Genomic DNA, 62,482 nt, shown 5'->3' on the forward strand with positions numbered 1-62,482 from the left:
GGCTGCGGGGGCTCCCCTCAGGGCTCCCCTCAGGGCTCCCTTCAGGGCTCCCCTCAGGGCTCCCCTCAGGGCTCCGGGGGCTCCCCTCAGGGCTCCGGGGGCTCCCCTCAGGGCTCCCCTCAGGGCTCCGGGGGCTCCCCTCAGGGCTCTGGGGCTCCCCTCAAGGCTCTCCTCAAGGCTCTCCTCATGGCTCCGGGGCTCCCCTCAGGGCTCCGGGGCTCCCCTCAGGGCTCCCCTCAGGGCTCCGGGGCTCCCCTCAGAGCTCCCCTCAGGGCTCCGGGGCTCCCCTCAGAGCTCCCCTCAGGGCTCCGGGGCTCCCCTCAGAGCTCCCCTCAGGGCTCTGGGGCTCCCCTCAGGGCTCCCCTCAGTGTTCCAGGGCTCCCCTCAGGGCTCCCCTCAGGGCTCCGGGGGCTCCCCTCAGGGCTCCCCTCAGGGCTCCCCTCAGTGTTCCGGGGCTCCCCTCAGGGCTCCGGGGGCTCCCCTCAGTGTTCCGGGGCTCCCCTCAGGGCTCCCCTCAGGGCTCTCCTCAAGGCTCTCCTCAAGGCTCTCCTCATGGCTCCGGGGCTCCCCTGAGGGCTGTGGGGCTCCCCTCAGGGCTCCCCTCAGGGCTCGGGGGCCACGGCTCAGCTCCTCGGGCACTGCTGCCTGGCCTCGGAGCCTGCCTGGAAAATGTCCTGGGTGTCCAGAGCTCCTGAGAGCCTTTCCAACATGCAACAGCCTAAATCCAGGATTTAATTTTTCCCTGAGGGTATAAAATGACTGTTTCAGAGCCATCCTCAGTTCTGGGATCCCAAAGGCTCTTCTGCAGAGTTTATGCTCCTCAAGATCTGGACTCAGAGGGGAGATGGAACAGCTGATTCATTTAAAAAAAAAAAAAAAAAAACCAAATTCAAAAAAAAGTTCTTTACGTGTGTCCTCTAATAAAAGTCAAAGTTGTTTTGAAAGCTTTCCTCTGTGAAATACAACCACAGAGAGAAGTGACACATGTTAACAAACCCCTGTCTTTTTTATCTGGAAAACTCGTGCACATGGAAATTCCTTCTCCAGACCCAGGAGATGTTTTTTCCTTGCTGGTGCTCTGCAGAGGGACCGAATCTCAGTGGCTGTGCCAGGTTTGGGAGCTGCAGAGGGACAGGGGAGAGCTCAGCTGAGGGGACACTGAGGGGACACTGTGGGGACACTGTGGGAACACTGAGGGGACACTGGGGACACTGTGGTGACACTGAGGGGACACTGCGGGGACACTGAGGGGACACTGTGGTGACACCAGGACACCCACGGACACCCCCAGGGATGGGGCAGCCGCAGCTCCTCCGTGCCAGGGCCTGTCGCGGTGCTCCAGCCCCAGATTCCGAGGGATGTCCCACAGCAGCTCCCCAGGCTCTGCCCTGTGCAGAAACCGAGCTGTGAAAAGCCGAGTGGCATTTTGAACAGCCCCGGGGCGAGTTCAGCCTTTTCCTGGCTGCTGCTGCTGGCTCCCCAGAGCTGGGCCACTTCCACTCCTGCTGTGCCTCAGGGACCTGGCCCAGGACCTGGGTCTGCAGCTCTGTGGCCCTCCCAGACAAATTTTCGACAGCTCCATGCCACCAAGCTCAGTAAAGCACATCCCCTTTCACTCCAAGATCTTGGAGGTCTTTTCCAGCCTCATTCCACAAACCTGTGGTTCTCCAAAGCCTCTTGTTCCAAGCAGCTTTGTGGGAGAACGTTGCATTTTCTTTCAACGCATTCAGCTTTAACCCCTCGGGTCTCGTGTGCTGAACCCCCAGGAAAGAGCTGGGAATGGAAGTTCCGTGCCCTGCAGAGGGAAATTGCCACACAGACCCCAGAATAGGAGCTACTAAATAAACTGCAGGACTTAAATAAACTGAGAGGAGCAGCAGGGCTTGGTGGCACTGCCACTGTCCCCTGCTCCTGCCAGGGCTGGCTCAGTCCTGCTGTGCTCAGATGGATGGAGCTGGAGCTGGAGCTGAGGCTGGAGGTGGACATGGGGCAGGAGCAGGAACAGGAGCAGGAGCAGGAACAGGACAGTCCTCTCTGCAAAGGAACACAGCCCTGGCACCTGAGCCCCAAATGTGCCACCTGTGCCCCAGATGTGCCAGGGAGAGCCCCCAGTCACCCCCAGCAGCCCAGGAGTGTCCCCTGCTCTGTGACCCCGAGGCCACCCCGCGCTCCTGGGACTGTCACATTTTGTGTATCTTGGCAGGATATCCAGGAGAACAAAACCTGGCTCCCTAGCAGGGGGAAAAAATTGTGTTTTCTTTTTATTTATTTATTTTAAACAACTTCCTCTGCTGCTTTCCATCCCCAGGGCTGTACACAGATCCTGCTGAGCCAAACTCTCTGCTGTTTATTTTTAGGGACAAAAACAATCTCCTGGTGCTGCAGCCCCGGTTGAATCTCCACAGAGCCCGGCTCTGGAAGAGCTTTCAAACCGCTCCCATGCCCGCAGACGCCTCTGTCGCCTCCTCCATCCTGCACCTTGCAAAACTGGAAGCAGCAACCTTTGAGGCTGGCCAGAAGGAATAAAGTGCACGGGACAGCTCGGGTTACTGCCTTTAAATCAGGCCATTTCCCAGGGGTGGAAATGTGCGGGGGATGTTCTGGGGACGTTGGTGGTGGAGATCAATGTGATTTTTTTGCTGCTGTTTCAGGCTCAGGAGCTGGGGCAGGATGGACATCAGCACTTGGCTGTGCCTGAGGGATCCTGGTACGTCACCTCACACTGAGAATTGTCCTTTGGCCACCCTTGGGGACAGGGCCAGGGTCACATCTGTGGCACAGCTTCAGTGCCAGGGGTGAAGTGGAAGGGGAGCGAGGGGACCCTGGCACAGGAATTCCCAGAGCAGCTGGGGCTGCCCCTGGATCCCCGGAGGGTCCCAGGCCAGGCTGGAGCAGCCTGGGACAGTGGGAGGTGTCCCTGCCATGGCAGGGGTGGCTCTGAGTGGGCTCTGAGGTCCCTCCCAACCCAAACCAGTCTGGGATTCCATAATTCCATAATCCTAAATTAATTTGGGAAAGGGCTGCACCTGTTGCTAGGGTTTGATTAATTGATTGATTGATTGATTGATTGATCTCTCTATTTATTTATTGCATTTCCAGCCAGGCTCTCGCTGAGCAGCCCCAGCTGAGCTCCATCAGAATCTTTGGGCAGGGAATGCAGAGCTGGGCTCTGAGCTCTGAGCACTGGCTGTGTGCTGCAGCTCCAGCTCCCAAATCCACCTCTGCCCTTTTTCCTGTGCTCCTGGTGCTCTGCAGATGCTCCTGGGGTGTCCTGGGCCAGTGGGAGGTGTCCCTGCCAGGGGGGGATGATCTTTAACTCTCCTCCCAACCCAACCCGGGATTCCCTGGGTCTGGGTAATTCCCTCTTTTTGAAAATTGCCAAAAGCTTTTGCCAGCTTTGCTGCTCCAGCTCCACCTCCAGCCCCGTTCCCTTCCCCACACTCCCAGATTCCCTCCCTGTGCTCCACTGGAAGCTCGAGGGCAGCTCCTGGCTCTGGATCCTGCCGGACACTGGGACCACGGGATGGCCCCACACCTGCCCAGGGAAACGGGAATAAAGGGGTTTAAAAAGGTAAATCCTGATTAGAAAGCAAAGGCTGTCCTGTGGAGAGAAGATGGGGGAGAAAGTGGACAGGATTATCCAGATGGCAAAGCCTGGGCTGCTGTGCCATAATTGCTATTTATGAGGCAGGGGAGAGCACTGGGATGTTTGGTGCCATGGCAACCGCTGCTGCCAAAGGATGGATCAATAACCAGCTGGAAAGAAATAAACGGCAATAAAGGCAGGATGTGGGAGAGCAGTGCCTGCTCCTGCTGGCCCTGGGTCACAGTGCTGCTGTGCAGAGAGAGGAATAAACTGCAGAGTCCCGAGCTGCAGCCGAGGCGGGGAGCTGGCCTTGGCTCAATCCCTTCCTCAATCCTCAATCCTGGGAGCTGCAAGGGTGGAGACCAGGCTGGCACATCCACAGCACCTCAGCAGCTGCTTTTAGGGGCTGCAATGTTTCAGTTCTGAGTTTCCATCCAGGAAACAGGATGCAGGGACGGGAGCAGGGACATGAACAGGAGCAGGAGCCAGGAGCAGGGACAGGAGCAGGAGCAAGAACACTCCCCAAGCACCACAAGTGCTGCCTGACACCACCGCTCCAGGAGCTTTCACTTTGGAGGGAAGGAAGTGGTTTGAGGTTTGGTTTCTTTCAAAGAACTGTGGCTATTTTGAACGAGGGAAGTTGTCCTGTTCAAGAGCACACTGAGTCAGGGCTTTTTGCAAGGAAAAAAGTAGTTTAAGTTAATGGCAGACAAGCCACGTGCATCTCTTCTGGGAAAGCAAAACCAACCTCCACCCTGTTCTGATCTATTTTGGGGTGTGGATTAGAGGAACCCCAGAGGTCCCTTCCAACCCAAACTGTTCTGTGATTCTACAGCCCTGCAGAAGGTTGAAAAAAAGCCTGACAGATGGAACATTGGGGGTTTTGCGGGATTTTTTTTGTTGTTGTTTTGCTTGTTTTTTGTTTTGTTTGTTTTGGGGTTTTTTGTTTTGTTTTTTTTTGTTTTTAGGGTTTGTTTGGGTGTTTTTGAGGGTGTTGCTATTCATGCTCTGGTTTAACAATCCAGCCTGGAAGAAAAAAGCGTAACTGGAGCTAAGGAGAATCACAGAATATCCTGAGCTGGAAAGGATTCACAGGGATCATGAAGCCCAGACTTCAATATTCACTGGGAAGAGTGGAGATGTGGTTCCAATATTCACTGGGAAGTGTGGAGATGTGGTTCCAGTATTCACTGGGAAGTGTGGAGATGTGGTTCCAATATTCACTGGGAAGTGTGGAGATGTGGTTCCAATATTCACTGGGAAGTGTGGAAAGGTGGTTCCAGTATTCACTGGGAAGTGTGGAGATGTGGTTCCAATATTCACTGGGAAGTGTGGAGATGTGGTTCCAATATTCACTGGGAAGTGTGGAGATGTGGTTCCAATATTCACTGGGAAGTGTGGAGATGTGGTTCCAATATTCACTGGGAAGTGTGGAAAGGTGGTTCCAGTATTCACTGGGAAGTGTGGAAAGGTGGTTCCAGTATTCACTGGGAAGTGTGGAGATGTGGTTCCAGTATTCACTGTGGGGATGTTGTGGTTACAAATACAATGGGACTGAGAACAGGAATGGGGCACTCAGTGCTCTGGCTGGTGCTGAGGTGGGGATGGGTCACAGGCTGGATTTGATGCTCTTGGAGAGCTTTTCCATTTCATTAACTCTGGGAATCAGCAGGTTCTCCCTTTCTTGTGGCCTGTTCTGAAACCAATGGAGATTTCTCCTGTTCCCCATCTGCACCACTGGAGGCTGTGCTGCCTTGGGAGGAGAAATGGTCCCTTCAGAGCAGAGTTCCTGCTGAGGGGACACTGAGCCACCCAGGGGACTCTGCAGGGGAGGCTCAAGGTCTCCTCTGTCCCTGCCCAGCTTTGAGCATCAGCCTTTGCAGGAGCAGCAGCAGTGCTGGGAATGCCGGGCTGGGAATCCCAGAGCTCTGCCCTGCCCAGCTCCTGGGGGCTCGGGGGCTTTGTGGGGTCGGTCCCCACATGGGGCCAGCCCTGAGGAGCGGCTCAGGTCCCCCTCATGTCCAGAGGGACACTCAAAGCCCGGCTCCAGCTGCCCAGCGCTCAGGAGAGGCACGAGGCAGCTGAGGAATGAGGATTTGAGGAGGCAGGAGAGCAGCTCCGGGGAAATCTGGATGCTGGGGGGTTGTTCCCACCCGGGGCCACTGCTCTGCTTAATGCAGGGTTTCATTAAGGCCATCGGGGCTCCTGCTGAGGCTGTTTGGTTCTGCCCCCACAGGAAATGAATTGATGTGCTTGGTAAAACCCTGCAGTTAATATTTAAATGCCATGGTTGAAAGGGAAAAGGGAAACAAAAATAAATTACCTTTCTTCAGCGCTTACAGCAGTTTAATTTCACTCTGCAAACACTTAGAATAAAAGAAACACCTTTCAGACTCCAGACTGTGGAATTATTAATGTCTTTATGGGGTAAATGTGCTGTTTGTGTTCTCCCAGGCTGCCCATGGAATAATTCAGTGGAGCAGGGGCTGAATTTCCCCGGGTTGCCCTTCCTGTTGGGAAATGGGAAACATTCCAGCCCCTTTCCCTGCCAGGGGCCACCTGCCCGGTCTCCCAGAGCCTGTGGGGCTGGAGGAGCAGGGCAGGGTCCCGTGGGCTCACCCCGGTGCCCATCCCAGCACGGGGGGATGGAGCCTCACTCCAGGCTGGAGCTCCGAGCGCTGCCTGGGAGAGGCTCCTGCCCTCGGGAGAGGCAGCTGTTCCCAAAGGCCCTGTCCAGAAATCCCTGGAGAAAAATCCCCGTGAAAGAGCAGGAAAACAAGGGACAGACATAAAATGTCATCGATTGGGTCATGCCCCACAAAATCTGGGGGACGCTCAGGTCCAGCATGGAAACGTAACCAAACCCAGCATGGAAACCAAACCAAACCGAAACCAAACCCAGCATGGAAACCAAACCAAACCCAAACCAAACCCAGCATGGAAACCAAACCAAACCCAAACCAAACCTGGCTGGAAACCAAACCAAACCCAAACCAAACCTGGCTGGAAACCAAACCAAACCCAAACCAAACCCAGCATGGAAACCAAACCAAACCCAAACCAAACCTGGCTGGAAACCAAACCAAACCTGGCTGGAAACCAAACCAAACCCAAACCAAACCCAGCATGGAAACCAAACCAAACCCAGCATGGAAACCAAACCAAACCCAAACCAAACCCAGCATGGAAACCAAACCAAACCCAAACCAAACCTGTCTGGAAACCAAACCAAACCCAAACCAAACCTGTCTGGAAACCAAACCAAACCCAAACCAAACCCAGCATGGAAACCAAACCAAACCCAAACCAAACCCAGCATGGAAACCAAACCAAACCCAAACCAAACCTGGCTGGAAACCAAACCAAACCCAAACCAAACCCAGCATGGAAACCAAACCAAACCCAAACCAAACCCAACTGGAAACCAAACCAAACCCAAACCAAACCCAGCATGGAAACCAAATCCAGTGTAGAAACCAAATCCAGCGGGGAAATCAAACACAAACCAAACCTGGCTGGAAACCAAATCCATCATGGAAACCAAACCCAGCTGGAATCCAAACCCCACAGGGTGTAGGGAAGAGGTGCTGGAGGGGGCACCTGCATTCCACGTGGGCTGAAGGCAAAGGCTGTGGTGGCCTTTGCAATCAATAAATGTGACATCACAGTGGCATCACAGTGACATCACAGTGACATCACAGTGACATCACCATGATTCACCCTCTGCCACGGAATGCCTGGGTCACCCCTCGGCTTCCCTGGAAAATGTCCCTCCAGGGCTCAGCATTTCCCCTTTTCCCATGACTGGGTGGATGGAAAATGAAACTTGGAACTGGAAGCAGGGTTGGAAATTGGACAATGCTGTGACAGGAGTTGATTTTCTGCTTTTTTATATTTTTATGTTTATTTTTAAAGATTTTTTCCTCCTTTTTCAGGCTGTGCTCATCCCTCCTCCCCTCAGCTGAGCTCTGCAGCCTCCTGAGGTCCTGACACGAGGAGCCAGCCCTGATTTGGTGCCTCTGAGCCTCAGCCAGGCCAGGCTCTTCCCAGGTGCTCGAGCTGCCCTGGCAGCTCTGGAGCTGTTCTGTTCCTGTGTCCGTGGGATGCTGTGGAAGGGATGGAATTTGCTGCTGTTCCCAGGGAATGGCTGCAGCTCCCAGCAGTGGAACAGGGAATGAGCTCACCCAGCTCTCAGCAGACACTTGAGGGCAAAAAAGGATCAGACAGGTGAGATTGGGACAAAACTGTTCTCCTTTCAGCGTGGCTACAGAATGTGGCAGAGAAGGGAATTTTGTGGCTGTCCATCCAGCTGGGAGCCAACAGGCTGCTCTGCCTTGGAAAGCCTCACTGGAACTCAAGGAACTCAAGGAAATTAAACTTACTTGGGTATTAAGTAACATTAGAAAACTTAATTTTAAAACCCCATAAATAGTGAGCAAAGCACAAATAAAATCTCTGCAGCCTCGGGCTCAGCCCTCGTGGGCTGGGTTCCCCTCTGCCTTCAGAGGCGGAGGATTTGCAGCGAGGATGTTTTGGAGGAGACAAAAAAGCTTCCCAAAAAAGGAATAAATTGTGGCTCTTGTGCTTAATTTACAGTGCTCCATGATCCTGCTGGGAAAGGCAAGGTGCAGCCCTGAGGCTCGCCTGTGCCCCGTGTCCCTGCCAGGAGGAGCTTCCAGGGAAACCGGCGTGTTGGGAATGGCTTTGGAGCTCACAGCGGGAAATGGGAATTGCTGCCAAAGCCATGCCCTGAAATGTGACGGGGACAGGCAGGGATTGTATCCAGTATCCAGTATCCAGTATCCAGTATCCAGTATCCAGTATCCAGTATCCAGTATCCAGTATCCAGTATCCAGTATCCAGTATCCAGTATCCAGTCCTCACCCAGCCCATTCCCACTGCAGGGTCTGGGGCAGCCCCAGAGCTCTGTGGGGTCAGGGCCAGGAGAGGCCACGCAAGGGGGGCTCTGGGGCTCAGCCTTGCCCCCTCCCCAGCCCTGTGCATGGACCTGCCCCGGTGATCCCAGAGGTCCTGGTGATCCCCAACCCTCAAATCCCATCACAAGCCCCAACTCCAGAGCCAGCAGAGCCCTCCAGGCAGCCTGAGCCCAGCCACAGGATCCATCCATGGCAGGGGGCGAGGAAACCCTGGCAATGGGAAGTGAAATCAACAGGTGGAAGATCATGGAATCCCGGAATCCCAGACTGGTTTGAGTTGGGAGGGAGCTTAAATCCAGCCATTCCCAGCCCTGCCATGGCAGGAACACCTCCCCCTGTCCCAGGCTGCTCCACTGCCAGGGGTCCAGGGCAGCCCCAGCTGCTCCCCTGTGGCTCTGGTGTGAGCGGCTCTCCAGGGGCTCTCCAGGAGCCGGGGCTGAGGGATGGGCTGGGCACAGAGGGGCCAAGCCCTGTCTGTCCCCATTCCTGCTGTTCCCAGTGCTGGAGCGAGGCTCCCTTCCCTGGGGCTCAGCCCAGCCTCATCCCCTGGGAGAGCCTGGCAGCAGCTCCTGCTCCGGGCTTGTGCCATCCTCAGCATTCCTCGGCATTCCCCTGTGCCCCCCCTGAACACACGGAGCTCGCCCCAAAGCAGGGATTGGGGCACGTGAGGGACATCCAGGATGGATCTGATGGGGCTTTGGCTCCAGCTCTGTGGTGTTGGGCACAAAAAAGGGAGGAAAACTGGGGGGAAGGCCACACGTGGCACAGCAGCGCTGGTTTTGGGAACACGTGGTGACAACCAGCTCCGGCCTTGGCATGGATGAACCCCAGGGATTTGGGAATAAAGCTGGGCTGTGCTACAGCAGGGCAGCAGCAGTGACAGCCCCCAGGGCCAGGATGACACCTCACTGCTGGCTGTGGCACACCAGCCCCTGGAGCACAGCCCCTGGAACTGGAGCCCCTGGAACAGCAATCCTTGGAACAGCACCAGCCCCTGGAACTGCAGCCCCTGGAACTGCAGCAGCCCCTGGAACTGCAGCCCCTGGAACAGCAGCCCCTGGAACTGCAGCCCCTGGAACTGCAGCAGCCCTTGGAACTGCAGCCCCTGGAACTGCAGCCCCTGGAACTGCAGCAGCCCCTGGAACAGCAGCAGCCCCTGGAACTGCAGCTCTTGGAACTGCAGCCCCTGGAACTGCAGCCCCTGGAACTGCAGCCCCTGGAACAGCAGCCCTTGGAACTGCAGCAGCCCCTGGAACTGCAGCCCCTGGAACAGCAGCCCCTGGAACAGCAGCCCTTGGAACTGCAGCCCCTGGAACTGCAGCAGCCCCTGGAACTGCAGCCCCTGGAACAGCAGCCCCTGGAACAGCAGCTCTTGGAACTGCAGCCCTTGCACTCTCACCAGCCTTTCCCAACGGAGGCAGCTCCCATTGTGGGAAAGGTCGTGCCTGGTGTGAATCCAGGGTGAGTCTCCAGAGAGGAGGTGTGGGAAGCAGATTGGGAATGTCCCGTGGGCACCGTGACCCACGGTGAAATCCAGGCTCAGCTTGCACAAACCCCTCTGATGTGGGATAACAGCTCCCATTCCTGGGGCGTTGCTCTCCCGGTTATTTTGGGAAGGAAAGGCCATCAGGCATTGCTAAATGCCAGTTTGGTCAGGAGACAGCAGCTGGTTTTCCAGAGGCTCTGTCTCCTCCAAAGCCGAGAGCTGTCTGAGTTTCCAGCTCTGGGGAACAGCAGGACGGAGGTCTGGGGGCAGTGGGAGCTCTCCACCATGTGCAGTGCCCAGACACCCCTGGGACCCTCCTGGGGATCCCAGGGAGAGTTTAGGGATGGAAAAGGGCACTGTAAATGCAGTTGAAGGCAGGTGACAGGCTGATGTTAAGACATTTATTTTAACATGCTAATGAAAATTACTTGTGTAAAAATGAGGGGAGTTTGGTCCCTGGTGTTTCTAATAGGACTGGAGAAGATCACGGAATCACAACACAAGATCAGCACTGAGTGATTTAATTCCAGAGTTACACTCCAGGCTGGCACAAGCTGGGGATGTCTGATGTCCAGGTGGGATCTGGCTCAAGTGGGAAACTGGAATTCAAACGCCCTCCTGGCCATGGGCATCTGTTCAGGGTGAGCCTGGTGGCTGCAGGGCCCAGCAGAGAGCAGAGGGGACACGAGGGGACACGAGGGGACACGAGGGGACACAAGGGGACACAGACCCTCCCCGAGGGGCACCTTCCACCCAGCACCAGGCAGCGCCACCGGGAAACTCCTGTCGCTCATCACCTGCATTTCCCAGGCACTGCGGAGGTTTCTGAGCCCACCTGCACCGCTCTGAGCTGTGCCACTGCCCAGCTGGCCCTGGGGACACGAGGGACACTGCAGGCAGGGCAGTGTGACACTGTGGGTGCACTGGGGACACCAGGGACACCAGGGACACTGTGGGTGCACTGGGGACACCAGGGACACCAGGGACACTGTGGGTGCACTGGGGACACCGGGGACAGTGGGGACAGTGGGGACACCAGGGACATGGGGACACAGGGACACACAGACACAGGGATACAGGGACACAGGGACACACAGACACAGGGACACAGGGACATGGGGACACAGGGACACACAGACACAGGGATACAGGGACACAGGGACACACAGACACAGGGACACAGGGACATGGGGACACAGGGACACACAGACACAGGGATACAGGGACACAGGGACACACAGACACAGGGATACAGGGACACAGGGACACACAGACACAGGGACATGGGGACACTGAGGACACTGGGACATGGGGACACAGGGACACACAGACACAGGGACACACAGACACTGGGACATGGGGACACAGGGACACAGACACAGGGACAGGCAGTTCTTGGCTGTCTCAGTGTAAACATCCCCGGAGGTGGAGCTGGGCAGCCGGGGCTGGTTCTGCTCGGAGCCACCGAGCCCTGCTGGATTTTCCTCAGCCACAGGAGGCCGAGCCCTGCCCTTGGGACAGCCACAGCAGATCTGATCTTTCAAAGATCCACAGAATCACAGAGTTATTTAGGCTGGAAAAGACCTCCAGGATCCCTGAGCCCAAGCTTTGGCCGATCCTTTGGGTTTGAATGTTTAAAGTTGTGGCATTACAGGCTGCAGATCCCTCTCAGTCCCGGGGCACAGAGCAGAGCCCCAGTGCTCTGGGGAGGGGATGGAGGGGGCTGGGATCCAGGTTTGGAGCATTCCCATCCCAGGTAATGCCCTGGGGTGGTGGGGCTCTGTGCCAGGGCATTTCCAGCCCAAAGCCCTGCAGGTGCAGCCCTGGCTCAGTGAACCCTCTCTGGGCACTGCACAGGCTCAGCCCTGGCCCTGTGGCAGCTCCCTCGGCGTGGGGCTGGGCACAGCTGGGCACTGCCAGGCTCTGACCTCCCCCCGAGGCCAGGACAGAACAAAGCCGTGCCCAAATGTGGGCAGAGGGTTTTTCCAGGCCTGCTTTTGTCTCTGTTCACGTTCAGAGCCAGGGAACTACAAACAATCAGGCGAAATGTGCCCGACTCCAACCTGTCACATAAACCACGAGCTGCTGGGAATGACATTTCCTCCCCTGAAAAGCCACTCCAAGTGGGGATGAACACTTCCCTCCATCTGCCAGCCCAGAGCCGTTATAAATGCTGGATTTATTTGTCCCGATGGATGCATGGAAGAACTGCGGCTCCTCGGAGCAAACAGCCTGTGTGGGGAGGGGGGGCAAGGTCTGTCCAACCACTGTGTTTACAGAAAGTCAAAATAACTGGGGCTTCTAGCCCTGGCCACGATGGGTTCTTCAAACAAAGCAGCCCCAAACATAAATACATTGTCTTTCACAAAATGCATTTGGGCATATTTGACATATTTCATATTCAGAGCAGCTCTTTCATGTCGTGCCCTGGAGCACAGGGGGGGCTCAGCTCCTGCACCCCCGTCACTGCTGGTGCTGCTCTGTCTTCCTGACAAGCCTGGATTAATTCTCCTTTTGACTTCATCCCTGAAAAATCCCAACTGCTCCGAGGGAAGGGAGAGCTGGAGGGAGCCAGGGACTGCCCGGGGCTGGGACCAGCCCGGAGTGCTGCCGAGGGGTGCTCGGGATTCCTGCTGCTCCCTGTTCCCACTGGGAATGCTGGGGAGAGCAGGAACACAACAGGCAGAGCTCCTGGAGCCTCCCCAGGGCTGGGCTCGTTCCCCTCAGAGTGTTGGGACAGCCCCAGGTCCCTTCCCCAAGCCCCAGCAGCAGCTGGATGGGAACTCCTCCTGTGCCTCTGTCCTGGGGTGACTTCACCTTTCGGGCCATTGAGAGGCAAAGAGAAAACTTCAGTTTCCAGAGATGCTCACAGAGACAGATGAAGAGAACTTTTGCCTTTGAATAACTCATCCTTAAAAATGCCTTCCCTGGACTCATGAGCCATAACACACCTCAGAGTGATGTGAAATGGGAGGAGAGGACTGATGACAGATTTTTCCGGGCAGCTGCCATCAGAGAAATAGAAAACTGTAACAGAAATAGTTTCCTTGTGAGAAACTCCATAGATTAGCACAAGAAGACTTCTGTTTCTCTACAAAGACTGATGGAAAGACTATAGCAAGAATTGGGACTGTTTTAAACACCAAAGTTTTTTTGTCTCTATGTTGTCATGTGAATAAGGGAATGGTTGGGTAGTGGGGGATAAAGGGGTTTTCTGGAGGTTTTATTCTGGTTTTCTTATTCTTGTAGTTTTGTTAATAAACTTTCTTTATTCCTTTTAAGTTTTAAACCTGTTTTGCTCTTGTTCTAATCCATATCTCACAGCAAGAAATAGATACGTTTTCTAGTGATTTTTTTTAGTTGCTGCTTTAAAACCACAACATTTATTTGGTGTGTTGGCCGGGAAACAAAATTAGCAAATCTAAACCACTACATCCTCCCAGGAGCTGCAGACACACGGACACAAAGCGAGGGGTGCTGGCTGAGGACAGGCAGCAGGGAGCAGGGGGACAGGCAGGGGACAGGCAGGGGGAGAGCCAGGGGACAGGCAGGGGACAGGCAGGGGGACAGGCAGGGGACAGGCAGGGGGACAGGCAGGGGGACAGGCAGGGGACAGGCAGGGGACAGGCAGCAGGGAGCAGGGGGACAGGCAGGGGACAGGCAGGGGGAGAGCCAGGGGACAGGCAGGGGACAGGCAGGGGGAGAGCCAGGGGACAGACAGGGGACAGGCAGGGGACAGACAGGGGGAGAGCCAGGGGACAGGCAGGGGACAGGCAGGGGACAGGCAGGGGACAGGCAGGGGGAGAGCCAGGGGACAGGCAGGGGACAGGCAGGGGACAGGCAGGGGACAGGCAGGGGGAGAGCCAGGGGACAGGCAGGGGACAGGCAGGGGGACAGGCAGGGGACAGGAAGGGGACAGGCAGGGGACAGGCAGGGGACAGGCAGCAGGGAGCAGAGGGACAGGCAGGGGACAGGCAGGGGGAGAGCCAGGGGACAGGCAGGGGGAGAGCCAGGGGACAGGGAGCAGGGGGACAGGCAGGGGACAGGAAGGGGACAGGCAGCAGGGAGCAGAGGGACAGGCAGGGGACAGGCAGGGGGAGAGCCAGGGGACAGGCAGGGGGAGAGCCAGGGGACAGGCAGGGGACAGGCAGGGGACAGGCAGGGGGACAGGCAGGGGACAGGCAGCAGGGAGCAGGGGGACAGGCAGGGGGACAGGCAGGGGACAGGCAGGGGACAGGCAGGGGAGAGGCAGGGGACAGGCAGGGGAGAGGCAGGGGACAGGCAGGGGAGAGGCAGGGGACAGGCAGGGGACAGGCAGGGGACAGGCAGGGCTCGCTGGGGATGGCAGCAGGGCTGGGATAGAGCTTGGAATTCCTGGCTGGGAGGGTGTGAGGCCCTGGGATAGAATTCCCAGAGCAGCTGGGGCTGCCCCTGGATCCCTGGCAGTGCCCAAGGCCAGGCTGGATGGGTTTGGAGCAGCCTGGGACAGTGGGAGCTGTCCCTGCCATGGCTGGGGTGGGGTGAGATGGGATTTAAGGTCCCTCCCAACCCAACCCAGTCTGGGATTCTGTGGGATCTCTCCAAGGCTCCTGTAACCCTGGGCACAGAGTGATGTGTCTTGAAGGAGCTGTTTGTCCTCACAGCACAATTTTGGGGAGCTTTCTGCTGTCTCTGGGCAACCAAACCTCTCAGCTCAGGCTCTTCCTGCTCCTGCTGAAGGTCACAGAGTTATTTATTTTGTGCTCCCAGCTCTGGTTTTCTACCTTCACAGCTCTCCTGTGTTCCGCTCCTTATCAAACCCTGGTTCTGATTTGCCTTTTGTTGTTTTTTTTTTTTTAACTGAGATCAAACTGATAAAGGGAAACTCAAACCCAGCTGTTCAGTGGGGGCTGGGGCTGGCTCTGGGGTATTTCTGCCATTGTCTGGTAATTATAATTCGGGATTTTGTGGAGTCCCCACCCCTGGAGGTGCCCAAGGCAGGCCTGGACGTGGCATTTGGGGCTCTGGGCTGGGAACAAGCTGGGGATCAGGCACAGCTTGGACTCGGTGCTCTGGGAGGGCTTTTCCAGCCTGTCTGGAACTCCTGTGTCAGTTCAGACCCAGCAAGCACCAGGGATTTCCCAGTTGTGCTGGGCTGGATTGGGGTTCCCCACCCCAGTGCTGCTCCCCTGTGTCAATCCTCCTGAGGAGCTCAAAAAGTTCCTGCTAAAATCCCAAAGTGCAAAAACCCAGTAAAATAATGGGAATAATGGGATAAAAACACGGGAAGAGCCTTGGTGGGAGGGGCTGCAGACAGTTCAGCTGTGCTGGGACACCCCAGAGCCTGAGCTGGGTTGGGGTGCAGGTGCAGGTGCAGGTGCAGGTGCTGTGCTCCCCTGGGCTGGAATTCCCAGCACAGCAGCTCCCACAGGCAATCCCTGGATCACTGGGCAGATAAAATCTGCTCTGGCCCCACCTCCAGCAGCTCCTGCCAAAACCCAGCCAAGGCCAGGGTCACTCTGGTTCTTTATTCTCGCTGGTACAACACACACAGGGGGGACACACACCAGTGGTTTGCAGGCAAACCGTGATCTCCAGGCGCATTTTCCGTGCCCTACAGCTCCCAGAACACCTCAGGCAGAGGGACAGCACACAAAACCAGGCTGAAAAGGCATTGTGAAAGAACCACGACACAAACACAGCTTCCCAACCCACAAAGATGGGAATGAAAGCTCCCAGGTGCACCTCAGCTCCTTGGATCAGGTTTAGGAAGTGCAGCCCCTCACTGAGCCAGGGCTGGAGGGCACAGCTCCCACCCCTCTCCTGTAAACAAACGGGAAACTCCCATCCCTTCCCATCTGGATGGAGCTCCCATCCCTTCCCATCTGGGGAAAGCTCCCATCCCTTCCCATCTGGGTAAAGCTCCCATCCCTTCCCATCTGGGTAAAGCTCCCATCCCTTCCCATCTGGGGAAAGCTCCCATCCCTTCCCACCCAGGTAAAGCTCCCATCCCTTCCCATCTGGATGGAGCTCCCATCCCTTCCCACCCAGGTAAAGCTCCCATCCCTTCCCATTCAGGTAAAGCTCCCATCCCTTCCCACACAGGTAAAGCTCCCATCCCTTCCCATTCAGGTAAAGCTCCCATCCCTTCCCATTCAGGTAAAGCTCCCATCCCTTCCCACCCAGGTAAAGCTCCCATCCCTTCCCACCCAGGTAAAACTCCCATCCCTTCCCCTCTGGATGAAACTCCCATCCCTTCCCATTGGGATGAAGCAGCTCCTTCATTTTACCCCCCAGAGGGACAGAAGTGCCCATCCCAGCACTGACTATTGGTGACAAAAGCAGTTTCATGTGAGTGCAGTGAACCCACCCTGACATCAGGAATCAGCTCAATCTGCTGCAGGGCCCTTCCCAGTGTCCCATCCCCAGATTTCCACGCTCAGGAGGCACAGCACCCTGCTTTTCCCATAAAGGGGGGATAACAGGCGTGGGTTCCCTCTCCCTTCCCTCCATCCCAGCCGTGACTCCAGACAATCTGGGAGCCAGGAATGTGCTGGCCAGGGCTGATCCAGGCAGCTGAGGTCATCCCGACATATTTCACAAGCCAGCGGCTCTGCTGAGCTCTTTCCCAAAGGAAAAGTACACAGAGGGAACAGAAGGGATTCTCTGCACACAAGAGGCTTTTTCCAGCCCCAAATAATCCCAACAACGCAGTCTGACTCCTGCAAGGCACTTTTTAAAGCATTTTTCCCCTGAAGCACTGATGAACCTGTAGTTGTTACACCAGGAGTAGCTCAGCACAGAGCAGGGTCCAGCAACTCAAACTGGAAAAGGCATTTAATCCATTAAATTTAGGCTGGGTCTTCAATTAAAGCCAAACCTTGGCTTTTAGGCTGGACTCAGACATCACCTGGATAAAATCAGATTTATGTGGACAAGAATCAGACAATGCAGGACAAAAGTGAAGGCACAGATTCTTTGCTGAGGAATTACTTTTATAAACAAATTAAAAAAAGTAAAGGTTTTGTAAGTAAAGAAATTCCTCACAGATGCAGGACTTCATTTGCCTGTAAGACCCCTGAATTCCACAGCACCTGGCACATGGAATATCAGCTGTATTTTATTGTATTTGCACTTGATTTCACCCCAAAGGCCACAAAACAGGAGACATGAGAGGCTGTCAGCCCCAAAAGGGTGAAGAAAATGCCTTAAGACTCAGCTTTTTAAAAAAACAATCCTCAGATGTGGCACCAATGGATTGGAACTGAGTTTGTAACTAAACCATGGAAGTTTCTTTGGGAAAAGACCTGACAAATTCACACACTTCCACCCACTGCTTCCAGTCTGCTGCAGTTTAAAAACTCCCAGAGCTGCCACGTTTGTGTTCCTGGAGGAAGAGCTGAACTCTTTGGGATGCTGCTCTGGGCTCTCTGCAGCCCCCAAGTGCCAGCCCCGTTCCTCCCACAGCATTTGCTGCTCATGGACACGGCACTTCCCAGGAAAGCAGCTCCTGTGGGAGCAGTGGCTCTGCCTCTGCCTCTCCTCCTCTTCATCTGCCCCCCTCAAGCAGCAATTCCAGCCTCCCTGCACATTCCACAGGCAGCCAGGGAAAAATCAGGGATTTCTCCCCTTGCCCTGGTGCTGCACCCTCCTCAAGCTCCCTTCAGCTGCCTGAACAAAACACGCATCAGTGTTTATCAGGAGTCAGGAGACTCCTGCTGCCTTCAGTCCTTGGAAGAGATGGATGTTCCATCACTGCCACAGCCCCTGCTCAGTTTTAAGACACTGAAATCCAACCAAATTTAACTTTTTTTCCTTATTCCTGTGTTTTTTCTCCCTTTCTCTTTCTGCACCTCCAGCAAAAAGGAGGAAGGACTCTCTGAAGGAGGTAATTTTAGTATTAAATACTCTCAGTAGTATTTAAGGGAGTATCTCCCTTCAGTAATTCCATCTGGAGAATCTGCTGGCTGTCAGGAAAACAATTTTTTCCACCTTAAAGCACGAGAAGCTCCCTCAGGCTCTACTTCAGGCTCACAGAACCTTCCTCTGTGCATCTCAGCCGCGAGTGGCAGCAACCATGGAACGTTCTCATCCCGTTGTGCAGCGACCATGGAATGTCCTTCTCCTGTTGTGCAGTGACCATGGATGAGGACATGTTCTCCTCCTGTTCTGCAGTGGCCATGGAACGTCCTCACCCTGTTCTGCAGGAACCATGGAATGTCCTTCTCCTGCTGTGCAGTGACCATGGAATGTCCTTCTCCTGTTGTGCAGGAACCATGGAATGTCCTTCTCCTGCTGTGCAGGAACCATGGAATGTCCTCACTCTGTTGTGCAGGAACCATGGAATGTCCTTCTCCTGCTGTGCAGGAACCATGGAATGTCCTCACTCTGTTGTGCAGGAACCATGGAATGTCCTTCTCCTGCTGTGCAGTGACCATGGAATGTCCTCACCCTGTTCTGCAGTGACTGTGGAACATCCTCCTCTTGTTGTGCAGTGACCATGGATGAGGACATGTTCTCCTCCTGTTCTGCAGTGACCATGGATGAGGACATGTTCTCCTCCTGCTGTGCACTGACCATGGATGAGGACGTGTTCTCCTCCCGTTCTGCAGTGACCATGGATGAGGACATGTTCTCCTCCTGTTCTGCAGTGACCATGGATGAGGACATGTTCTCCTCTCGCTGTGCAGTGACCATGGATGAGGACATGTCCTCCTCTCGCTGTGCAGTGACCATGGATGAGGACATGTTCTCCTCCCGTTCTGCAGTGACCATGGATGAGGATGTGTTCTCCCATTCTGCAGTGACCATGGATGAGGACGTGTCCTCCTCTCGCTGTGCAGTGACCATGGATGAGGACATGTCCTCCTCTCGCTGTGCAGCTCAGCCATGGCTGCAGAGGGTCGTGTCCTGCTGTATCCCAGCACTTGTGGCACCCACAGGAAGAATTTGGCGCTCTGGCTCTGGCAGTGACACCGTGAGGGGTCAGCAGGCTCCCAGGAGGGTTTCCCCGCAGGGAACACCCTCAGGCCGCGGTCCGGCGGATCTCCTCGGGCAGGGAGACAGATCTGTCCCTGTCCCTGTCCCTGTCCCGGCACTCGGTGCTGGAGCACTTGGACACGGCGCTGGCTGCCTGGCAGAGCTTTCTGAGCAGGATCTTGCGCAGCAGCAGGTACACCCAGGGGTCCAGGATCTGGTTGAGGGAGGCCAGGCGCACGGCGGTCAGGGACAGGTCGCACTCCTGGCGCGGCTCCCAGCGCCGGGGCTCCCCGGAGCCGGCCCGGCAGGGCCCAGCCGTGTGCTCCGAGATCATCCTCAGCATGGTGATCTGGGCAGGGAGGGAAAGGGACACAGGGTAAGGGGCTGAGTGTCACCACAGCGGTGCCACCGCTGTCCCGAGAGGCTGCGGCTGCCCCCGCATCCCTGCAAGTGCCCCAGACAGGGCTTGGAGCAGCCTGGGATGGTGGGAGCTGTCCCTACCCCTGGAACTGCAGGAGCTTTACTCCCAACCCCAGCCAGTCTGGGATCCTGAACACCTCATTTTCCTGAACAGATCCTTGTTTTGCTCACAAACCTTTCCTGGGCGTGACCCGGAGGCCCGGCTGTGTGCCCGGGATCCCCGCGGAACCGGGGCTGTCCGTGTGCTCCCAGTGCCACGGAGATGGACACGCACCCAGCACTGCCCTGGGGCACAGAGCAGCACTCCCAGTGCTCCCAGTGCTCCCAGTGCTCCCAGTGCCCCCAGTGCTCCCAGTGCTCCCTGTGCTCCCAGTGCCCCCAGTGCTCCCAGTGCCACGGAGATGGACACACACCCAGCACTGCCCTGGGGCACAGAGCAGCACTCCCAGTGCTCCCAGTGCTCCCAGTGCCCCCAGTGCTCCCAGTGCTCCCTGTGCTCCCAGTGCCCCCAGTGCTCCCAGTGCCACGGAGATGGACACGCACCCAGCACTGCCCTGGGGCACAGAGCAGCGCTCCCAGTGCTCCCAGTGCTCCCAGTGCCCCCAGTGCTCCCAGCACTCCCAGCACTCCCAGCGCTCCCAGTGCCCCCAGTGCTCCCAGTGCTCCCAGTGCCCCCAGTGCTCCCAGTGCTCCCAGTGCCACGGAGATGGACACGCACCCAGCACTGCCCTGGGGCACAGAGCAGCACTCCCAGTGCTCCCAGTGCCCCCAGTGCTCCCAGCACTCCCAGTGCCCCCAGTGCTCCCAGTGCTCCCTGTGCTCCCAGTGACCCCAGTGCTCCCAGTGCTCCCAGTGCCCCCAGTGCTCCCAGTGCCCCCAGTGCCCCCAGTGCTCCCAGTGCCCCCAGTGCCCCCAGTGCTCCCAGTGCCCCCAGTGCTCCCAGCACTCCCAGCGCTCCCAGTGCTCCCAGTGCCCCCAGCGCTCCCAGTGCCCCCAGTGCCCCCAGTGCCCCCAGTGCCCCCAGTGCCCCCAGTGCTCCCAGTGCCCCCAGTGCCCCCAGTGCCACGGAGATGGACACGCACCCAGCGCTGCCCTGGGGCACAGAGCAGCACTCCCAGTGCCCCCAGTGCTCCCAGTGCTCCCAGCGCTCCCTGTGCTCCCTGTGCTCCCAGTGCCCCCAGTGCTCCCAGTGCCCCCAGTGCTCCCAGTGCTCCCAGCACTCCCAGCACTCCCAGCGCTCCCAGTGCTCCCAGTGCCCCCAGTGCTCCCAGTGCTCCCAGTGCTCCCAGTGCCCCCAGTGCTCCCAGTGCTCCCAGTGTTCCCAGTGCCCCCTGTGCTCCCAGTGTTCCCAGTGCTCCCAGTGCCCCCAGTGCCCCCAGTGCTCCCAGTGCTCCCTGTGCTCCCAGTGCCCCCAGTGCTCCCTGTGCTCCCAGTGCCCCCAGTGCCCCCAGTGCTCCCAGTGCTCCCAGTGCCTCCAGTGCTCCCAGCACTCCCAGTGCCCCCAGTGCTCCCAGAGCTCCCAGTGCTCCCAGCCCCTGGATAAACTGGCAGCCAGTCCCCAGAGCGCTGGGAACAGCCCGAGGGAGCGGATCCACAAGGAATTGCTGCCAGTCCTGTGGCTCCAGCCTTTGGGAAGGGCCAGGCCAGGCTGTGATCCCACAGGAAACCTCCTCAGAGCTGTGTCACCACAGAGGTCACAGCTGGGCTGCTGCTGTCCCCACACTGCCCGGGAGCACAGGCTCCAGGGAGGATCCTTCCCTTCCAAGGGATATTCTGGGTGCCAGATCAATAACCATGTGTTGACCTTGGAAAGCCTGGGCTCAGTCTGGAGGGCAGGGCAGCGTGGACAGCACAGAATTGTTTTTGTTTCTTTAAACAGAAGCAGCTGAGGATTCTACCCACGACATTTCATTGACATCAGTGGCCATGGATAGAGCCTTGTGAAAACATGGACACAGAGCCTTGTGAAAACACGGATACAGACCCAGAGCACAGCAGGAGCCACTGGGGCACCAGCCCCACACTGCCAGAACCACTGCCTGGCTCTTCACACCCCACCCCAGTCCTGGCCCTGCCAGACTCTGCCATCCCTTTTTCAGATGGAGCTCCAAAACCACCAGGCTAATAGAATACATTTCCCAAGCACACAACTGCTGCTCGTTCCTGGCTTTATTATGTAATATCCCTTTATTGGAGTAGCTGTTGGGCCAACAGCTGCTCTACTGGAAATTTTGTTTGTTTGATATCATTAGAGGTTGTTTATCATGGCCTCTATTGGTCTTCTAAGTGGATTAAAAGGCTGCACAAGGCAGAGGAACAACATCAGGTGGAATAAAGTCAACATGATTTATGCCATTAAAAGTCTGGCTTAAAATGCATGCAGAAATATGGCTGATGATTGGATTTATTCATCAAAAGCAGCTAAAACTTTACTGTTATTATGAATAAGATTTTATACGTCTTTAGTTTCTGTCTGCCAGGAGGGATAAGGAGCAGAAGCATTTTAACAGGAAAAGCAGCAGAATTCCTGAGCATTTGGATTTAAGTAACTTTGAAACAACTCCGAGAAGGAATCATTTTGTAGCCTGCAAATCCAAAATTATTATTGTGAGAATTCCAGTTTGTGCTGCAGTGGAGTTTCTGTGCAATGTGCAAGGAACAGCTTCCCCCATTTCACCTCGGAGTCATTTGTGTGCTGCCATCCAGCTCCAGGGCTACCCCAGAATCCTGGAATGGTTTGGGTGAGGAGGGGCCTCAAAGCCCACCCAGAGCCACCCCAGCCATGGCAGGGACAGCTCCCACTGTCCCAGGCTGCTCCAAACCCATCCAGCCTGGCCTTGGACACTCCAGGGATCCAGGGACAGCCCCAGCTGCTCTGGGAATTCTATTCCAGGGAACAATTCCTGCCCCAGATCCCATCCATCCCTGCCCTCTGGGAAGCCATTCCCTGTGTCCTGTCAGCACATGCTCCAAAACAAACAGATCAGTGTGAACTGGAAACCAGCAATGCCACACTGCAGTGGGGTGTCCCCCCAGGTGCTCCCTGGTGAGCCCAACAAGCTCCTGGAAAAAGGAAACAATTCCTGCCCTGTCTGCTCTCCTCCCTCCTTCCCAAGCCAGCCCAGAGCCAGACGTGCAGGACGCTCCAAGGAGCCCTCCAGAGCACAGCCACGCTGTCAGAACTTTCCCTCTGCTGCTAAATCACATTTGATTTTGTCGTTTACATCAACAGATCAGCTCTAAAAATACCGTGTGTGGCGAGGGCGTTGTTTACCTCTCAGCAGCAGCTGCCAGGATCCATTAGTTCTCAGTTACAAAACTCAGATGTCTTTGAAAAAGCCACAGAAACAAAAAAGCCTCCTCTGTAAAGCCCTGGATTTCTATTTCAGCTCCGTTTCTCGCAACTGCTGAGCGCTGCAGCTACAGGTTAAATGATTGCTACGGGCTGGCTTTCACTGAAAAGTGAAAATTTGCATTCTCCCTGGTCACTTCTCCAAAAATCTGGTCTCTGATTCCTGACCTGCACTTCAGAGCTGTACTAGCTGGGCTGCATGTATGGAAATGGAGGTTTATGTATAAAAATGGAGATATATTTATAAAAATACCCCTGCACCACGAGTCTGGATTTTGAGAACTCCACAGAAGAAGTTCCACACTTCCAAGTGTTGCTGCTGCCGAGGGAAGGGAAGTGCTGATGGATCCCCTGGTGTTTGTGGGTTGACTTCTGCCTCTGAAAGCACAAAAATGCCCAGGGCACCAAAGCACCAAGCGGAATCCCAGCTTCCTCACCCATCTGTGTGAGAGCCCTGCTCATGGGGGAGGAGGAAACGCTTCCCCATCTCAGGGATCTCCTCTCAAGGCTGGTGAAACCCTCGGGGGTGACAGGACAAGGAGAAAAATCCTTCTCCAGCCAGAAAGAGCCTTTCACATAACCTCAGCATTTCCTCAACCAGCTTCAGCCCATCCTGCTCAAAGATACCAAGTACAAATCTTCCAAAAATCCTGCTACTCCTTGATAGAACAGCCCAGCCTTTCGGGACGGGATCCCAGCCCCCGGGTGTGCACGGCAGAGATGTGGATTCTGCCTCCCCCACTCCTACACCACGACCAGGGGTTCTTAAAGAAGGAATAATAAAATAGTGGAAAGCAAAGAAAGGATCCTTAAAACCCAGAGTGGCCGAGGCCGGGAGGCTGCTGTAAATCAAACCCAGCGGGCTCTCAGAGTCACAGCTCATGCGTTTTCTCACAAAACACTGAAGGAAGTTTTGCTGCAGGGCGGGAGCAAATAAAACCCCCCAAATCCCATCTGACGGCTCCCAGAGCCGCTCCTCACACCCCGCTTTTCTCTCTGCACGAGAACCTTCTTCCCCTCCTCCTCCTCCTTCTCCTCCTCCGCCCCCCGGCTCCCGCAGCCCGGCTCTCCTCGGGACCTCTCCCCGCTCCTCTCCGGCAGCCTCAGCACCCCCGGCCCCGCTGTCCCGGCCCGGGGTGTCCGCAGGGAGGGGAGGGGAGGGGAGGGGAGGGGAGGGGAGGGCAGAGCAGGGCAGGGCAGGGCAGAGCAGGGCAGGGCAGAGCAGGGCAGGGCAGGGAGGGCAGGGATGGGCAGGGAGGGCAGAGCAGGGCAGGGAGGTGAAGGGAGGGCAGAGCAGGGCAGGGAGGGGAGGGCAGGGCAGGGCAGAGCAGGGCAGGGAGGGCAGGGCAGGGCAGAGCAGGGCAGGGCAGGGCAGAGCAGGGCAGGGAAGAGCAGGGCAGGGCAGGGAGAGCAGGGCAGGGCAGGGCAGGGATGGGCAGGGCAGGGCAGAGCAGGGCAGGGCAGGGAGGGCAGAGCAGGGCAGGGAGGGCAGGGAAGAGCAGAGCAGGGCAGGGCAGGGCAGGGAGAGCAGGGCAGGGAAGGGCAGGGATGGGCAGGGCAGGGCAGAGCAGGGCAGGGCAGGGCAGGGCAGGGCAGAGCAGGGCAGGGCAGGGCAGGGAGGGCAGGGATGGGCAGGGAAGGGCAGGGCAGGGAAGAGCAGGGCAGGACAGGGCAGGGAAGAGCAGAGCAGGGCAGGGCAGAGCAGGGCAGGGCAGAGCAGGGCAGGGCAGAGCAGGGCAGGGCAGGGCAGAGCAGGGCAGGGAAGAGCAGGGCAGGGCAGGGCGGGGATGGGCAGGGATGGGCAGGGCAGGGCAGGGGAGGGCAGAGCAGGGCAGGGAGGGCAGGGAAGAGCAGAGCAGGGCAGGGAGGGCAGGGCAGAGCAGGGCAGGGAAGAGCAGGGCAGGGCAGGGATGGGCAGGGAGGGCAGGGATGGGCAGGGCAGGGCAGGGCAGGGAAGAGCAGGGCAGGGAGGGCAGGGCAGCTGTCACGTACCAGCAGCGGTGACCAGCATGCGGACAGCACGCACATGATGCCCAGCAGCTGCAGCAGCGTCTCGGTGGCGATGCGACCCCAGCGTGAGCCGGCCTTGGCCCGGCAGCGAGCCACCAGCGCCGCGATGGTGGCCAGGTTACAGGTGCCGGTGACCACGAGCGACAGCAGCCCCAGCGCGGCGAAGGCGGCGGCGAAGGCGCTGCCGCCGGCGGTGCTGATGAAGCACCAGGTGCCGGGCCACTGCAGGGCGTAGCGGCCCAGCCCGGCCAGCGGCAGCAGCGCCAGGGCCACGCCGGCGGCCCAGATGGCGAGCAGGCCGCGCTCGGTGGCCCGCGGGCTCATGTGGCTCGCGTACCAGTGCGGGGCGCGGATGGCCAGAGCCCGCTCCACGGCCATGGCGCTGGCGATCAGCAGCGGGCACAGCCCGAACACCGTCATGCTGAAGCCGAAGAAGTCGCAGAGGCGGCCCGAGGGGTCCATGGTGGCCCAGGGCCGGCCCGACAGGTAGACGGAGATGACGATGGGGCTGGTGAGCAGCTGGCCCAGCATGTCGGTGAGCGCCAGGGAGCCGATGCACAGCAGGAACGAGCGCTTCCTGCGGCTGCCCTTGGCGCGGTAGCTGCGGGACACGAGCAGCATGGCCAGGGCATTGCCCACGACGCCCGTCAGCATCATGGTGAGCGGGATGGCCACGGACACGGCGCTGCCGCGCTCGGCCGCCCGGCCCGTGCCGTTCCCCCGCGGGCCCGGCCCCACGGCCGCGCTGGCGTTGGGCGCCCGCTGCTGCCAGGGGCTCATCCCGGAGCCGGCAGATCCCGCATGGAGCGGGCACCGAGCCGGCTCGGAGCGACACAGGAACGCGAACAGAACCAGCCCGGAGCCGGCTCGGAGCGACAGAGGAACGCGAACAGAACCAGCCCTGAGCCGGCTCGGAGCCGGCAGCGCCCCCGCTGCCCCAAGCAGCCGCTTTATGTGAGGGAAGGGCAGGACCCGCCCCGGGGCCGGGAGAGGCGGAACGGGAGAGAGCGGGAAGGGCCTGAGGGAACGGAGCGGCCCCGGGAACCGGGCTGGGAGGGAACGGAGCCCCAGGAGGGCTGAGGGAGCTGGGAAAGGGCTGGAGAATCCCTGAGGGAGCTGGGAAAGGGCTGGAGAATCCCTGAGGGAGCTGGGAAGGGGCTGGAGAATCCCTGAGGGAGCTGGGAAGGGGCTGGAGAATCCCTGAGGGAGCTGGGAAGGGGCTGGAGAATCCCTGAGGGAGCTGGGAAGGGGCTGGAGAATCCCTGAGGGAGCTGGGAAGGGGCTGGAGAATCCCTGAGGGAGCTGGGAAAGCTCAGGCTGGAGCAAAGGAGGCTCAGGGGGAATTTCTGGCTCTGCACAAGTCCCTGGCAGGAGGGGACAGCCGGGGGGATTTGGGATCTGCTCCAGGAGGAGAGGGAACAGCCCCAGGCCGGGCAGGGGAGGCTCAGGGTGGATTTTGGGAAAGTTTCTTCTCCCAGAGGTGCTGGCACTGCTCAGATCCCAGGGAATGGTCCCGGCCCCGGAGCTCCAGCAGGGTTTGGGCAGCGCTGCCAGGGATGCCCAGGCTGGGGTTGTTGGGGGGTCTGGGTAATGATCCTGATGGGTCCCATCCAGCCCAAGACATTCCACGATTCTATAAGAACACCTTGTAAAAGCTCATTTTCTGTTGCAGTGAAAAGCCACTCACGATGTGAACACGTGGGGTGCGTGGGCCAGGTGAGCTGACACACAGAACCAGGGGCACTGCAGGTGACGGGGAAGGTGTTCCCAAGACAAAGCACTCGAGCACGGTTGACTCACAGGTTTTATTTACACTTGTCTACAGCGTTATTTTGCCTTACACGTTCTCTAAGCCAAATGAACCATCATCCTCCTCTGCCTGTGGCCTATCAGTTGCTAAGTTTGAAACCTCTCATCTGTTAAGTACAGCAACAATTGGAATACAAAGCACAAGAAAACCCAAGGCTAACAACAGAGCGTCTACTTGATCTGGTTTTACAGTTTAGTTGGACGTTGAAGTCAGAGGCACAGTTACAGACTAACCTGCTCTTGTGCAACCTACACACATTTAGCATGGAAATTAGAAAGAAAAGAAAGCATTAAAGAAGAAACTGCATTTTTTCTGCAAAGAGATTTATCAAAATACCTCTACACCAAAAACATTTTGCTTCTAGACCAGTCCATAAGACGTGGCTCAAAAAAAAAAAAAAATAACAGAAAAAAAAAAGAGAAAAAAAAGCAGAATGGAGTTTTTAAGATTTTGCTCCGTTTGTTTCTGCGCAGTTTATCAAAACAAGCAGCAAATCTGGCAGTTTTATTACTGAAATAAATGAAGGTATATTGCTCTTTGCTTGCTTAAAAAGAATTTTCCTTACCATACTTACCTTGTGATGGCACTGAAGAAACTTAAACCTTTCTTAACCAAACGGAGCTCAAGAGAGACCAAGTTTTATACTCAAATGGATTCCATAAAGCATTTTAAGCCATAAATTATGTTAAAGGGAAAAAATGACCGATGAAGAAGACGTTGAAGATGCCAGAACTTTCTACACAGTTTATTCATTCTCATTGGTAAAGAAAAATAAAATTAAGATACCTTGAAAATTTTAGTCAGCCCCAAAGGGAATTTTACAGGCGGCCTGCGGAAGCTTCCCTTGATTCCAAGGAGCCAGTTCCATACTCCTGCAGCCCAAGAGCAGATCCCAAGTGATCCGTTTGTAAGGAGGGATCCTGGAGTCCGGGCTCTGGAAAGCACCGCAGCCACAGCACTGTGCTGCCTGCAAACGTCCTCCCTCGCCAGGAATGAGGCTAATTCCCTCTGGAATCATGATGGACTGGGGGGTTTGAGCTGCTAGAGGGGTGTCCATCTGCACTGGCACTGCTGCATGGCAAAATAAAAACTGCTCTGCCCGAGGCCCCGCTGCTGGCCCCAGGTGCCCCCAGCCCTGCCCCTGCTGTGGTCCCACGGGAGCTCCATCCTGCCCTGGAAAACTCACGGCTTCCTGCTCACACCAAGAGCTGTGCCAGGACATTCCCGACCTGCTCCTGCAGCTGAGGGAGCCAGGAGTGGAGGAACTGATCTTGAGAATTAACAAACCCCCCCCCTACACCACAGAACCTCCCCCTGTGCCGGGGAGTTTATGGCTTAAAATGCTCCTGCGGGTTTGGGTGATGGATGAACAAAGCTGCAGTTTGCCAGAAAGCCAGGACAGACATGCACCTCTACTAGCAGATTGAGCACTTCTGACCAAGTAAGACACCAACTTCTTAAAAATGTCTCATGCACTGACTGGAATTTTGGTGGGTTTTTGTAAGTGTGAGCTTTTAGACATTATTTCTTTTTAGAACTCGTACGGGAACCAGAATGGGAGGATCCGGAGGAAGATCTGCGGCGTCTGCAAGATACAAATGGAGAAAGCATGCACAGAAATGAGCTCAGATTCATCCTGGAACCCGCTTTGAGCAGCATCCTACCATAGCTGGAAGCCAAGTATATCTCATGGGGGCCTTACAAGAACGTACAAGTAACTTTAAGCCACTAATTTAATACTAAAAGTCTAAATTTAATACTGAGAGTAGAATACAGTTTCTATTTCAATGCAGTATTTACTTAAGAAAATAATTCAATAATGAACACATTAACACTGCCACACACTGAAAGTGAGCCAGGTTTTAAACAGAACATGCTCCTAGCAGGAAGAATTTCATTGGAGGGGGGAAAATTAGTAAAAAAAAAAGCGATTACAGAGGGGTTAACAAAAGTAAGAGTAGGGCAAGTGAGGAAACTACTTTTACTATGAGAATAACTGCTCAGATTCAATTGTTTCCCAGTGAATCTCAGTCCTTGGATAACTACAATAAACCATCACACATCTCAATACAGCCATTCTTATTCTACATAAACCCAAACCTTTCGGGTGACCGTGATCTCGAGCGCCTTTTTTTGCGATCACCAGAGGAAGAGGATCTAGAGCGGCTTCGCTTCTTGCCTCTCTCGGGGGAAGACGAGGAGCGAGAGCTGGAGTAAGATCTTTTCCTTGGGGTGGAAGACCCCCTGTAGGACCTGGAGCTGGATCTTTATTGATTGAGAAATAAATCACATTTAATTCTGGGCTCGTGGAGAAGGCACAAAGACAGAACAAGCAGAGACAGTTTTCATGAACATTCGCTACTCTCTTTACTCCAGGGGTGTGGAAAACAAACACCAGGGGCTTCCATACTTACTCTGCCAAGAGCACTGCTGCTGCCAGGGCAGCTTTCCTAAGACATTTTGCTAAGCAGTGTTTCCTGATAAATGGACCACCAATGGTTTGGAAAGCTCTTCCCAGCATTCACCAAAATGAGACATTTTGGCCAAAAAAAAAAGCACAGTGAGACTGCTGGGAAGTGGCCTCTGTAAGGACCTTCCTCAGCAGTTAAATTCACTCATCAGAGTAACCTGGAAAGCAGAGATCCAAAGCTGATTTAGCATGCTTCACTCTATCCTCACAGACATTTCCCACTGCATGTTCAAGTGGCCAAACAGCAACAAATCCAGCTGTCATATTTACAGATCTCAAACTACATTTGTGGAGAGACTAAAACCCTCCTCAATCAAAATACTGCAAAAAGCCTCTCAGAACCGAGTCAGAATATTTAAAAACATCTCTTGGAATACAGTGCCCCTCTGGTGGGGCACAGGGACACCTTTCCTCTTCCCAAAAGCACGGATTCCATCCGGTGCTGACCCTCACAGGATAATCCACAGCACGTCCCTGTCCCCAAGGGGTGGTGGCACCATTTGTGATCGTTCTTCCCAACCCAAGCTTCCTTATTTAGAGTTTTGGGATTCTCTGCATGCATGGAGAAGGGACAGCCCTTCATTCCATCACAGAGGGGCTGTTCTGCCAATGGGATGCCTGTGCAAGGACACCCCAGAGGTGCTTTTGTTCCTGTGCCCTGCCCAGCTCAGTGATGCTCCAGGCAAATCACTCTGACTGCTCTCAGCCTCTCCCACCACTTTCCTGTGACCCCCAGGTTTATTCAGGAACGGCTGCCCTGTCTCGTGGAAGGTGCAGAGCTCTCACTGAACACAAAACCAGAAGTAGGGCGGCATTTCTAACGCTCCTCCAGCTCAAGCAGCCCCAGTGGAAACTGGAGAAGCACCCGAATGCCTGCAGCAGGGAGCCATGCACTCAAATCCTTCTTCCTCCACTGCAGCTCGGTGGCGTCCGCGCGTCCGGCTTAGGCCAGACTTAACCTCCTGCACCACAAGCTCTGCTCCTCAGCGACCACGGCGGTGCTGGCAGCACCTGCTGCAGGGACCCAGCAGCTCTGACTTCCAAGATAAAAAGCAGTTAATGTTTGTCTGAGCAGCACGGCTCTAGGTGGGACCAAAGCAGCTGCAGCCTGTGCCCTGTGTCTGTGCAGGGACAGGCTGGTACCTCATTCACCTGGATTTGGACCCACGGGATCGCGACTGTTCCCTGGAGCTGGAGCGGGATCTCGATCTGGAACTGGAAGAACTCCTGGAATGGGACCTGCAACAACATGGGAGATCCTTTTCCAGTGTCTGACTTGCATTTAGCAGAGTCACTGCTCCTGAGAGCAGCAGACACGAGGCAGCAACACAGTCTGAGTCCTAAAATGCCAATCCCACCCCCGGCATCACCACAGCACCCTTTAAACCAGACACCTTCACACAGCAAGATCTCGCAATAAAAACGTTAAAAGCTTTACTCAGCTTTAGATTATGGTTCCTAAAACAAAGCACAACAATTAAACAGGACTGCAGTTACCTGGCAAAACGAAATAACTTCCTATCTATTGGTTATTTCATGAAATCAATACATTAATTTGTGCCTTAACTGGAAACCCATCAGTTTCCTTGAAAGGCAGAGCAGATGAGAGCTTTAGGATTGGCCAGCTCAGCTTCCCCCCAGCCAGCTCTCACAAGCACTTTGCAATCAGCTTCAAATTTTAATGAAGATTTTCCCCTGCATTATAAATTAAGTGGTTAATTTGGAGCTAAAATACAGCCACATCCAACACAACCTGTAACCGGCCAAAATTATTTCCCCATTTTTCACTGATGGATTTTCTCTAAAGCACAAACCACAAGAGAAATGTAACAATGGCAGCAGGCTACAGCAACCACTGGAAACAAAAGCATTGAAAACAAATTCTAACAATGTTTTCATTCTACTTGTGTCAGCCTCTCAGTTTGTACTGTTACCACAACTTTCTCATTTTACTGGGCAGGACACAGTGGTGTGAACATCTCCTAGTTAGGAAATATATTGAAACCTTTTTAAAACCCACAAAAAAATTAAAAAGAATAAAAGAAACATCCACAAATGGCAACTGATATTTCCAAATATCTGTAGCCAGAAGCAAAAGGTTCAAGAGGAAGTTGAAATCTCAGTTAGGACAAGTCACTTTCTATTTCACTGTTAATATTTGTGAATTTATGGCCACTTATGGGCAGGTGAGGTTGTTGAGAGTCCTTGGAGCCTCCCAGCCAAGCACTGCACACAAACTGCCCCGAGGAGTGGGAAGGAGGGGAGGCTGAGGAACAGAAGAGGCAGCAGGAGCAAGATCCAGTCATGAGGGGGAGAAGCCAAGCCAGAGGCTGGCCCCTGGTTACCACGAGGGGCTGCAGAATTTGGGCAGTGACAGAACTGAGAGCACAGAGGGGCAATGATGAAGCTGGGAAGATCAGAAGAAACTTGAACTTTATATATGTGAATTTAATAAATGACCCTGGGAGCTTGTTCTGATGCATCAGGATCCTCCTTGCATGAGCTCTAAGGCAGCTCAAAAGCTCCAGTATAAATGACATCGCCAATTTCAAAGCAGTGACTGAATTTAAATAGTAATTCATTTATTACTGAATTTAAATAGTAATGAAAGAGCTTGAGCTTGCCCAGTGAGGTTTGTGAGGTCCCATATAAACCTTCAGTGCCATCAGAGAATTCCAGACTGGTTTGGGTTGGAAGGGACCTTAAAGCTCATCTCATTTCACTGTTCCATGGGCAGGGGGCTGCTCCAAGCCCTGTCCAGCCTGGCCTTGGACAGCTCCAGGGATGGGAAGGTTCTGACAACACTGCCACTGCATTTTCAGCTTTGTCACTTGCCATTAACTCAAGTTCAAGTTTCTTGTTGTTATTCCCAGGATATTCCCATTGTGTCTTTTCCCCGAGTCTGCCTGGGCTGCATCGTCTCTGCCTCTCCTGCCACCTCGTCCCACTCCAGCAGTGCCACCCTCTGTCCAACAACAGAACACATGGCCAGCGAGCCTGAAAACCTGAAAACAAACTGCATTATTCCCTGTCTTTGAGGGATTTCACCAAACATCAACTCAAAGCACTAAAACAAGCCCCAGGCCCCAGGGAGCCTCCCTGCTGCAGCTCAGGCAGAGCCTCATCACCACCTCTGTAAACGGAGAGTTAATCACATCATTACACAACTGCAAGGCAATCAAGACAAAGGAAATAAGGAAGTCAGATACTGACATTTTGCCTGGCGTTACCCTGGACCTGTACCCGTTTACCTGGACCTAGACCTTGAGCTCGAGTGAGAGGATGAGCGCGAGGACGAGCGCGAGTGGGAGGAGCGGGACTTGGAGCGGCTGCGCCTCGGCGGCTTCTTCTTCTTGTTGGTGTCCTCCTCCTCACTGGCATCCAGGTTGTACTTGGACAGGTCAGCATCATCTTCATCCTCATCCTGGCACAGGCACAAGACAGCAAACTCAGGCCATGCCTCTAGCTCCCCTTCACTTGTTATTTATTCTGGCCTTCACCTCGTGCTCCTCCCCAGCCTTTGAGACTGGATCGGAATTTAATGAGACCCCACAATTTTAAGCAAAGAGTGACTGAAAATTGGTGTTTCCAACCAAAGTAATAAAAACCCTGCAATCCCCCCCAATATTTAACAAAGTTAATGAGCACACTGACACATTTTTACCACTTTAAAAGAATTTTCACCCTCAGAATCTCTAAGCAAAGCCCAGCTCTGCAGAGACGGGTCTCATGTGCAGTTTGGTGACTGCTGTGTAAAACACGACCATCTGCACTTGTCTCTGCAGGGCTGCTGCCCAAAGATGTGGAAAATCCAATAAGTGATGCTCATATCATTCAGAAAAGATGAAAAAAAACCCCTCAGAATATTTTACTTCATTTTATAAAAAATAAATCTGATGTGGTTTTGAAACCCTAGGAAGAAAACTCAAGAGCACTCGCTGTACATGGTAACCACACATCCGAGTTCCAAATAAAGATCTTGGGTTCTGATCTCAGATAAGCTTGTAATTTATGATTTAAGAAGCTGCCCATTTTTGAGTGCAGGTGCTTAGAACAAAGCAGAGCTTGTGCCCATCTCTTCCACCCGTTACTCTACTATATATATATATATATATTCTACCCTTTACTGCCACAGCTCTGCTCTAAAGGCAGCTGAAAACACTGCCCAGCCCTTCCCCTGCTCCTGGGCAGCACTGAAATCATGATTAAAACAACAAACCATCCTACCTCATCCAATTTATACTTGGAGAGATCTTCATCCTCATCCTCCTCATCCTCCCCCTCAGATTCCTTATCTTCCACTTCCTTCAGGATGGAGGCAGGACCCACCGGCTTCCCCCGGTACTTTTTCTTTTTGCGCCCAAACTGAGGAATTTTGTGCCAGGATTAGAACAGGATTTAACAAAAACCAATCACCAACTCTATTTTTAGTAACACTTCTATAAGAAAAGAAATAATCATCAACTTTAAATAAGGTCTCGGCCCAAGGGAAAGGGGAGCACTGTGGAACATCAATTAGCAACAAGGAACCTTCAGAGATGCTCATCCTGGGGACAGTGAGACTCCACAGAGAAGAACGGGAATCTGAGCATTTTGGATTTCAATTTTATGGGATATCCTTAAAAAACACAGCAAGAGTCTCTCCAGAGCAACCCCTGCCCCTCCCTTACCTCATCGTACTCCCCGTCGGACTCCTCCCGCTCTATGTACTCCACGTTCTCCCGTTCATTGAATCCTCCTCCATAGCCTTGAAAAAGGGGAAAAGCAACACAATCCCCTGAGCTGCACCACATCTGAGCACAGAAACTTCCACAGGGGCTCTGGGAACCCTCACAGAATTGTCAATCTGCCATAAGGACGTAATGGGATCTCAGGAGGAACGTGAATTGTTCCCACGTGCGTTTATTAAATGCAGTTCCTCAGAAATCCAATTAAAAGAATGGAATAGGACCACTGAAAGTATTTATCTACTTAATTAATTACTAAGCACTTCAATAAATTATTTAAATAATAAATACGTGGATATATTATTTGCAATTATAATAATTATATGAAATTTGATTATATTACTTAATATCCTTTCCTATTTTCACAATATTCAATACTGAAATATTGTTTTTCCTTTTGAATAATAAGCTCTGTGCTCTTCTCTGGGCTCTGTTGTTTCTGTGCCTTTGTGTTCCACCCTGTGCTCTAAATCCCCTGCCCTGCTCCTGCAGTGGATTCCCTGATCCAGGAGCAGCGGGCAGGAGCTGTAAGGAGATCCTGCCCCAGTTCCCTCCGGGCTCACGTTCCCACAGGAGAGCTGAAACTGAGCCCCAGCCCTCCTGAGCAGATAACAGCCTTATCAGCACGGCCCTCTGCACACCCAGAGCCCACAGGAGGCCTCTGCAGATCAATTCAGCATCGCTGCCAAAGCCCTGACATCAAAATCCACCCAGGGCCAGCTCAGGCTGAACGCTCCCCATTTCCCACACGGAGCCACCACCTCCCCAGCAGCGGGACTGGCTGAGGCCAGGAACCTGCACCTGTTCTGGGAAAACAAGGAGTGTGCACTGGGACTGCCAGAGCCCTTGTGCCAGCACCTGGGGCTCCCCCAGCTCACCTGTCCTCTCCTCCAGCTTGGCGTACTTGGGGGTGTTGCACATGTTACACTCGGAGCGCCGCGCCCAGTTCACATTGCCACAGCTGCAGGGAGAACACACACAGGGGAATGTTACACTGCAGACTGGGAATGTTATCATTCAAACTGGGAATGTCATCCTTTAAACTGGGAATGTTACACTGCAGACTGGGAATGTTATCATTCAAACTGGGAATGTCATCATCCAAACTGGGAATGTTATCCTTCAAACCGGGAATGTTACACTGCAGACTGGGAATGTTACACTTCAGACTGGGAATAAAACATTATCATCCAGACTGGGAATGTTACACTTCAAACTGGGAATGTCATCCTTCAAACTGGGAATGTTATCCTCCAGACTAGGAATGTTATCATTCAAACTGGGAATGTCATCATCCAGACTGGGAATGTTACACTTCAAACTGGGAATGTTACACTGCAGACTGGGAATGTTATCCTTTAAACTGGGAATGTTACACTGCAGACTGGGAATGTCATCCTTTAAACTGGGAATGTTACACTGCAGACTGGGAATGTTACACTCCAGACTGGGAATGTCATCCTTTAAACTGGGAATGTTACACTGCAGACTGGGAATTTTACACTTCAAACTGGGAATGTCATCCTTTAAACTGGGAATGTTACACTGCAGACTGGGAATGATATCATCCAGACTGGGAATGTCATCCTTTAAACTGGGAATGTTACACTGCAGACTGGGAATGTTATCATCCAGACTGGGAATGTCATCCTTCAAACTGGGAATGTTACACTGCAGACTGGGAATGTTACACTCCAGACTGGGAATGTCATCCTCCAGACTGGGGACATTATCCATCAGACTGGGAATAAAAGGGTGGGGATGCAGCTCTCAGGAAGGCGATGGGACTGGACAAACCCAGAGGAAAGTCAAACCAGAGGCAGGCTGGCAGGAGCAGGGACAGGAGCACAACTGCACAGAAAGGGTTCACATTCCTCGTTATGTCTCAGGGTGGCATCCACACCTCAGAGCAGCAAAAGAACATGGGAATAATGCTCATGGAATCCCAGACTGGGGTGGGTGGGACCTTTAAGCCCACCCAGAGCCACCCCTGCCATGGCAGGGACAGCTCCCACTGTCCCAGGCTGCTCCAAACCCATCCAGCCTGGCCTTGGGCACTGCCAGGGATCCAGGGACAGCCCCAGCTGCTCTGGGCACCTGGGACAGGGCCTCACACCCTCCCAGGGAAGGCAGCACCTCCAAACTTCGTGGGGGTGGCACTTCCAGCTCCACATTCCCTCCAAACCTGGGCAGTGTCTCAGCTTATCAAACCTGTCCTTTCCCCTGGGCAGTGCTGCCGTTCCAAACCCTCCTGCTGCCCCATTAATTAAATGCTGTGCAGCAAACGAGTGCTGACCCCAGAGCACAGCCTGGGGCTGTGGCCCTGAGCCCTGCTGTCCCTGCAGCAGTGGGAATTTCCAGGGAAAAGCAGGATCTGTGTGTTTGGAGCCTACGTTTTGCACTGCCAGTCGTTGGCGCTGAACAGCCCCCGGCTCTTCTCCGCCAGCGTCTTCCCGATCTCCGTCCCCCCTGCCTTCATCATCTTGGCCTCCGTCGTCTTCTCTGCAGGGAGAGACACACAGCTCCTGGAACAGCAGCCTCACAACTCACGGGAAACGTTTAACAGCTTTTAAATAAAAATAGATGGACTTCTCAAACAGCTTCGGGTTCGATAAGAATTTTTACTGCTGTTTTATGGGGCGGAGAGGGGACAGGGTGTGTGCTGCTGGGAACTCACCTCTGCCGCATCTGTTGCAGCTCGTTCTCCTGGCGAAGTTGACGTTCCCGCACCTGGGCACGGAGCAGAGCACGGGGCCGGGATTAAACCGGGCTGGACTCGCCCACCGGGGGCTCCGCACCCGCCCCGAGCGCCCCGATTTACCCACGCCAAACCCCCCGAGGCCGTGCCGGGCCCGGGGCCGTGTTCCCCCCTCCCCGAGCCGGCGGCCGCGGCTCCCGGTGTCCCTGCGCCTGTCCCGCTCCCGCTCCCGCTCGGTCCCGGTGCCGTTCCCTGCCTCGCTCCCCGTCCCCGCTCCCGGTGCTCTCCGCTCCCTGCCCCGCTCCGGTTGCGCTCCCTGCCCCGCTCCCGGCCGTTCCCCTCACTTCTTGTCGGGGCAGATCCAGTCCCCGTCGCTCACGCGGAAGTTCTTGGTCGCCATCTCGGGCCGAGCCGGGCCGGGCCGAGCGCCGCCGCCACACGCAGGACCCGGGCCCTGCGCCGCGGGGCTGCCCCGCCGCGCGCCTGCGCCCAGCCCTGCCCCGCCGCGCGCCTGCGCCGGGCCTGCCCCGCCCGCCTTTCGCTCAGGCAGCGCCGCGGACACCTCAGGCTCAGCCGCGCCAGCGCCCCCTGGCGGCGGGAGGGGCCGTGAGGGGATCCGGGGGCGGGAATGGGAGAAGGGAGAAGGAAAAGGGAGAAAAGGGAGCGGGAAAAGGGAAAAGCGCCCTCTGGAGAAGAACTTCTCCCAATACCTGAAGGGCCCCTGGGGATAACGATCAGTGTTGGAGTGCACGCGTTATTTAAATGAATATTGTGGATGTGGGTTAATGAGCCGGGGTTTGTGGGCGGGATTGTGGCGCTGCCCTGTGAGGGACGGTGCCCGCTGTGCCCTGCGTGTCCCCGGGCTGCCACAGCCGAGCCATGCACAGCGCTCTCCCGCTGCTCCTTCCCGATCCTGCTTCCCTTCAGCAAGGGCAGGATCTGCCGAGGTGTGCCCAGCGTTCCCCGTGCACAGCGCTGTCCCGCTGCTCCTTCCCTCGTTCATGGTTCCTGTGGGACCGGGCAGGATCTGCCAAAGTGTGCCCAGCGTTCCCCATGCACAGCGCTGTCCCGCTGCTCCTTCCCTCGTTCATGGTTCATGTGGGACTGGGCAGGATCTGCCGAGCTGTGCCCAGCGTTCCCCGTGCACAGCGCTCTCCCTCAGCTCCTTCCCTCGTTCCCTGGTTCCTGTGGGACTGGGCAGGATCTGCCGAGGTGTTCCCGGTCCCGGCCATGCACAGCGCTCTCCCTCAGCTCCTTCCCTCGTTCATGGGGTCTGTGGGACCGGGCAGGATCTGCCAAAGTGTGCCCAGCGTTCCCCGTGCACAGCGCTCTCCCTCAGCTCCTTCCCTCGTTCCCTGGTTCCTGTGGGACCGGGCAGGATCTGCCGAGGTGTTCCCTGTTATAAATACATGGCCGGTCCCGTCCATGCACAGCGCTCTCCCTCAGCTCCTTCCCTCGTTCATGGTTCCTGTGGGACCGGGCAGGATCTGCTAAAGTGTTCCCAGTCCCGGCCATGCACAGCGCTCTCCCTCAGCTCCTTCCCGATCCCCCTCGTTCCCTGGTTCCTGTGGGACCGGGCAGGATCTGCCAAAGTGTGCCCAGCGTTCCCCATGCACAGCGCTCTCCCTCAGCTCCTTCCCTCGTCCATGGTTCCTGTGGGACCGGGCAGGATCTGCCGAGCTGTGCCCAGCGTTCCCCGTGCACAGCGCTCTCCCTCAGCTCCTTCCCGATCCCCCTCGTTCCCTGGGGTCTGTGGGACCGGGCAGGATCTGCCGAGGTTTCCCGGTCCCGGCCATGCACAGCGCTCTCCCTCAGCTCCTTCCCTCGTTCATGGTTCATGTGGGACCGGGCAGGATCTGCCGAGGTGTTCCCTGTTATAAATACATGGCCGGTCCCGTCCATGCACAGCGCTCTCCCTCAGCTCCTTCCCTCGTTCCCTGGCTCCTGTGGGACCGGGCAGGATCTGCCGAGCTGTGCCCGGTCCCGGCCATGCACAGCGCTCTCCCTCAGCTCCTTCCCTCGTTCCCTGGCTCCTGTGGGACCGGGCAGGATCTGCCGAGCTGTGCCCAGCGTTCCCCATGCACAGCGCTCTCCCTCAGCTCCTTCCCTCGTTCATGATTCCTGTGGGACCGGGCAGGATCTGCCAAAGTGTGCCCCGTGTTCCCAGTCCTGTCCATGCACAGCGCTCTCCCGCTGCTCCTTCCCGATCCCCCTTCCCTGGTTCCTGTGGGACCGGGCAGGATCTGCCGAGGTGTGCCCAGCGTTCCCCATGCACAGCGCTCTCCCTCTGCTCCTTCCCTTGTTCATGGTTCATGTGGGACCGGGCAGGATCTGCTAAAGTGTTCCCGGTCCCGGCCATGCACAGCGCTCTCCCGCTGCTCCTTCCCTCGTTCATGGTGTCTGTGGGACCGGGCAGGATCTGCCAAAGTGTTCCCAGTCCCGGCCATGCACAGCGCTGTCCCTCAGCTCCTTCCCGATCCCCCTCGTTCCCTGGTTCCTGTGGGACCGGGCAGGATCTGCCAAAGTGTTCCCAGTGTTCCCAGTCCCGGCCATGCACAGCGCTCTCCCGCTGCTCCTTCCCTCGTTCATGGTGTCTGTGGGACCAGGCAGGATCTGCCAAAGTGTTCCCGGCCCCGGCCATGCACAGCGCTCTCCCTCAGCTCCTTCCCGATCCCCCTTGTTCCCTGGGGTCTGTGGGACCGGGCAGGATCTGCCGAGGTGTGCCCAGCGTTCCCCATGCACAGCGCTCTCCCTCAGCTCCTTCCCTCGTTCCCTGGCTCCTGTGGGACCGGGCAGGATCTGCCGAGGTGTTCCCTGTTATAAATACATGGCCGGTCCCGTCCATGCACAGCGCTCTCCCTCAGCTCCTTCCCTCGTTCATGGTTCCTGTGGGACCGGGCAGGATCTGCCGAGCTGTGCCCAGCGTTCCCCGTGCACAGCGCTCTCCCTCAGCTCCTTCCCTCGTTCATGGCTCCTGTGGGACCGGGCAGGATCTGCTAAAGTGTGCCCAGTGTTCCCAGTCCCGTCCATGCACAGCGCTCTCCCTCAGCTCCTTCCCTCGTTCATGGTGTCTGTGGGACCGGGCAGGATCTGCTAAAGTGTTCCCAGTCCCGGCCATGCACAGCGCTCTCCCTCAGCTCCTTCCCTCGTTCCCTGGGGTCTGTGGGACCGGGCAGGATCTGCCGAGGTGTTCCCTGTTACAAATACATGGCCGGTCCCGTCCATGCACAGCGCTCTCCCGCTGCTCCTTCCCTCGTTCATGGTGTCTGTGGGACCGGGCAGGATCTGCCGAGCTGTGCCCAGTGTTCCCCATGCACAGCGCTCTCCCTCAGCTCCTTCCCTCGTTCATGGGGTCTGTGGGACCGGGCAGGATCTGCCGAGCTGTGCTCAGTGTTCCCGGTCCCGTCCATGCACAGCGCTCGTTCGCAGCTCACGCCGCTTTCCTGGCACTCCTTCCTCTCCCTTGCAGCCACATCCCGGGGAAAAGCAGCTGGGATCGGCTCTGGAGCTGGGCTTTGTCCCTCTGGGCGGTGCAGGTGGCAGCGCTGTCCCTGGTGATGTATAAAGGTGTAAAACTCCCCGAATCGGCTCCCGGGAGGATTCGTGTCCTGCTGCGGTCACTACAGCAGGTGGCACTTGAGGAACGCGTTTTCCATGGAAAAAACCACCCGCTTTTCCACGGAATGCTTCAAATGTCGGCGTATCAACACGAGGCACCACCAGAGTCACCGTGTGGGGCTGGCTCTGGGACCTGAGCACGGATTGTGCTCGGGCTGCTCCTGGCACAGGACACCGAGCAGCAAAACTATTAATCTTATTCTGAAAAACTGCTAATTTTATTCTGAAAAACTATTAATTTTATTCTGAAAAACTATTAATTTTAATCTGTAAAACTATTAATTTTATTCTGCAAAACGATTAATTTTATTCTGCAAAACTATTAATTTTACTCATGCAATGCAGCTGAAAATCCTAAGTAATTAACAACAAAGAGTCTACAGAAAAGAAGCCGCCTTACAACTGTATAAAACCATCTCAGTTTAAACCAACTATATAAATTATCTTTTTTACCATACCCGTGCAAGCCATTGATCCATTTTAATCATCTGTCCTTATTTAAAGCTCTTTCCCATGAAAGAAATGTAACAAAACTTTAGATTTCAGGCATGGCTCCAGGCGCGCCTCCTGCCAGCGGGATATTCCCGGTATTCCCTGCCTGCTCCTGACCAACCTGCACTGCCCAGCTGCTCCTGAGGGTTCCAGGAAAGGAAAAACCTGGAGCTGATTCATTCCCGGGTGCCTTTAGGGACAAGCCTTTCATAAAAGTGGGAATATCCATCAGAAAGTGTCATGTCTGGGAGAGAAAACCAGCAGGGCCCGGGGAGTAAATTAACAAGTGATGGAAGGGATTCTTCAGCTGTGATGTCCTTCTCTGTACCAAAGAAATGCTGGCTGAGCAGGAATGTCAGAGGGAAAGCTGTGTGCTAAACTCTGCTGATTTCATATTTAGGGAATTTGATGGAATCCCAGGGCAGTTTGGGTTGGGAAGGACATTGAACCCCACCCAGTGCCCCCCAGCCATGGCAGGGACAGCTCCCACTGTCCCAGGCTGCTCCAAACCCACCCAGCCTGGCCTGGGACTCTCCAGGGATCCAGGGACAGCCCCAGCTCTGAGAAAATCTAAAAACCCAACTGGGAACTGAAAAATAGCCCCAAACCTTTAATTTACGACTAAAGCAAAGCCCAGGTGGACAAAGGGGGGACTGGAGTCCCCAGACACAATCCAGTGTCCAGTCCTGTGGCTGTCCAGGATGTTCCCCTTCTGAATGAGCAGCTTTGCTCCCGCATTTCTGTGCTGCTGCTCCTCTTTTCCCGTGTTCCTCCCACAAAGCTCCATTTAAATATCTGCCCCCCGTATCCCCATAGCTTGTGAACATTTTTATTGGATTCCTGTTTCTATCACGGCACGTTTGGCCTTCAGACGAGGGTGAGGAATTGATAATAACCCGGTAAATGAGAAATACATCAGCCATCATTTTACCGTAATGAAAGCGAGCAGTTGAGAATGAATCAATGTGCAGAAAACTGTTTAATTGGCCCAGCTCTAGACAGCCAATTCCTACCAAGGAGCCCTGAAAATCAGTTTCCTGAAGAAAAACTAAATGGTACAAAGGCCAGGAAGATCAAAGGCAGGTAATTAAAGGAAGGTTGTGCCTGCAGCCCTTCCCAGCCCTTCCCGGGGTGCTGCGTTCGTGCCACGCTCTTCACTCAGCAGCTCAGGGCTCCCAGGTTTTTAAGCATCACTTTAAAGCACTTAATACATTGTTGATGCCTTCCAAGACACAATAATAATAATAATAATAGTAATAATAATAGTAATAGTAATAATTCCAGCTCGGAGTTAAAGGAGTGCTTCCAGCAGGGCCATCTGGCTGCTCTGGGCCGTGTTTGATCTCAGTGTTTGCAGCGAGCAGGGGCTCAGTGTCCTGCTCCTGGGAGAGGCAGGAACGGGGGCTGTGGGGCTGTGCTGGCCACTGCAGGAGCCACAGAGCCCTGGGACACTCCCAGCTCTGGGCTTTGTGTGGAACCCAAGCCATGCTGGCCAGGACGGTGCCCGTGGACAGCTGGCCATCCGTGCCTTGTTTGGGTGCCACCTTTGGTTGTGGAGCCTTCCAAAGAGGTGGTGAGGTTTAGATTCAGGGATTGGGCAGGAATTGTTCCTGGCAGGGTGGACAGGCCCTGGGATAGAATTCCCAGAGCAGCTGGGGCTGTCCCTGGATCCCTGGCAGTGCCCAAGGCCAGGCTGGATGGGTTTGGAGCAGCCTGGGACAGTGGGAGCTGTCCCTGCCACACCAGCCTGTGATCCCGTGCTCATCCAAGAAACTGCCCTGTGGCTGCTCTCGCTGTTTTCCTTTCACTTTTCATTCTGTTCCCCTCCTCTGCGATGTCTTTCAGGAAAGGGCTGCAGAATTCCCCTCTGGAATCAGAGGACTCTGTCAGACAAGAGAAAAAACCACCAAATCTTGTCATTTGTTCATCTTCCAGATCATTCCCTGAGGACAGCATCTCCTCCTCCTCAGGCATTCCAGCGTCTCTGGAAACCACAAGAGGCTTTTCCAGGATTCCAGCCGGGCAGTGCAGGAGGGCAGGGAGCAGTTCCAGCCTGGCACCCGTGGGATGTTTGGGATGGGGCTGAAGGGCTCTGTGTTCCCGTGGCACCGCAGGAGCGGCACTCCCAGCAGGAAAAGCTGGAATCCTGTTCTCTAAACCTGCTCCTTGAAGGGAGGGGATGTGTTCCAGAAAAGCAGACATGAAAAAGGCAATATTTATAAATTTCAAAGGTGCGTTTGGACCCCAGAGGTGAGATGCAGGATAAATAATGCCCCTGCTGATAGCATTAATTAATTACTGTGCTTCAAAGAGCCTGATTTTGATCGCAAATTTCTTGGAGCAAAAGCATTTAATGGGCAAGTGTAGGAGTAAAGGTCAGGCAGGTAAAAAGAAGATCTAATATATATATTTGTAAAAGGCAGGTTGGAAAAGGTTCATCATTTAGGGAGTGGTTGTCAAGGAAAACAGGACGTGATTAACCTTTGCTGTGTGCTGCTCCTGCCCTGCTCTCCTCACACCACCTAACGAGGAATTCCTGGAATTCCTGGCTCATCCTCTCCAGGAATGTCCATCCCTGGCCTCTGAGCACCTCCTGCTGCCAGCGTGCCCCTCCCTGGAGGCTGCAGCTCTTCCTGGGGAGGTTTCTTTGCTTCCAAACCTTCCTCACCTTCGGCTTCCCACCTCCTGTGCAAGGCTTTGCAGATCGAGTCCCTCCCGCAAATTTCAAGTTTACTCCTTGAAATTTGGTGTGAAGTCGACAAGAGTGTAACTTGGGCACAGAACTAATTAACCCCTTCGCAGCAGTCGATTTTAACCACGATTTCCTACTTTGTTCTTGTAAATGAAATGTATTTGCCAAAGCATCTCTTCCTCTGGCAATCTGCCCCCACAAACAAGCGCTACAGTCTGTTCACACGGATCCCAGTCCACGGGAATGTGCCAGTTGTACATCCAAAGGGTAAGGAACACTTCCAAAAGAAACTGCACCGACAAGATTTTGCACTAATTTTAACTAAAATATTATTACTCCCAGCCCTGTTCTTGTTGAAGGCATCGAATTGCACCAAACTCTGAGGGCAGAATTTGGCTCCTCTGGGAGCTGAAGTGACTCCTCACACCTGGAGTTCACTGCTGCTCTCTGCTTTTTTGCATCTCACTGACAGGAAATATTTGGCTTCTTCTCCAAATGGTGTTTTAACAAAATAAAACAACAAGCAGCCAGAGAGGGGGAGTTTGGCTGAAGGAGCTGAGCAGCCCCGAGGAGGGAACAGCACAGAGGGGCCTCCGTGGTTTGCTGGGTCACTCCTAGAGCTGCATCCCTGTGACCTGATCCTCTGGGTGTCCAGGGAGATCCAGGAGTGTTCCTTGGCTGCTGGAGCACCTGGGGATCCCACACAAGGCTGATTCCATGTCCTGGTTTTTCCAGGCAGTCCTGCTGCAGCTCTGCTCAGTGCAGGGGAATGGCTCCCTGCTCCTGCAGCGCTCCCTGCTCCAACAGCCAGAGCCTTCTGCGAGTCCTGCTCACACACAGGAGTGGCCACCGAGGAGCAGAACCCTTTTAAAACCCCACCTCTTCTCGCTTTTAGCACAAAAGAAAGCTCCTGGCAAACCTTGAACGAGGAGTTCAAAGTGGTTTCAGTTCACATCGTGCTCAACCCCCTGTGTGACCCCCAAGCAAAGCAGGTCCAGTGGCTCCAGAGCCTGCCCTGGGCATCTCCAGCTCAGGAGGGTTTGTGGGGCTGACAGCTCAGCACCTCCTCAGGACAGAGCTTTCCCCCAAACCCTGCTGAGATGTATCAATCACACCTTGCCCTGAGGCTGGACCAGATCCCAAATCCAAACTTCTGGCAAGGGGATGATGCAGATGGGGGGTGAGGCAGAGGTGAGGGCAGGAGGGATCCTGGTGGGTCCCAGGTGAGGCAGGAGGGATCCTGGTGGGTCCCAGGTGAGGCAGGAGGGATCCTGGCAGGTCCCAGGTGAGGCAGGAGAGATCCTGGTGGGTCCCAGGTGAGGCAGGAGGGATCCTGGCAGGTCCCAGGTGAGGCAGGAGGGATCCTGGTGGGTCCCAGGTGAGGCAGGAGGGATCCTGGCAGGTCCCAGGTGAGGCAGGAGGGATCCTGGTGGGTCCCAGGTGAGGCAGCTCTGTCCCCAGTGTGGGATCAGGTCACCACGGCTTTGTCTGACCCAGATCCCACCCAGATCCCTTTGTCTGACCCAGATCCCTCCCAGATCCCTTTGTCTGACCCAGATCCCTCCCAGATCCCTTTGTCTGACCCAGATCCCTCCCGGAGCCCCCCAGGCTCCCTGGCAGGCCCAGGCAAGGTGTGATTCTGATTCCTGCTGGTGTCACAGCTCCTCTTTTGTCTGCAGTGGGATTGGGAGCACACACTTCTCACGTTGCCATGGTTATGGCAGAGCTGTTCCCAGAGCCCCCAGAAGAATGAGATGAATCCAGGGCCATCCCTGGAGCTCGAGGGGTTCAGCTGCTCCTGCTGCTGCCCAGCACTGCGGGGACAGAGCAGGGAAATGCCACCAGCGCCCCTAAGGAACGGAAAATCCACCCACAGCTGGAAACTTCCATCTAAATCAGCTCCTGGGAGGGATCCAGCTCAACACTCGGGGCTCCTGCCTGCAGGTGTGGGCACTGCTCCCCATCAGAGCTGGAGGCAGGCATGGAGCAGGGAATCATGGAATGGTTTAGCTTGGAATAAATGGTTAAAGCTCATCTGGTTCCATGGCAGGGACAGGGGCAGGGACACCTTCCACAGCCCAGGTGCTGCCAGCCCCACCCAGCCTGGCCTGTGAGGTCTCTCTTCCCTCTCCTCTGCACAGAAACCAGCCCAGAAGGCTCATTCCAGCAGAGCTGGTCCCTCTGTGCCAGGCTCTGAGGTGGCTCCCTCGGGTGCATCCACACCTCGCTCCCCCCCTGTCCCTCTGGGAGTGCCCAGCCAGGTAATTGTAATTGCTGGTGCCAGGTAATGGAGAGTGACAATTCCATCTTTCAGCTGTTGATCAGCCGGGGCTGTGCACATCAGGTGTCCCAGGGACATGACAACCCTTGTCAGTGGAGCAGCAGAGCCCCGTGACAGCCTCGCAATTGAATCCCTCACCCAGCACTCCCAGCATCAGCACTGCCTTAAAACAACTCCATTCATTATTCAAAAAAGGGGAAAAAAACCCGGTGAGATGCTGACAAAATATATCATTTTTTTTGAATCCTAAAAATCCACCTGATTTTGCTTCCTCAGTGCCTTCAGAACAACCTGTCTGTGTTCATTAAGTGCTGCTTTATTTGTTGTCAGTGAAAAGCCAAGCTCGGGTCATCCTGCCAATGAGTGGGAGTCACTTGTTGGCCATGAATGATTCATAACTCTGATTTTTAATAAAATGCTTGTGTTAAAATTCTACATATGCTCAGAAGGCAGAAATAAAAATCCCCGTCTCTGTTTTCATTAGAATTTGTAATAAATGACCACGTGGAGATTTATTTGTGTGTTGGAGTGGCCTCCCAGCAGAGGCACCGCTCGTGACAGGGCTTGCCCAGCGTCCCTGAACCCACCACCCCAGGGTGCTGCTCTACAAACACTGTAGGGTCACACTGAGCTCTGCTTTTACTCTTTCTGAAGAAAAAAAATTCAATAGAAGACTTCCAAGAGAAAGCCAAGGAGGTGGAGCTCATAAAATCAGAGAGTCGTGGCTGGTGTGGGTGGGAAGGGACCTCAAACCCACCCAGAGCCACCCCAGCCATGGCAGGGACAGCTCCCACTGTCCCAGGCTGCTCCAAACCCATCCAGCCTGGCCTTGGGCACTGCCAGGGATCCAGGGACAGCCCCAGCTGCTCTGGGAATTCTATTCCAGGGAACAATTCCTGCCTGCTGGCCACAGCCCCAGCAGGGGACACCCCCAGCCCTTCTCCAGGCTGGACCATGAATATTCAGAGATGTAAAGCAGCAGGTGCAGCAGGGCTCTGCTGAGGATGTGTTCAATGGGAGAAGGACTCAAACAACTCTCTATGGAAACTCCATCTGTAGCTTTTCATGGGATGTTGAAGGGGTTTTTTTAAATTAAAAGCACGGTTTATTTTAAAAGGTACAGATACTCTTGTAAAGGATGGTTTATGCAATTAAATGGCAAAGTGTATTAAGGCCATTGATGAAAATGTAAAGATTTGAGTAATTTTAGGTTTCATCTGAGTATGTTCAGAGCAAAAACCTTGTCCTGTGCAGTTCTTCGTGTTCCATTTCCGATGGGAATATTCTTGCTCACAATTACTCTCTTTCTTTTGGCCTGTTCTTCCTTTTTTTCCCATTTCCCCTCTCTTTTCCCTCAGCTCCTCCAGCTCCTCGTGCTTCCCCAGCAGCTCCTGATGTTCCAGGGACTCATGAACATCTCCCCAGAGCCAAGCAGAGGCTGAGCTCCCAGCAGGGCAGGGCACTGGAAAGCAATGCCTGATATTCCCATTTATTTCCCTGAGACGCCTTTACAGCCCCCCAGTGCTCATCTTGTCTTTCATTAATTGCTGCTTGTAGAGTCCTGACATTTACATAGGAAAATTCCAATATTTAGATCAATTTGTACTCCACAGATCTGATTCATTTACTGAGGAGATCAATGGATGTCTCGACTTCTCTGACACTTCCAACCGACCTGAGCTTCCTCCAGAGGAATCTTCCCCAGCAGCTGTGGCTGTCCCTGGATCCCTGCAGTGTCCCAGGATGGACACTGGGTCTGGAGCAGCCTGGGACAGTGGGAATGTCCCTGCCATGGCAGGGGTGGGATGGGTGGTCCCAACCCAAACCAGCCTGGGAATCTCATTCCATGGGGTCTGGATAAACTGGACTGTTATTTGGGTGCTTTTTGGTAGCAGTGGTGTTGAAGGCACTTTCCAGCAATAATTGGAATATGTCCCTGTTGTGGAGGAGATAAATCCCTCCCACGGTGTCACCTGCTGTCCCTCAGGAGGGACAAGGGAGACCCTGAGGGGCTGCAGCGTGTCCAGGGCAGGGGAAGGGTCTGGAGAATCCCTGAGGGAGCTGGGAAGGGTCTGGAGAATCCCTGAGGGAGCTGGGAAGGGGCTGGAGAATCCCTGAGGGAGCTGGGAAGGGGCTGGAGAATCCCTGAGGGAGCTGGGAAGGGGCTGGAGAATCCCTGAGGGAGCTGGGAAAGCTCAGCCTGGAGCAAAGGAGGCTCAGGGGGAATTTCTGGCTCTGCACAAGTCCCTGGCAGGAGGGGACAGCCGGGGGGATTTGGGATCTGCTCCCAGGAACAGGGACAGGAGGAGAGGGAACAGACAGGGATGCAGAACCCTTTCCAGGAAGGAATTTTCCCAGACAGACAACCTGACCCTTCCTGGCAGAGCTGCCCAGGGCAGTGCTGGTGTCCATGGTGACATCCAGAGCCGTGTGGATGTGGCACTTGGGGACACGGGGCCTTGGCAGAGCTGGGCATGGTTGGGCTGGATGGGCTCAGGGGATTTTCCAGCCTGAGTGATTCTGTTATTCTGTGATTCTGTGATCCTGTGATTCTGTGATTCTGGGATTCAGTGATTCTGTGATTCAGTGATTCAGTGATTCAGTGATTCAGTGATTCTGTGATTCTGTGATTCTGTGATTCTGTGAATATGTGATTCAGTGATTCTGTGATTCTGTGATTCTGTGATTCTGTGATTCTGTGATTCTGTGATTCTGTGATTCTGTGAATATGTGATTCAGTGATTCTGTGATTCTGTGATTCTGTGATCCTGTGATTCAGTGATTCAGTGATTCTGTGATTCTGTGATTCTGTGATTCAGTGATTCTGTGATTCTGTGATTCTGTGATTCTGTGATTCAGTGATTCAGTGATTCTGTGATTCTGTGATTCTGTGATTCTGTGATTCTGTGATTCAGTGATTCAGTGATTCTGTGATTCTGTGATTCAGTGATTCAGTGATTCTGTGATTCTGTGATTCTGGGATTCTGTGATTCTGTGATTCAGTGATTCAGTGATTCTGTGATTCTGTGATTCTGTGATTCAGTGATTCTGTGATTCTGTGATTCAGTGATTCTGTGATCCTGTGATTCAGTGATTCTGTTATTCTGTGATTCAGTGATTCAGTGTTTCAGTGATTCTGTGATTCTGTGATTCTGTGATTCTGTGATTCAGTGATTCAGTGATTCTGTGATTCAGTGATTCTGTGAATTCAGTGATTCTGTGATTCAGTGATTCTGTGATTCTGTGATTCAGTGATTCTGTGATTCTGTGATTCAGTGATTCTGGGATTCAGTGATTCTGTGATTCTGTGATTCTGTGATTCAGTGATTCTGTGATTCTGTGAATTCTGTGATCCAGTGATTCAGTGATTCTGTGATTCTGTGATTCAGTGATTCTGTGATCCTGTGATTCAGTGATTCTGTGATTCTGTTATTCAGTGATTCAGTGATTCTGGGATTCTGTAAATCTGCTGCTCTCCATACCCAGCAGCTGCGTGGATGAAGTTTCTTACCAGGACAGAAGTTTTGCCCCACTCCCCATAATTAACAGTAATTAATTCATGCACTAACACACACTGATAATCACTCTTTAGGGTGAGCTCACAATCAAAGCCTTGATTTAAACCCAGATCCATTTCTCTGTGACCTCTGATCCTCCAAAGCACGGAGATATTGATGTTCCAGTAATTAGCTGTTCCTGCCCTGCTAATCCATTAACTCTGTGATTCTGGGCAGGACAGGGATGGGCTGAGCCAGGGCTGAGGACAGGGAAATAAATTCCATGTGCTAAAGCAGGAGGGTTGGACCCTGGCTGCATTTACAGTTGCTGCTGCTGGTGTTAACATTGGGAAATGTTATATTGCCGAGAAACTGCTAAAAAATGAAAATAAATGTTGTTTCTGGGAGGTCCCGAGCGTCACTGGTGGGAATGGATAAATAAATGGGGAGGTTTATGGGCTGTGTGGCTGATAAAGAACCTGTGGGAAGAGCTTTAGCACAGCCAAGGCTCCTGAATTCCCTCAAACCTGGCAAATCCCTCCTGCCCAAAACAGAAAATCCTCTGCCTTTGTGCCCCTCTGGCTGTGCTGGGCCGAGCTCCAGACACAAAAACTGCAGCTGGACAGGCAGAGAGCTTCGGTAATTCATTCAAAAATGTCCCAGGATGTGTGGAGAGGAGTTCAAATGAATAAAGAATCCGGTTTGAATGAATGCAATGAAATTTACCGTAAGGGTGTTGGGATCCAGGGCTGAGAAATACAACAGGAAACTTCTTGGGCAGGAATTCCTGGCTGGGAGGGTGGGGAAGCCCTGGAACAGAATTCCCAGAGCAGCTGGGGCTGTCCCTGGATCCCTGGCAGTGCCCAAGGCCAGGCTGGATGGGTTTGGAGCAGCCTGGGACAGTGGGAGCTGTCCCTGCCATGGCTGGGCTGGGAATGGGATTTAAGGTCCCTCCTTAAATCAGTCTGGGATTCTGGGATTCTGACATCTCACCAGTGAAACCAGCTCAGGAGCAAACAATCAGCCCTAAATCCTCTTTCTAAACTGAAGCCTCTGCTTTGGACATGTCTCAGAATGTCCATTAATTCTCTTTACCCACACTGTATTCCTGCTGCCTGATTTTATCTGTATTTCCCATTAAAATGCACATCATCTACATCCCCTCCATTCCAGGATCAGCTGGGTTTGTTTCCCTGCCCAGTGGATGGGTGTCAGTTCCATTCCAGCAGCTCCAGCCACGGATGGATTTTCCACACAGCTGCCTGGGTATTTGGGGCAGTGAAACAGGAATTCAGAGATTTCTGCAGAGATTTCTGTCTCATGGCACTTCTCCATGAGAGTGGTTTCCTGGGAAGTGTTTCATGCTCTTCTTTTGTCTTCCCCAGACAAAATATTGAAGTTAAAAATGATTTCAAACTGTAGACATTATTCTTCGGGTCTTAGTTAAACTCACATAAATCCTGCCTTGAAGAAATCTCTGTATTTCAAGCTTCATTCTCAGCGACATCAGGAGAGTGAATGTGACAATTGCAGCTGCAGAGGAAACAAAAATCCCTGCTCAGAGGCAGGACATGGAACGCCTTGAGCAGCTCAGGGCAGCAGGGACAGGGGGCTCAGGGCTGAGGAAATGCTGTTTCCATGAGCCTGGAATTGTCACTGCAGAGCCAGCTCACTCACTGTCACACAGCTGTGAAAAACGAGGTTCACATCATTTTTATAGAATTTAAAAGTTTAATAAAAAAAACAATTAGGAGAAAAAATAAAGTAAAGTATACAAATACGGCCAGGTGTCTCTGCATTCACCTCACTAACAAAGGATTGTCTCTTAAAAACAGAATCCTACTACATATCCATAAATTCTCATACATATTCATACATTCTTCTTAGGATCTTTGGGGTTCTTCTCTTTAGTTTTTCTTTTGCCCCCTTCCCAATAGATCAATCCTCTTGGTGCCATCGAGATTTACATTCCCTGATACCAGAAATGCAATAAATTCCTCCCCCAGAGTTCTGGTCACTGCTGTCTTCATCTGGATAAGAGAGTTTACAAATGCAGGAGTTCTCTGGCTATTTTTTTTTCCTCAGTCTTTGGGTTATACAAACAAAAGCAGTTTTTTATTTTAATACTCTGCCATAGCCTAACATACATGTATTATACTACTATTTCTAAATTTCATCACTAACAGAAATAAAGAAAACTATATGAATACAACAAAATTTCTCATTCTTCTACACATAACATTCATTTTAATATTTGCAAAAAGCCAACAATATAAAATGTATCTATAGCCACCAAGGCCTCCTGATGAGGCTCCACTGTTCAAGGCTCCTCTTCTGTCTCCAGATATTTGGGCTACATTGTTATTCTGAAATAATTTCCTTTATAATGCGAGGAGTGGGTGGGCATTGAAGACAATCTGACGCCGTTCCCCCCCCTTCTGTTTAGTTCTAACTCTTCAAGGCCATTCCCTAATATTTCATTAATTAATTTAGTCCCAGGAGTTGCTATTTTTCAGCATCCAAACCCAATTGTTCCGTGGGTTTCAGTAAATCATCCCTGAAAGCTTTTTTTTCCTACTTAGATACTGGTTTTGCACAGCATCAATCATTCTGCTCATTGACAGGAAAAAATGTTTTCTAGATCTGGCCTGCTTTATTGTTCTGCCTTACATAAACAAAATGATTTATGGAGTAAGAGAAGGAAAGGAGGAAGGCTTGGATGATCTTTTTAGCACCATTTCTTCTCCACCTGCAGTTTCATACCTTTTTTTCCTCCTGGGCTCACGTTGCTGCTGGAGAATTTCCACCTCCCAGTGACCTCTGTGCTCCTGCTCCTGCTCCGTGCCCTGGGATTGGGAAAATCCCAACTGGGGCTGCTCCAGGAGGTGTTGATGGGCTTTAACTGGGGCACTTTTGGGCCCTCAGGACAAGAGATGTGGAGGGGCTGGAGCGTGTCCAGGGCAGGGAATGGGGATGGGAAAGGGCTGGAGAATCCCTGAGGGAGCTGGGAAGGGGCTGGAGAATCCCTGAGGGAGCTGGGAAGGGGCTGGAGAATCCCTGAGGGAGCTGGGAAGGGGCTGGAGAATCCCTGAGGGAGCCGGGAAGGGGCTGGAGAATCCCTGAGGGAGCTGGGAAGGGGCTGGAGAATCCCTGAGGGAGCTGGGAAGGGGCTGGAGAATCCCTGAGGGAGCTGGGAAGGGGCTGGAGAATCCCTGAGGGAGCTGGGAAGGGACTGGAGAATCCCTGAGGGAGCTGGGAAGGGACTGGAGAATCCCTGAGGGAGCTGGGAAGGGGCTGGAGAATCCCTGAGGGAGCTGGGAAGGGGCTGGAGAATCCCTGAGGGAGCTGGGAAGGGGCTGGAGAATCCCTGAGGGAGCTGGGAAAGCTCAGCCTGGAGCAAAGGAGGCTCAGGGGGAATTTCTGGCTCTGCACAAGTCCCTGGCAGGAGGGGACAGCTGGGGGGATTTGGGATCTGCTCCCAGGGACAGGGACAGGAGGAGAGGGGAAGCTCAGGGTGGGCAGCAGCAGGAATTTCCCCATGGAAAGGGGGGCCAGGCTCTGGAAGTGCCCAGGGACAGTTGGAATGCCATCCCTGGAGGGGTTTCAAGCCCTGTGGATGTGGCACTTGGGGACTGGGGGCCTTGGCAGGGCTGGGGATGGTTGGACTCAGCGATCCTGGAGGGATTTTCCAACCCAAACAATTCTGTGCTTCCACGTTGTTTTGCTCCTGGCTTTTTGGGGGTGCTGGGTGTCCCTGTGCTGTCACTGCTCTGCCAGCAGATGTGTCACTGTCCTGTCACCCCCTCACCCCCGTCCTGTGTCCGTGCCCAGCTCCCACTGCTGCATTCCCAGCTTTTCCCTGGACAATCCCATCCCAGGAGGCACCGGCAGAGCCCCTGCCCCGTCCCCACCAGCTCTGCTTCACCCCAAAGGCTGGCCAGGAAAATGCTGAGGTTTAACTCAACAGCCCTGGGTAGGTTTTTCTGGAGCAGACAGTAGCAGGGAAGGATCATTTATCATAAGTACATTCCTCTAATAGTCAGAGAAACAATTTTTCAGCTCTGTGTTATCTGTTATTGCTCCTTTTATGTTCTTGTTCCTTACTATGAGTTTCTGTTCAGGAGAAAAAAAATAAGTCTATTTCAGAGTGACTGGAGTCCTACATGCAGCTCTTGTGTGATATGTTCAATATTTTATGATTCCTTTCTTCTTAAGTATTTCTAAGAAGCAGAACGTCGCCGGCTGCCGAGGAGAAATCGGATTTGTTATTATTGAACAATCCTTAGAAAAGGAGATGGAACCATAGAGGTGTGAGGGAAGCTTAAAGGTTGAACTCTTCCATCTCCAAAGGAACACAGAAGGCAGCTGGAAATAAGAGCTGTGGCTGCTGACCTTTGTGTCATCCCAGTTCTGAAACAGAATCTGGGATTAGAAGCCAGAGGGGGATTTTGGTTCCGGGGGGATTTTGCCATTGCCTGGCAGCAGCAGGGGAAAGGATCCGTGGGGAGAGGCTGCACCCCTGTCCTTGTCTGCCCTGGGCACGATCCCAGAGCCACTGAAACATCGGGGCTGGAAAATCCTTCCAGGATCAGCAGCTCCAGCTGTGCCCGATGCCCACCCAGAGCCCTCAGTGCCACCTCCAGGAACTCCCTGGGCACCTCCAGGGATGGGGATCCATCCCTCCCTGGGCACTTCCAGAGCCTGGCCCCCCTTTCCATGGGGAAATTCCTGCTGCTGCCCACCCTGAGCTCCCCTGGCCCAGCCTGGGATCGTTCCCTCTCCTCCTGTCCCTGTTCCTGGGAGCAGATCCCAAATCCCCCTGGCTGTCCCCTCCTGCCAGGGACTTGTGCAGAGCCAGAAATTCCCCCTGAGCCTCCTTTGCTCCAGGCTGAGCTTTCCCAGCTCCCTCAGGGATTCTCCAGCCCCTTCCCAGCTCCCTCAGGGATTCTCCAGCCCCTTCCCAGCTCCCTCAGGGATTCTCCAGCCCCTCAGGGTCAGTTTTGTCCTGAAGATCCCAACTCTGCCCCAGGACTGGAGATGTCTCAGCAGTGCCCAGGTCAGTGAATCCCTCACAAGGGATAAAGCAGCTCCAGGGGCTCCTCTGAAGCCAGGTCTCCCAGGTTTTGGCAGGACAAGCGTCCCCTGAGGTTCCTGTCCCCTCTCCCAGGGCAGAGGATGAGGGTGGGAGAGTGAGGGGAGGGCTCCCATTCCCCTGTAACCCTTTGGCATCTGGAACCTCGGGAAAACCAGCACTGATGGGAATTCCCAGCCTGGTGCCTGGGACAAAATGAGATGCAGGATATCAAAAGCAGCAGGAATTTTATTAGGGCTGAGCAGGGACAATAATGAGGGGCAGGAAGTGCCAGTGAGCAACTGGGCACCTGAGAGAAATGTCACTGAGCCAGCCTGGGAATGAATTCGCTGCCTGGATTGTCCTGACACATCACATTCCACATGAAATGTGCCTTCCGTGGCATTTCCGAGCTCCAGCCCGAGCCTGGGAATCCTCGGAGCCTCTCCTGGCTCTTTGTAAGATTTTGGACTCAAAGCTGCATTTGTTTAGCTTTAAGCACTACACCACAGGTCCCTGCAATTTGCATTTCAAACTTGGCAGAAGGAGAAGAATAAAAATACAGAAGGGAAATTTGGCCGTTATCTCTGGGTTTCTGTGGGTTTATCGCTTCCACTCCCAACCCAGCACGTCTCAGCAAGGCTGGGTTGGACAGATAAAAATAGGAATTTCAGACTGCCAAAGCAAAATGTATTTATTAAAGAGGGAAGGAAAAAATAATGGGGGGAAGAGCACCTAGCGATGCTCTGAAAGGATGCTCCAAAGTGAGGAACCAGGCGGAAAATGGGGATTTTTAAATGTGGGAGGTGTTTCCTGGGGAGAGTCAGTGCAAGCTGAAATCCCGTGGTTTTATTTGGCTGATCCTTGGAGTGGATCCATCAGGGTGGGTAAATCAGCTCCTGCTCGTGAAGCACGTCCTGGCAGTGGGAATAAATGGGATTTACTGGGAAAACAAGGGAGGGGGAATGGGCCTGAGGGTTTAAAGAGGAAATCCAAGCCATGGTCCAGTCCAGCAGAGCTGCTCCTGTCCCTGCAGTCTGTGATGAATGCAGGACTGAGGAGCTGCAGGAGAACATCCCTGGGACCATCCCAGTGTCAGCTGGACCTGCCCAGTGGCTGCAGGGACATTCCCTGGATCTGCCCAGTGTGTCAGGGACATTCCCTGGATCTGCTCAGTGAGTGCAGGGACATTCCCAGTGCAGGGACATTCCCTGGATCCGCCCAGTGGGTGCAGGGACATTCCCAGTGCAGGGACACTCCCAGTGCAGGGACACTCCCAGACCCGGCATTCCCAGTTCAGGGACACTCCCGGGACAGGACATTCCCAGTTCAGGGACATTCCGAGGACAGGACATTCCCAGTTCAGGGACACTCCCGGGACAGGACATTCCCAGTTCAGGGACATTCCGAGGACAGGACATTCCCAGTTCAGGGACACTCCCGGGATGCTGTGGCTGCAGGACACAGCTCAGCTCAGCAGAATTGCTCACCTGCACATGGCACCGTGTGGAGACACCACTGCCGGCTTTTCCCGGGATCCTGCTCGAGCAGAGCGTTCCTGGCAGCAGCAGGATCCAGCCTGGACTGGGGACAGCAGCAGGATCCAGGCTGGGACTGGGGACAGCAGCAGGATCCAGCCTGGGACTGGGGACAGGGGCAGGATCCAGCCTGGGGCTGGGGACAGGGGCAGGATCCAGCCTGGGGACAGGGGACAGCAGCAGGATCCAGCCTGGGACTGGGGACAGGGGCAGGATCCAGCCTGGGGCTGGGGACAGGGGCAGGATCCAGCCTGGGGACAGCAGCAGGATCCAGCCTGGATGATGGCAGCAGGGACAGGAGCCTGGATGATGGCAGCAGGATCCAGCCTGGATGATGGCAGCAGGATCCAGCCTGGATGATGGCAGCAGGATCCAGCCTGGATGATGGCAGCAGGATCCAGCCTGGATGATGGCAGCAGGATCCAGCCTGGATGATGGCAGCAGGATCCAGCCTGGATGATGGCAGCAGGGACAGCAGGGACAGAATCCTGGATGATGGCAGCAGGGACAGGGGCCTGGATGATGGCAGCAGGATCCAGCCTGGATGATGGCAGCAGGGACAGAATTCTGGATGATGGCAGCAGGGACAGAATTCTGGATGATGGCAGCAGGGACAGGGGCCTGGATGATGGCAGCAGGGACAGCAGGGACAGAATCCTGGATGATGGCAGCAGGGACAGAATTCTGGATGATGGCAGCAGGGACAGAATCCTGGATGATGGCAGCAGGGACAGGGGCCTGGATGATGGCAGCAGGGACAGGAGCCTGGATGATGGCAGCAGGATCCAGCCTGGATGATGGCAGCAGGGACAGGAGCCTGGATGATGGCAGCAGGGACAGGAGCCTGGATGATGGCAGCAGGGACAGGAGCCTGGATGATGGCAGCAGGGACAGGGGCCTGGATGATGGCAGCAGGGACAGGAGCCTGGATGATGGCAGCAGGATCCAGCCTGGATGATGGCAGCAGGGACAGAATCCTGGATGATGGCAGCAGGGACAGCAGGGACAGAATCCTGGATGATGGCAGCAGGGACAGCAGGGGAGGGCAGAGGAGTCACAGAAAGGTGTCCTGAGGGTCTCTCCTGCCAGGACTCTGCAGGATTTGGATTGCACAGCTGGGATTGCTGGATCCACCATCCCGGGCTGCCTCAGCCCAGGCCAGGCGCTGCTGGTGACAGCAGTGACAGAAACGTCCCCATTGCTGCTCCTGTGGATTTACTGTCCCCCAGGGACCCTGCTGGAATTTATGGCTGCAATCAGCACCACTCCAGTGCCGTAAATAACTCTGCATCCACAGCGTGTGCCTTTGTTTTATGGATCCCCATCAATGATTAAATCAGGTTTTCCTGGCTGTAACTTTCCCTGGGGAGGGACACGCTCACAGAGAAAGAGCTGCCCGGGTGACCTTGGCCTTGAACTTCGGGGTTTTGGCAAAAAAGGTTTTATAAAAAGCAAGGAAGAGCAAAAAGGAACTTCAGGGAGGGCAGGAGATGGCTGCAGTCAACCTGAGGATGCATTTCCTTCTTCCATGTGTTCATAGGATGGTTCTGGGCTCCCCCAGCACTCCAAATGCCACTGGCTGTTCCTTTCCTAAGGAAAAAGGCAGCAAATAAAGACAAAGGGGTTTTTTGTGTTGTTTTGGTCCCTTTTTTAAAAGAAAAATCTCCATTCAGAACCTTGGAGAAAATGATCCTTTCTGCCAACAAAGGCAGGATGGGGAGCGTGAGGCAGCAGCAGCAGCAGCAGCGATTTCTTTTTGGGAAGAAAAGGCAGGAAAGCAGCAAGAATTGTGCTTATTAAAGACAGCACCAGGCCTCGAGGCAACATTTATTAGACACAGCCACCAAAGTCTGGTGTGGGATTTACCAGTGCCTGTCACCAGGAAAATAACAACTAATGAAGGCTGCATTTGTTCAAGCAAGTCAAATATCCCAGTAAAATCCCTGCTGGCTTTTGCAGGTGGGAAAAGAAGGAAATGCCTTTCCAGAGGGGTTGTTTGTCAGGAACAAAGGGAAGCTGGGTCCTGCTGGAGCTGCTGCTGCTCCCATGGGAGGGATTGGGGTGAAGGTGATGGATCAGGCTGGGCTCTGAGTTCAGGCAGCAGTGCCGGGACCAGGGGGGCTCAGGCTGGAAAAGCTCCCTCAGACCACGGAGTCCAACCATTCCCAGCCCTGCCAAGGCCACCAGGGTGGGCAGCCCTTTCCAGGAAGGAATTTTCCCTAAAATCCCACCTGAGCCTCCCCTGCCCAGCCTGGGGCTGTTCCCTCTCCTCCTGTCCCTGTTCCTGGGAGCAGATCCCAAATCCCCCCGGCTGTCCCCTCCTGCCAGGGACTTGTGCAGAGCCAGAAATTCCCCCTGAGCCTCCTTTGCTCCAGGCTGAGCTTTCCCAGCTCCCTCAGGGATTCTCCAGCCCCTTCCCAGCTCCCTCAGGGATTCTCCAGCCCCTTCCCAGCTCCCTCAGGGATTCTCCAGCCCCTTCCCAGCTCCCTCAGGGATTCTCCAGCCCATTCCCAGCTCTGTTCCCTGTCCTGGAAGGGAAGAGCTGCTGGTGCCAGGCCAGGTGCTCGCTGGAATTGCCACATGCAGGAAGCCTAGAAGTAACTTGCAGCAAAATTCTATTTATGATATAATTGATATCGATGTGTATAATATTTATATGTTAATAATATAAATATTACATTTATATTTAACACTGAACTCCCTGCAGACCCAGCTACTCCAAGCACATTTTCCTTATCCCCATGGAGACCCTCAGAGCAGCAGACCCCTCCCATCTCTTTTTGAAATCCATTGGCAGAGATCTTTGGTGGGAGAAATCGCACAGTAAATTTAACTCCTGCTCAGCTTAACCCTGAGGAAGTATTTAAATCGAAGTAAGGATAATTATTAGAGAGGATCCTATGATAAAGGTGATGATTAAAGTGTTCTTGGGCACTTTGCCCTGCTCCAGGATTTAATGTGCCAAGCGCCTTTTTCTTGGGGTGCATGAACTCAGAGCTGAGGATCCCGTAAGGGACAGAGATGGTTAAATGTGTGTGGGACACAAAAACAGATAAGCAAATAAATAATCCCAAGGAATTCTTTAATCTCTCTTTAAGGCAGCGTTCCTTGCTGTCCATGTATTAATTAAAGCGTGACCCGTGTGCTGAGCTTATCTGTGCAAAGTCAGAACTGTTCCTATTCCCCTTTTTCTGCTCCCTTTCCTTGGCTCTGCAGCACGGCTGACCCAATTAAGTGGCTGGAGTACAAGGATTATTACACATGCTCAGGAATGAAATCCTTCAGCACCCACTCACCAGGCACCTTCGAATGCAGGAGAGTGGGCAGAGGTGCAATCCATCAAAATGAGGCAGCCTGATGCTCTCTGGGAGGGTTTATTGGAGCTGTAAAGAGCAGCAGGGATCAGAACAGAAACCCTCTGATTAAAATTCACTCGGCTTCCCCTCCCCGGCGTGGAGGAGGCTCCGTGGGGAGGGAATTGGGGCTGCACTCTGGGAAAACCAAAGGTGGCTCAAGGAGGGCATCACCCCCTGGGCTCTGGAGCATCCCTGGGATGAGCCTGGTGTGGACAGGGCTCAGAAAATCCCACAATTGCAGCGTGGCTGTTTTAGGGAAATGTTGTTGGCTTTGCCTGGGACCGCGTGTCTTGGGTTCCACTCATGAACCTGGAGACAGAAAATGGGAATTCCCTGGGAATGCTGCAGTGCCTGGGAATGTTCCAGGGTGGGGATTCTGGGAATTCCTGTGGCTGGGAGGGAGCTCACACAGCCCCCAGTTCCAGCTGATTTATCCTGGGGGAGCTGAGCTGCTCACCCCGTGCCCCTGGGGCTCACCCTGCCCACGGGGGTCGGCAGATGCTCGGGGCCAGCACATTTTTGGCCTTGGGAGATTTTTGGGCTCAGCAGATTTTGGGGCTCAGCAGATTTTTGGGGCTGGCAGATTTTGGGGCTCAGCAGATTTTAGGGTCAGCAGATTTTTTGGGCTCAGCAGATTTTTTGGGCTCAGCAGATTTTTGGGCTCAGCAGATTTTTGGGGCTGACAGATTTTTGGGCTCAGCGGATTTTAGGGTCAGCAGATTTTTGGCCTTGGGAGATTTTTGGCCCTGGGAGATTTTTGGGCTCAGCAGATTTTTGGGGCTCAGCAGATTTTGGGGCTCAGCAGATTTTAGGGTCAGCAGATTTTAGGGTCAGCAGATTTTTTGGGCTCAGCAGATTTTTGGGGCCAGCAGATTTTTGGGGCTGGCAGATTTTTTGGGCTCAGCAGATTTTTGGGGCTCAGCAGATTTTTGTGGCTGGCAGATTTTAGGGTCAGCAGATTTTTGCGGCTGGCAGATTTTTGTGGCTGGCAGATTTTAGGGTCAGCAGATTTTAGGGTCAGCAGATTTTTTGGGCTCAGCAGATTTTTGGGGCTGGCAGATTTTTGGGGCTGGCAGATTTTTGGGGCTGGCAGATTTTTGGGCTCAGCAGATTTTTGGGCTCAGCAGATTTTTGGGCTCAGCAGATTTTTGGGGCTGGCAGATTTTTGGGCTCAGCGGATTTTAGGGTCAGCAGATTTTTGGCCTTGGGAGATTTTTGGCCCTGGGAGATTTTTGGGCTCAGCAGATTTTTGGGGCTGGCAGATTTTAGGGTCAGCAGATTTTTGGGGTCAGCAGATTTTTGGGGCTGGCGGATTTTTGGGGTCAGCAGATTTTTGGGGTCAGCAGATTTTTGGGGCTCAGCAGATTTTGGGGTTGGCAGATTTTTGGGCTGGCAGATTTTTGGGGTTGGCAGATTTTTGGGGTGGGCAGATTTTTGGGCTCAGCAGATTTTTGGGGCTCAGCAGATTTTTGGGGCTGGCAGATTTTTGGGCTCAGCAGATTTTTGGGGCTCAGCAGATTTTTGGGGCTCAGCAGATTTTAGGGTCAGCAGATTTTTGTGGCTCAGCAGATTTTTGGGCTCAGCAGATTTTTGGGGCTCAGCAGATTTTGGGGCTGGCAGATTTTGGGGCTGGCAGATTTTTGTGGCTCAGCAGATTTTTGGGGCTGGCAGATTTTTGGGCTCAGCAGATTTTTGGGGCTGGCAGATTTTGGGGCTCAGCAGATTTTTGGGCTCAGCAGATTTTTGGGCTCAGCAGATTTTTGGGGCTCAGCAGATTTTTGTGGCTCAGCAGATTTTTGGGGCTGGCAGATTTTTGGGCTCAGCAGATTTTTGGGGCTGGCAGATTTTTGGGGCTGGCAGATTTTTGGGCTCAGCAGATTTTCGGCTCAGCAGATTTTTGGGCTCAGCAGATTTTTGGGCTCAGCACATTTTTGGGGCTGGCAGATTTTTGGGGCTGGCAGATTTTTGGGGCCAGCAGATTTTTGTGGCTGGCAGATTTTAGGGTCAGCAGATTTTGGGGCTGGCAGATTTTAGGGTCAGCAGATTTTTGGGGCTCAGCAGATTTTTGGGCTCAGCAGATTTTTGGACTCAGCAGATTTTTGGGGTTGGCAGATTTTTTGGGCTCAGCAGATTTTGGGGCTGGCAGATTTTTGGGGTCGGCAGATTTTTGGGGCTGGCAGATTTTTGGGGCTGGCAGATTTTAGGGTCAGCAGATTTTTGGGCTCAGCAGATTTTTGGGGCTGGCAGAATTTTGGGGCTGGCAGATTTTCAGGGTTACAGCTCAGAGGTGCCATCAGCAGCTCAGCCCTTCAGGGGTTCCTGCCGTGCCCAGAACGTGTCCCTGCCCTTAGTTTGTTCCATTCTCACCTCCAGAGATGTTCCATCCTCTCCTTTTGGAACTGGCTGGAATAGGCTCTTGCTCCTCCCGTGGGAATTGCAGTGGGAATTCAGGGCAGGTCAGCAGGGGCCAGGGGGTGACACCAACCCTCGGCTGCTGGACGTGACCCCACGGACCCCGCTGGCCCTGGCACAGCCCAGATTCCTCCTGGGAGAGGAAGAGAACGGCGAGGAACCCCCCTGGACCCCCGGGATCAATTCCCCCCTTTGGATAAATCCCCACGAGGCGCTGCAAGAGGTTTGGAGCTGAGCTGCTGCTGGCTGGGGCAGGAAATTCCTGGGATATTCCTGGGATATTCCTGGGATATTCCTGGGATATTCCTGGGATATTCCTGGGATATTCTGGGATATTCCTGGGATATTCCTGGGATATTCCTGATCTCAGTTCCCACTCCAGCAGTGGAGGCACCAGGATATTAGAGAGATATTCCCGGGATATTCCTGGGATATTTCCTGGGATATTCCTGGGTTATTCCCGGGATATTCCTGGGATATTCCTGGGATATTCCTGGGATATTCCTGGGTTATTCCTGGGATATTCCTGGGTTATTCCTGGGATATTCCTGGGATATTCCTGGGATATTCCTGGGATATTCCTGGGATATTCCTGGGATATCCTGGGTTATTCCTGGATTATTCCGGGGATATTCCTGGGATATTCCTGGGTTATTCCTGGGATATTCCTGGGATATTCCTGGGTTATTCCCGGATATTCTGATCCCGGCTCCCACTCCAGCAGCACAGGCACCGGGATATTAGAGAGATATTCCCAGGATATTAGAGAGATATTCCCAGGATATTAGAGAGATATTCCCAGGAATTCCTGGGATAATCCTGAGTTATTCTGGGTATTCCTGGGTTATTCCCTGGGATATTCCTGGATATTCCTGGGATATTCCCGGGATATTCCCGGGATATTCCTGTGTTATTCCTGGCTTATTCCCGGGATATTCCTGATCCCAGCTCCCACTCCAGCAGTGGAGGCACCAGATATTAGAGAGATATTCCTGGATATTCCTGGGATATTCCTGGGTTATTCCTGGTTTATTCCCGGGATATTCCCGATCCCGGCTCCCTCCCCCAGGC

The 62,482-nt window shown here is 54.1% G+C and overlaps 2 protein-coding genes across 2 annotated transcripts; both read right to left on the reverse strand.

The window, feature by feature from the left end:
• Positions 1 to 16,222: 16,222 nt before the first annotated feature.
• PTGER3 (prostaglandin E receptor 3) lies at positions 16,223 to 25,696 on the reverse strand. Its single transcript, XM_058842530.1, has 2 exons — positions 24,732 to 25,696; positions 16,223 to 19,316 (listed from the first exon to the last, which is right to left on the reverse strand). The coding sequence occupies exons 1-2, from the start codon at positions 25,527 to 25,529 to the stop codon at positions 19,014 to 19,016; spliced, it is 1,101 nt and encodes a 366-aa protein (XP_058698513.1). The 5' UTR covers positions 25,530 to 25,696; the 3' UTR covers positions 16,223 to 19,013.
• An 844-nt stretch (positions 25,697 to 26,540) lies between these two features.
• On the reverse strand, positions 26,541 to 36,952 carry ZRANB2 (zinc finger RANBP2-type containing 2). The gene is made up of 10 exons (XM_058842531.1): positions 36,799 to 36,952; positions 36,434 to 36,486; positions 36,150 to 36,258; positions 34,635 to 34,717; positions 33,700 to 33,776; positions 33,257 to 33,394; positions 32,281 to 32,453; positions 30,182 to 30,268; positions 28,660 to 28,824; positions 26,541 to 28,144 (listed from the first exon to the last, which is right to left on the reverse strand). The coding sequence occupies exons 1-10, from the start codon at positions 36,852 to 36,854 to the stop codon at positions 28,081 to 28,083; spliced, it is 1,005 nt and encodes a 334-aa protein (XP_058698514.1). The 5' UTR covers positions 36,855 to 36,952; the 3' UTR covers positions 26,541 to 28,080.
• Between the last annotated feature and the right edge of the window lie 25,530 nt (positions 36,953 to 62,482).

Source organism: Poecile atricapillus, chromosome 7 (genome assembly GCF_030490865.1).
Source record: "Poecile atricapillus isolate bPoeAtr1 chromosome 7, bPoeAtr1.hap1, whole genome shotgun sequence".
Taxonomy (NCBI): Eukaryota; Metazoa; Chordata; class Aves; order Passeriformes; family Paridae; genus Poecile; species Poecile atricapillus.

Bases quoted from the DNA above. Each gene is read 5' to 3' on its own strand.
- PTGER3 (XM_058842530.1), bottom strand. From the start codon at position 25,529: ATGAGCCCCTGGCAGCAGCGGGCGCCCAACGCCAGCGCGGCCGTGGGG. The intron at 19,317-24,731 runs GTACGTGACAGC...CTCCCTGCCCAG, and splicing joins CATGCTGGTCACCGCTGCTG to ATCACCATGCTGAGGATGAT.
- ZRANB2 (XM_058842531.1), bottom strand. From the start codon at position 36,854: ATGGCGACCAAGAACTTCCGCGTGAGCGACGGGGACTGGATCTGCCCC. The intron at 36,259-36,433 runs GTGAGTTCCCAG...CTCTCCCTGCAG, and splicing joins CTGCAACAGATGCGGCAGAG to AGAAGACGACGGAGGCCAAG. The intron at 33,777-34,634 runs GTGAGCTGGGGG...CCCTTTTTCAAG, and splicing joins CAAGCTGGAGGAGAGGACAG to GCTATGGAGGAGGATTCAAT.